Source organism: Jaculus jaculus, chromosome 8 (assembly GCF_020740685.1).
Source record: "Jaculus jaculus isolate mJacJac1 chromosome 8, mJacJac1.mat.Y.cur, whole genome shotgun sequence".
Lineage (NCBI taxonomy): Eukaryota > Metazoa > Chordata > Mammalia > Rodentia > Dipodidae > Jaculus > Jaculus jaculus.
This window is the reverse complement of record NC_059109.1, coordinates 4,976,551-5,042,238: the sequence shown is the minus strand read 5'-3', so window position 1 is coordinate 5,042,238 and position 65,688 is coordinate 4,976,551. Positions and strand designations below refer to the sequence as shown.

At 46.7% G+C, this 65,688-nt stretch overlaps 3 protein-coding genes across 7 annotated transcripts; 1 reads left to right on the top strand and 2 right to left on the bottom strand.

Moving 5' to 3' along the window:
- The first annotated feature begins 5,055 nt into the window (after positions 1–5,055).
- Positions 5,056–40,374, top strand: Stk38 (serine/threonine kinase 38). Of its 3 annotated transcripts, none has more exons than XM_045157270.1 (14): positions 5,056–5,143; positions 13,169–13,301; positions 14,531–14,582; positions 16,704–16,826; positions 18,794–18,877; positions 24,072–24,195; positions 26,958–27,112; positions 28,841–28,943; positions 30,425–30,486; positions 31,828–31,945; positions 35,314–35,437; positions 35,609–35,704; positions 37,687–37,781; positions 38,547–40,374. In XM_045157270.1, exons 2-14 carry the CDS (start codon positions 13,171–13,173, stop codon positions 38,675–38,677), a joined length of 1,398 nt encoding a protein of 465 aa, XP_045013205.1. In that variant the 5' UTR covers positions 5,056–5,143; positions 13,169–13,170; the 3' UTR covers positions 38,678–40,374. The 3 variants fall into 3 exon arrangements, with proteins under 3 accessions (XP_045013205.1, XP_045013206.1, XP_045013207.1); XM_045157271.1 differs by having other exon boundaries at positions 5,127–5,143; positions 13,166–13,301; XM_045157272.1 differs by lacking the exon at positions 5,056–5,143 and adding an exon at positions 5,656–5,749.
- On the bottom strand, positions 18,521–18,697 carry LOC123462924 (NADH dehydrogenase [ubiquinone] 1 beta subcomplex subunit 1-like). The gene has a single exon (XM_045157273.1). The coding sequence runs from the start codon at positions 18,695–18,697 to the stop codon at positions 18,521–18,523; it is 177 nt and encodes a 58-aa protein (XP_045013208.1).
- A 3,574-nt stretch (positions 40,375–43,948) lies between the features above and the next one.
- On the bottom strand, positions 43,949–64,127 carry Kctd20 (potassium channel tetramerization domain containing 20). Of its 3 annotated transcripts, XM_045156466.1 has the most exons (9): positions 64,069–64,114; positions 55,421–55,935; positions 53,723–53,921; positions 52,231–52,504; positions 50,773–50,875; positions 49,465–49,585; positions 48,591–48,788; positions 47,807–47,917; positions 43,949–46,947 (listed from the first exon to the last, which is right to left on the bottom strand). In XM_045156466.1, exons 2-9 carry the CDS (start codon positions 55,700–55,702, stop codon positions 46,655–46,657), a joined length of 1,581 nt encoding a protein of 526 aa, XP_045012401.1. In that variant the 5' UTR covers positions 55,703–55,935; positions 64,069–64,114; the 3' UTR covers positions 43,949–46,654. The 3 variants fall into 3 exon arrangements, with proteins under 3 accessions (XP_045012401.1, XP_045012402.1, XP_004649600.2); XM_045156467.1 differs by lacking the exon at positions 55,421–55,935 and having other exon boundaries at positions 64,069–64,127; XM_004649543.2 differs by lacking the exon at positions 64,069–64,114 and having other exon boundaries at positions 53,723–53,901; positions 55,421–56,854.
- Between the last annotated feature and the right edge of the window lie 1,561 nt (positions 64,128–65,688).

The following is a 65,688-nucleotide window of genomic DNA, read 5'->3' as shown; positions in this document are numbered from 1 at the left end:
TTTTTTGGTTTTTCAAGGTAGGGTCTCACTCTAGCCCAGTCTGACCTGGAATTCACTATGTAGTCTCAGGGTGGCCTTGAACTCACGGCAATCCTCCTACCTCTGCCCCCCGAGTGCTGGGATTAAAGGCGTGCGCCACCACGCCCGGCCAGTCCTCTATTTTTAAAAATTATTTATTTATTTATTCATTTTAGATTCCAACAGCACTGTAACTTTTTTTTTAAAAATATTTATTTTCTTTTGTTTTGTTTTCTGAGGTAGGGTCTCACTCTAGCTCAGGCTGACCTGGAATTCTCTATGTAGTCTCATGGTAGCCTTGAACTCATGACAATTCTACCTCTGCCTCCCAAATGCTGGGAGTCAAGGCGTGTGCTACCACGCCCGGCTTAATTTTATTTATTTATTTATTTGACAGAGCAAGAGAGAAAGAGGGAGAGAGGGAGAGAGTCAGGGAAAGAGAGAAGGAGATAGAAGGAGAGAGGGAGGGAGGGAGAGAATGGGCGTGCCGGGGAATCCAGCCACTACAAAGGAACTCCAGACACATGCACCACCTTGTGCATCTGGCTTATGTGGGACCTGAAGAATCAAACCAAGGTCCTTTTGGCTTTTCAGGCAAATGCCTTGACTGCTTCAGCCCCCTCTTTCTATTTTTTTTTAAATTTTTTTGTTTATTTTTATTTACTTATTTGAAAGTGACAGACAGAGAAAGAGGCAGGTAGAGAGAGAGAGAGAGAGAGAGAATGGGCGCACCAGGGCCTCCAGCCACTGCAAACGAACTCCAGACGCATACGCCCCCTTGTGCATCTGGCTGACGTGGGTCCTGGGGAATCGAGCCTTGAACTGGGGTCCTTAGGCATCACAGGCAAGTGCCTAACCGGTAAGCCATCTCTCCAGCCCTCTTTCTATTTTTTTATATATATCACACACACACACACACACACACATATATATATATATATATTTTTTTTCAAGGTAGGGTCTCACTCTATCTCAGGCTGACCTGGAATTCACTATACTCAGGGTGGCCTGGAAATCATGGCGATTCTCCTACCTCTGCCTCAAGTGCTGGGATTGAAGGTGTATGTCACCATGCCTGGCTATATTTTATTTTCAATCATTCATTTGAGAAAGAGGGAGAGAGAGAGAGAGAGAGAGAGAGAGAAAGAGAGAGAGAGAATGGATATGCCAGGGTCTTCAGCCTCTGCAAACAAACTCCAGACACATGTGCCACTTTGTACCTCTGGTTTATGTGGGTCCTAGGGAACTGAACCTGGGTCCTTTGGCTTTGCAGGCAAGTGCCTTAATGGCTAAGCCATTTCTCCAGCCCAATCTTTCTATTTTGATGTCATAATTTTTTCCCTTCTATTATGCAGATTGTGAGTACGTAGTGTCAGGCACTGTGAGGTCATGAATATCAAGGCAATTTTTTAAAAAATGCTTTATTTAGCTGGGCATGTTGGTGAATGCCTTTAATCTCAATATTTGGGAAGCAGAGGTAGGAGGATCACAGTGAGTTCGTGGCCATCCCGAGAATACATAGTGAATTCCGGGACAGCCTGAGCTAGAGTGAGGCCCTGCCTCAAACAAAACAAAACAAAACAAAGCAACAACAACAAATTTTACTTGAGAGAGAGGGAGAGGGAGAGAGAGGATGCAGCAGGGCCTCCTAGCCACCGCAAAGGACTTCCAGATGCACATGCTACCTTATGCATCTGGCTTTTTGTGGGTACTAGGGAAGCAAACCTGGTTCTTGGCTTTGGCCATGAGTGCTTCAACCCCTAAGTCATCTCTCCAGCCCCTATCAAGGCCATTTTGTGTCTGGAAGATAATGTTGTAAGCAGTCCTACCCTTCCTTTGGCTCTTACATTCTTTCTGCCACTTTTTCTACAATGGTCCCTGAGCCTTGGAGGGCGTAGTAGAGATGTCTCACTTAGTGTTGACCATTCCACTGTCACTTTTCTCAGCACTATGGCGAGTTTTGAATCTTTTTGCTTATTTTATTTGAGAGAGAAGGAGGAAGAGGCAGATAGAGAGAAAGAAAGGAAGAATGGGTGTGCTGGGGCCTTCAGCTGCTGCAAATGAACTCCAGATGCATGCACCACCTTGTGCTTCTGGTTTATGTGGGTCCCAGGGAATTGGACCTGGGTCCTTTGGCTTTGCAGGCAAGCACCTTAACTGCTAAGCCATTGCTCCAGCACTTTTTTTTTTTTTTGACAAGGGTTCATTAAAACTTAAAATACAGGCAAGATTCAACAATTCCAGGACTAGAGTGAAGCAAGGGTAGGTCAGATCACCCAGTTTCTCATAGTCTGGGTGGGTATGGCAGCATCTTCTGAGCATTTCCCCCAGAAGTCAGGAAGTCTCACAGACAGGATATCTGGAATTCTTAGTTTGGGTGTCTAGAAGCAGTAAACACATGTAAGGGGTTCAGGTGCTTGGGCAGGCGAAAAGAATGTCAAATGCCACTGGGTGTGCTGGTGCAGGCCTTTAATCCCAGTACTCAGGAGGCAGGAGTAGGAGGATCACTTTGAGTTCGAGGCCAGACTGGGACTGCAGAGTGAATTCCAGGTCAGCCTGGGCAGAGTGAGACCCTATCTCACAAACAAACAAAACAACCCCCCCCTCCAAAGTCAGGTGTGGTGGTACATGCCTTTAATGTCCCAGTACTCAGGAGACAGAGATAAGAGAATCACTGTGAGCTGGAGGCCACTGAGACTACATAATGAATTCCAGGTTAGCCTGGGTTAGAATCAAACCCATACCTCAAAAAAAAAAAAAAAAAAAAATCAAACAACCACAACAAAAAAAACCAAAAAATGGAGAGGCTCCAAGGAGAACACAGGGTTCAATGTGAAGTTTAGGGGAAGGAAGAGATGAAAGGAAAAAGGCACCGGACTTGTAGTCCAGACATAAACAGCTTTCTGTGTTTCACGCCTGTGCTTGATAGCTGTGAGTCTAAGCAAGTCACTTAGCCCCTTTGAGTGTTAGCTTACCTGTCACCCTGCATCCTCCGAGGCCTGCCAAGAAGCTGTGATGATCAGAGCTGAGGCTGAATGAGTGGAAGCCGTGTATAAACTGTAAGGCGCTCCTTTATATGCATCTTGGGACTGTTACGAAGAGGCTAACAATGGAGAAGATTTTGAAAGAAGGCTTTGGGGAAGTGAGGCCTCTGGACAGAAAGAATAAAAGGCAATTTTTATTTTATTTTTTTTTTCCTAGAGAAAAGGAAACTTGGCTTGGAAGACCACAATGTCAAAGAAGCCCCTCCCCCTTTTCTTTTCCAGGTAAGGTTTCATTTCATTCTAGCCCAGACTGACCTGGAATTCCCTATGTAGTCTCAGAGTGGCCTCAAATTCACAGCGATCCTCCTACCTCTGCCTCCTGAGTATTGGGTTAAAGGCATGTGCCACCATGCCCAGTGGCATTTGTCATTGTTTTTGCCTGCCCAAGTACCTGAACCCCTTATGTGTCTCATGCTTTTTTTTGTTGTTGTTGTTTTTTGAGGTAGGGTCTCACTCTGGTCCAGGCTGACCTGGAATTAACTCTGTCGTCTCAGGGTGGCCTTGAACTCAGTGATCCTCCTACCTCTGCCTCCCAAGTGCTGGGATTAAAGGCATGTGCCTCCAAGCCCGGCTGTGTTTCATGCTTTTAACTAGATTTTTAGTACCAGGCATGTATTCCAGCCTAAGTGGCTTCCAGTCCAATTAGAGAGCAGTTGGTTTCTCCCATAACAGACATGCCACTATTGCACCAGTTGGCTCATGGCCTGGCTGGCCAAACTTCAAGAGTTGTAGTGTCCACTGTTGTTTATCTCCACTGATGACTTCTCTCTCCCATAGAGCTGCATGGTAGATTTTTCCAGCTTTCTGCTCATCTCCAGCTTGTTCTCAGTGATTTTGCAGCCCAAGCATGTGGAAGGAAGGAGTGAATCTTTAAGGTGATCTCAGGTAAAATGCATTAATCCTTTTTGAGCTCTAGCTCAGGCTGACCTGAAATCCACTCTATAGTCTCAAGCTGGCCTCAAACTCAGAGGCCCTTCTATCTCAGCCTCCTAAGTGCTGGGATTAAAGGCGTGTACCATCATGTCTGGCAGAGTGAGAGAGGCAGGAGAGAATGGGTGCATCAGGGCCCCCGGCTGCTGCAAATGAACTCCAGATGCATGCACCACTTTATGCATCTGATATTACATGGGTTCTGGGGAACTGAACTCAGGTCATTAGGCTCTATGGGCAAGCACTTTAACTGCTGAGCCATCTCTCCAATCCATGGTTAATCCTTTACTACTGCAAAAAGTAGGTGCGGCCAAGGGTTCCAGCAGACCTATGGTTGCAACCATCAAGGAAGTTGATTTGGGGAAAAACCACACACGCTCACACACACCTGCACACGAATGCGTGCCACACAGGTCAAATCCAAATACGGGTCTGTCCTGTCGTGCAGTTAATTGTATTCGTTTAGGTTAATTATATCAGGCCAATGCCAGGTTCCTGGTTTGGAGAACGTATATGATTGTAAAGGTGTGGCGGAAAGTCGGGTGGGTGCTGGGGTAGACGGAACTAACTTCTTTGCAGTCTTCATTTTGCAATTTTCTTGTGAGTCTATAATTATTTCAAAAAAAAAAAAAAAAAAAGGTAAGTAACAAAACAAAACAAGAACTTCCCCAACCCAGCCCAACCCATCATCTCCAGACCTGGCCCCGCACCGCGCACACTCCAGGCCTCGCCCAGGGGAGCCTCGCCTAGTCGGGCCGTCGGGTGAGAGGGCGAGTTGGGAGGGGCGGGGCCGCGCCTGCGCAGTCCCGCAGGCCGGGGGAGGGCGGGGACTCGGCCGCGCAGGCGCAGTGTGGTCCCGGGCCCCGCCGTGGCAGCCCCTCTCCACCGCCAAGGGCGCGGAGGCGGCGGCGGTGGCGGAGTTGGGGAAGAAGCTTGGTCCCTCCGCGCTGCCGTTGTTTTTTTTTTTTTTTTTTTTTTTTTAATTCATCTTCCCCCGGCGCTTCGCCGAGGGCTCACCCGCTACGGCGTCTCGGCCGCTACCTCCGAGCCCCGGGCGCGTCCTGGTCGGTCGGGTCGGCGGGGCTGCGCGCGGCCGGGACCTCGGCGCACCTCGGGCGGGCGTCGGCGGCTCAGTCCCCACGCCGGGTCTGGTGAGTTGACCCGTCGTCGTCGTCGGCTGCGGCGGCGGCGGCATCCGTCCCGGCCTGCCCCTACTTCCTTCCTCTCCGCTTTGGACGCCGGGGCTGCCCGAGGGCTTCCCGGCGGCGTCCGCATTGCAGCCCGCGCTCGCGGCCTTCGGTCTTTCTTCTCTCCGGCCCGTCCCCACTCCCTAGCCCGGGGGGTCGGGGGTCGGGGGACGCCTCGCTCTGCATCGCCGGTCACCGTGCCCTGCTCCTGGGATTTGAGGGAGAGAAGTCGACGGTCCCCTCCCGCCTCTCCCGATCGGGAAGGGCATGGTGGCTTTGCAGTCAGCCTGGCTCGAGGATGCTGGGCTGGGCTGCCCATCAACTCAGAGTCACCCACGGTGTTGCCAAGACCTTTGTGATAGCGTGGACAGCCGGGCGTGGTGGCGCTCGCCTTGAATCCCTGCACTCGGGAGGCAGAGGTAGGAGGATCGCCATGAGTTCGAGGCCAGCCAGAGACTAACATAGTGAATTCCAGGTCAGCCTGGGCCAGAGGGAGACCCTACCTCGGAAAACCAAACAAACAAAGCCGAGCTGGAGGAGAGGACCAAGTGCATAGAGGAGTTGTTAAAGGCAAGTCTTTGTCAAAGCGCTCCTAACGGCTCGCTGTGGCACACTGAAGCGACTCAGGGACACCAGCGAGAATCATGTTGTTTTCTAAAAGGCACCGGGGAAGGTCAGTGAGCTAGACTGTTTCCTGGCCCTTCAGCTCACCTTGGCCATGAAGTTACTAGCCAGTAGTGTGGTTTCCTTAAGCCCAAAACAAAACAAGAACAACAACAAAAAAAAACAAAAAACCACCACCACTGCAGGAACAGCGCCCCGCCCCACCCCACCCCACCCCAGCCGTGAGGTATCTGCTTCCTCATAAGACACCTCTGTCCTGCAAAGCCATCAGTGCCCTTTCCCTCCCCCATCTGGCACACCACACAAGAAGTGCTTTCCCAACAGGATCTTTTCTTTGTTTGATTTTTCGAGATAGGGTCTCACTATAGTCTAGGCTAACTTGGATATCATTCTGTAATCTCAGAGTGGCCTCGAACTCACTGCGATCCTCCTACCTCTGCCTCCCTAGTACTGGGATTAAAGGTGTGCACCACCACGCCTGGCATTTTTTTATTTTTTATTTTTATTGACAACTTCCATAATTGTAAACAATATCCCATGGTAATTTCCTCCCTCCACCCACTTTCCCCTTCGAAACTCCACTCTCCCTCATATCTCCTCACCCCATCAGTCTCTCTCTTATTTTGATGTCATGATCTTTTCCTTCTATTATGGTCTTGTGTAGGTAGTGTCAGGCACTGTAAGGTCATGGATATCCAAGCCATTTAGTATCTGGAGGAGCACTTTGTAAGGAGTCCTGCTCTTCCTTTGGCTCTTAACATTCTTTCCGCCACCTCTTTGGCAATGGACTCTAAACCTTGGAAGGTGTGATAGAGATGTTTCAGTGCTGGGCACCCTTCTGTCACTTCTCAGCACCATGGTGCCTTCTAAATCATTCCAAGGTCACTGCCATATGAAGGAGAAGCTTCTCTACCAAAAGTGAGTGTAGCATTAAGTAGCATAATATATGGGTATGAACATTAAGGGAAGTGCTTATTGGGCAGTTTGGTGAGCATAGTATATACATTTAGCCAGTCAGCAGCAGACGTTACACTCCTAGGGCTCATGACTACCCCTATCCAACAGGATCTTTTTAAAATATTTCTTTCGGGACTGGAGAGATGGCTCAGCAGTTAAGCACTTGCCTGTGAAGCCCAAGGACCCGGGTTCGAGGCTGATTCCCCAGGACCCACATAAGCGCAAGGGTGCATGCATCTGGAGTTTGTTTGCAGTGGCTGGAGGCCCTGGTGTGCCTGTTCTCTCTATCTGTCTCTCTCTCTTGCCTGTCTGTTGCTCTCAAATAAATAAATAAAACAAACTTTTTTTTTTTTTTTTTTCCAAGATAGGGTCTCACTCTGGTCCAGGCTGACCTGGAATTCACTATCTAGTCTCAGGTGGCCTCAAAAATTCTTAGCGATCTTCCTACCTCTGCCTCCCAAGTGCTGGTATTAAAGATGTGCACCACCACCCCTGGCATAAATTATTTCTTTTATATTTTATTTATTATTTATTTTTATTTTGTTTTCAAGGTAGGGTCTTGCTGTAGGCCAAGCTGACCACAAATTCACTGTGTAGTCTCAAGATGGCCTTGAACTCATAGCATTCCTCCTACTTCTGCCTCCCAAGTGCTGGGATTAAAGGCCTGCACCATCATGCCTGGCCTATTTCTTTTTAGTATTTGTTTGCCAGCAGAAAGCTGTAGGTGGGCGGGGGGGGGGGGGTCGCACAGCCACTGCAAAAGAACTCTAGAAGAAGCACGCACCACTTTGTGCAGCTGGTTTACATAGGTACTAGGGAAAAGAACTCCAGGTCCTTAGGTTTCTTCTTAAGTGCTGAACCATCTCTCCACCCCTCTTTTTTATTTTTTGACAATTTTGTACATGTATATAGTATACTGATCACATTCTCCTCCCCATTGCTTTCTCTTGTCCCCTCTTGCTGAACCCCTTCTTCCTAACTAGTTCTCTTCTACTAAAACACACACACACGCACACACACACACACACACACACACTGGTTTTTTCAAGGCAGGGTCTTGCTCTTGCCTCTCTGACAGGAATTTACTATGTAGTCTCAGGGTGGCCTTGAACTCTTAGCATTCCTCCTACTTCTGCCTCCCAAGAGTGCTGGGATTAAAGGCGTGTACTACCACACCCAGCAGTCTTAAAATTAAAAAGAAATATATATGTTGTATTTATTATTTTGAGAGACACACAGTGAGAGGCAGATAGAAAGAATGGACATGCCATAGCCTCCAGCCACTGCAGATGAACTCCATGTTCCCATACCACCTTGTGCATCTGGCTTACATGGGTCATAGGGAATCAAACCTGTGTCCTTTGGCTTTGCCAGCAAGCACCTTAACCACTAAGCCATCTCTTCAGTACCCCCCCAATCTTTTTTTCTTTTTTTCAAGGTAGAGAGTCTTGCTCTAGCCCAGGCTGACCTGGAATTCATTGTGTAGTCTCAGGGTAGTCTTGAACTCATGGCAATCCTCCTACTTCACTAAAGGAGTGTGCTACCACATGCAGCCATAAAGTTTGCTTGTTTGTGATTCACTGAGTTTGTGAAGGTTGATTGCATGAGCATGGGAGGGGGGTTACTGACCTGAGCATGGACAACTTACAGGGGCTACGCCACTGAAGAAAATGCCCCCCCCCCCCAAGATTAACTGCCAGGAAGTGGCCCCAGGAGCTCCTTCACCGTCTCTGATTGTCAACGGGCTCAGCCTTGCACAGGTTTTGTGCATGACATGATAGGACAGCTGCCTGGAGCTTGTCAATGCCACTGCCGTGTCATGTCCAGATGTCCGCTCTTTTCCCATCCTTTGGATTCTACATTCTTCCACAGAGTTCCCTGAGCGCTAAAGAGACCCCCTTTAGGGCTGAGCCGCCCACAGTGGCTTGTTGTCAGCACTTGACCAAGGTTTGAGTCCCCTAGTTACTAGCTGCTCACTGCACTAAAAACTTCCCTGACAGAAGCTGAGAGGATGGGCTGGAGAGATGGCTTAGTGGTTAAGCGCTTACCTGTGAAGCCTAAGGACCCCGGTTTGAGGCTCGATTCCCCAGGACCCACGTTAGCCAGATGCACAAGGGGGCACACACATCTGGAGTTCGATTGCAGTGGCTGGAGGTCCTGGCATACTTCTCTCTCTCCCTCTGTCTCTCTGCCTCTTTCTCTCTCTCTCGCTCTCCAATAAATAAATAAATACTGAAAAAAAAAAGCTGAGAGGAGCAGTGTGCTATGGGCATAAGCGCAGATATTTAGAAGGCACCTACATCATCTTTTCTAAGGTGCTTACTAAGTACATAGCACAGTTGAAAAGAAGCATTAAAACAATTATGGGCTGGAGAGATGGCTCAGTGGTTAAGGGGCTTGCCTGGAAAGCCTAATGGCCTGAGTTCAGTTCCCCATACTCATGTAAAGTTAGACGCACAATGTGGCACATGCGTCCAGAGTTCATTTGCCTTGGCAAGAGGCCCTGACACACCATTCTCATTCATTCATTCATTCATTCATTCATTCTCTGTCTTTCTGTGTGTGCTTGCCAAAAACAATTAATGGAACATAGTGTTTGCCTTTCCCATGTCTTTACCTAGTTTACAAGAGATTAGTGAAGACAGGAAATAATCTTCACCCCAGTTGAATTGTCCAAATGAAAGAATCTTTTGAGTCACAAAGAAATAAAGAATTGGTGAAAGGGTATTTATAGAGATAACAAAGTACCGTTGTGAACTCAGTCATTTAGACCCAACTCTCTAGAGTGAGTTAAACCAATGATTTTCATTTGACTTTCAGTTTTACAGTTCTTAGTCCTGATTTTTATGAAAATTTTATGTTTTTGTGATTTTTCATTTTATTTATTTATTTATTTGTATTTTTGGATTTTCAAGGTAGAGTTTCCCTCTAGTCCACCCTGACTGGAATTAACTATATAGTTTCATGGTGGCCTTGAACTCACAGCGATCCTCCTACGTCTGCCTCCCAAGTACCGGGATTAAAGGTGTGTGCTACCTGTCTGGCTGCTTTTGTTATTAAAAAAAAATCTTTTTAAGAATTTCTCACCTAGGGCTTGGAGAGATGGCTTAAGTTCTAGGCTTGATTCTCCAGGACTCAGGTAAGACAGATGCACAAGGGGGCACATGCGTCTAGAGTTCGTTTGCAGTGGCTGGAGGCGCTGGTGCACCCATTCTGTCTCTATCTGCCTCTTTGTCTGTCACTCTCAAATAAATACAAACAAACAAACGAAAAGAATTCCTCACTTAACATTCCTAATTTTGCAGAGTTGAAGGAAAATGAAATAAATAAATAGGACAAGAACTCCAATGGTTTGTGGGTCAGGACAGGAAGAGTTGAATTATGGAAAGCATTAAGGAAAGCCCTATCATAAAAGGTACTTAGGTGACCCAGTCAACCTATGAATTATTGTTGGGTAATATTAATTGCATCTTTTGATTAAAGGTTATTAGAATTAGGCTAAATGTTTTATGAGTGGAGGCAGAAGAGGGTTTGCACAAAGGTCAGAGGGGAAGGACAGTGCAGTCTTCATTATTACATTAGATCCTATATGCAAGGTGAAAACACTGCTAACTAGGCTGTGAGTTTGTGGCAGCCTGTGCTATAGAATGTGACCCTGCCTTGAAAAAAAAAAAAAATGGGCACATGCCTTTGATCCTGGTACTCAGGAGGCAGAGGTAGGAGAGGATCGCTGTGAGTTTGAGGTCAGTCTGAGACTACAGAGTGAATTCAGGTCAACCTGGGCTACAGTGAGACCCTACCTCTAAAATCCGAAAAAAGAAAAAAAAAAACACATACAACCCCTACCCCCCAAACTAAAGAGTCTATGAAAGTTGGTCTAAAATATCTATGTATATATACATATATATGTGTGTGTGTGTATATACATTTTTTTTTTGTTTTGTTTTTCAAGGTAGGTCCTCACTCCAGCCTTGGCTGACCTAGAACTCATTCTGTAGTCCCAAGCTGTCTTCATATTTACAGTGAACTTCCTACCTCTGCTTCCCAAATGCTGAGAAAACATTGTTTTTTAACATACTTATCAATGTAGTTACATTCGTTGCTCTTCAGGCTTCATTGATGACTAAAAATCATTAATTGCCCAACCTCCATTTATTAATTGTTCGTTATATAGAAGGCATTGCGTTGCCTGTCTTAGGCTGAGCTACTCTGTTCTCCTTCTTTCGTGATACTGAACATAGGGCCACATACATACTAGGCAAAGCTCTACCACTGAGCTATGTTCCTGGCACTTACATATTTCAGTTGTAAAAATGTAATTGCATGTAGAGGTGGGTATGGTGTCTCAAGCCTGTAAATTTAACATTTGGGAAGTTGAGGCAGGAGAATTGCCCAGAGTTAGAGGCCAGCCTGGACTATAGAGTGAAACCCTGTCTCAAGAAAGTAGCTTTATGTAGATTCTCCAGAAAGTTTCAGATAACAGAGGAATACATTACTGTCACTTGCTTCTGACTTTTTTTGTTTTTTGTTTATGTTTTATTTTTTGAGGTAGGGTCTCACTCTAGCTCAGGCTGACCTGGAATTCACTGTGTAGTCTCAGGCTGGCCTCCAACTCATGGCAATCCTCCTACCTCTGCCTTCTGAGTGCTGGGATTAAAGGTATGCACCATTATGTCTGGCAAATATTTTTATTTTTATTTATTTATTTACTTGAGAGAGAGAAAGAGACAGAGCATGGGCACTCAGGGCCTCCAGCCACTGCAAACGAATTCCACATGCATGTGCTCCTTGTGTATCTGGCTTACATGGGTCCTGGGGAGTTGAACCTCACTCCTTTGGCTTTACAGGCAAATGCCTTAATGGCTAAGCCGTTTCTCCAGTTCCTGACTACTACTACTAACTACTACTTCTTTTTCTTTTTTGATATTTATTTATTTGAGAGAGAGAGAATGGGCTCACCAGGGCCTCTAGCTGCTGCACATGAACTCCAGACACATGCACCACCTTGTGCATCTGGCTTATGTGGGTTCTGGGGAATTAAACCTGGATCCTTAGGCTTTGCAGGTTCTGTCTTCTTCTTCTTCTTTTTTATATATATATCTGGTTTTAAGGGTTCTTTGCAAAACATACTCAAGAGGACATGTGGTTTTCATTGTGGTTGGAGGGGGTACAGTCTGACAAATAAGGAACCACACCCAAGCTTCATAAACCAGAGGTTTTAAGAATTACTGTTGTCCAAAAATCAGTTGCATTTGCTTTGGTATTGGTAGAAATTTCCCCACTAAAAAATAACATTTTAGGGTTGGAGAGGTGGCTTAGCGGTTAAGCGCTTGCCTGTGAAGCCTAAGGACCCCGGTTCGAGGCTCGGTTCCCCAGGTCCCACGTTAGCCAGATGCACAAGGGGGCGCACGCGTCTGGAGTTCGTTTGCAGAGGCTGGAGGCCCTGGCGCGCCCATTCTCTCTCTCTCTCCCTCTACCTGTCTTTCTCTCTGTGTCTGTCGCTCTTAAATAAATAAAAATTAAAAAAAAAATAACATTTTAGCCACATGCAGTGGTACATGCCTTTAGTCCCAGCACTTGTTGAGAGGCAGAGGTAGGAGAATTGCTGTGAGTTTCAGGCCAGCCTGGGGCTAGAGTGAGTTCTAGGTTAGCCTTAGTTAAGAGTAAGACCCTACTTCAAAAATAAATGAAAAGAATAGAAAAAAGAAAAAGAAGGAAAGAAAAAAGGCTAGGTGTGGTGGCCCACACACTAATCCCAGCACTCAGAAGGCAAAGGTAGTTGTTGAATCTGAGTTCGAGGCCACCCTGAGACTACATAGTGAATTCCAGGTCAGCCTGGGCTAGTGAGACCCTACCTTGAAAAAACAAAAAACAAATCCATTTTTATAGCAACGTATATATATGTATATATGTGTGTGTATATATATATACACACATATATATATATATATATTTTTTTTTTCCTTTTTCCTGGTTCAAGGTCCTGAGTCCTGGGATTAAAGGTACACACCACCTTCCCCGGCTTCCTTATTTGTTTATGTGTAAGAGAGAGATGGGTGGAGTGATTAATTGGGCATTCCTGGATCTTCGACCATTGCTTATTTTTTATTAAATATTATACCTTCTTATGTATTATCTGTTTGTTCTCCAGAAAACGTGTATCAGTTTGTATTTTTTTTTTTTTTTCGAGGTAGGGTTTCACTGTAGCCCAGGCTGACCTGGAATTCACTATGGAGTGTCAGGGTGGCCTCGAACTCATGGCGAGCCTCTTACCTCTGCCTCCCGAGTGCTGGGATTAAAGGCGTGCGCCACCACGCCTGGCTTCCGTTTGTGTTCTTTAACCATAGGGAAGAAGAGTGTGTAGTTGGTGGATCCCAACTCAGGACCTGTGTTCTTTGTTTCCAGCAGCCATGGCCATGACAGGCTCAACACCTTGCTCGTCCATGAGTAATCACACAAAGGAAAGGGTGACAATGACCAAGGTGACATTGGAGAATTTTTATAGTAACCTTATTGCTCAACATGAGGAACGAGAAATGAGGTAAAGAATTCTGTTTGAAAACAATTGCCCGTGATCTGGGGTGTAGTTCACCACTTGGTAGAGCACTTGCCTAGCATGAGTGAGACAAAAAAAAAAAGATCATCAGTGTTGGCTGTAGCGTCCATGTCTGGTATAGAAGGGTTACTGGGATAATAGCCGCCAGGTTTTAACGTATCCCACGAAGATGGGGTGACAGTGGGACAGATTTCTAGTCTTGTCATTAACCCACAATTATAGAACATTGTAGGAGCATAATTTGGTCAGATCACTGGGGTTCATCTCGCCTGTATCAAGTACTAGCTGTATGAGGCTGGAACTAGTTCTGTCCGTTTATTACTGTGTGTATATGTGGATGGGCGAGAGAGAGAAGGAGAGAGTGTGTGTGCGCGCGCGCGCGCGCGTGTGTGTGTGTGTGTGTGTGTGTGTGTGTGTGTGTGTGCATGCATGCGATAATGCACATGTGGAGGTCAGAGAGAGAGGGAGAGCGTGTGTGCATGGGTGCATGTGTGTGTGTGGGGTGCATGCATGCCATGATGCACATGTGGAGGTCAGAGAGGGAGAGCATGCGTGCGTGGGTGCATGCGTGCCATGATGCACATGTGGAGGTCAGAGGACAACTCTGGGGATCTGGTACTCTTTTCTATTTTATTTTATTTTCCCGAGGTAGGGTCGCACTCTAGCTCAGGCTGAGCTGGAATTCACTATCTAGTCTCAGGGTGGCTTTGAACTCATGGCAATCCTCCTACCTCTGCCTCCCATTTGCTGGGGTTAAAGGCGTGCACCACCATACCCAGCTTAATGTTTTTTATTGGTTAAAATAAGATTTTTTCTTAAGTACAAGTACATATTTTATGACCTTTTACCTAAATCAGTAGTTATAAGTGGTTAAAAAAAATTGCTACAGGGCTGGAGAGATGGCTTAGCGGTTAAGCGCTTGCCTGTGAAGCCTAAGGACCCCGGTTCGAGGCTCGGTTCCCCAGGTCCCATGTTAGCCAGATGCACAAGGGGGCGCACACACCTGGAGTTCGTTTGCAGAGGCTGGAAGCCCTGGCGCACCCATTCTGTCTCTCTCCCTCTGTCTTTCTCTCTGTGTCTGTCGTTCTTAAATAAATAAATAATTAATTTTAAAAAATTGCTACAGAATTACCAGGAAGTTTTTCAGATATTATGTACCTTTTGCAAGCAAGCACCACTAAGCCTTATATATCTTTTGTTTCTGTTTGTTTTAGACAAAAGAAGTTAGAAAAAGTGATGGAAGAAGAGGGTCTAAAAGATGAAGAGGTAATAATGGGCAAATTTTCCCTGAGATCCAACATGAAATGTATGTTTGTTTATTTTGAGGTTGGGTCTCGTTGTAGTCCAAGCTGACCAGGAACTCTGTAGTGTCAGGATGACCTTGAACTCACATCAGTTCTACCTCTGCCTGTAGAGTGCTGGGATTTTTTTTTTTTTTTTAAGATTTTTATTTATTTATTTGACAGAGACAGAGAGAGAGAGGCAGATAGAGAGCGAAAGAGAGAATGGGTGTGCCAGGGCCTCCAGCCACTGCAAACGAACTCCAGACGCATGCACCCCCTTGTGCATCTGGCTAATGTGGGTCCTGGGGAGCCTCAAACTGGGGTCCTTAGGCTTCACAGGCAAGCGCTCAACCGCTACGCCATCTCTCCAGCCCGAGTGCTGGGATTAAAGGAGTGCTATGATATCCAACTAAAATACTGTTATTTATTTATTTATTTATTTTTGCAGTTGGGTCTCACTGTAACCCAGGTTGACTTTGAACTCAGTGTGTAGTCTCAGGGTGGCCTTGAACTTATGGTGATCCATTTTCTTACCTCTGCTGAGTGCTGGGATTAAAAGTGTGTGCTACAATGCCTGTTTTTTTTGGGGGGGGATGTAGGAGCTCACTCTAAAAATACTGTATTTTTTCCATTCCATTAAATTAGCTTTGGGGCCCAGGTGTTATGGCTCAGCCAGAGGAACTTGAGGGGTGGTGTGCTTTTTGAATTTTGGTGTTATTTTGTCTTTTTTTTTTTTAATTATTTTTATTTTTCAAAATAGAGTCTTGGCTGTAGCTCAGGTGACCTGGAATAATGTAGTCTCAGACTGGCCTTAAACTCACTGCAGTCCTCTTTCCTCTGACTCCCAAATGTGGGGATTAAACGTGTGTGCCACCATGCCTGGCTTTTGTTTTTCAAATGTTTTCCTTTTAAATAAATTTTTTTATTTGTGAGTGGGAGGGAGAGAGGGAGGGAGAAAGAGAGAGAGAATATGAATGGGTGCACCAGAGCCTCTTGCAAGTGAGTTCTAAACAAATATGCCATGCTCTGCATCTGGCTTTATGGGTACTGGGGAATTGAATTTTGGGTGGCAGGCTTTGCAAACAAGTGCCCTTAACCATTGGGCCATCTTCCTATCCTAAACTTAGGTATTCTCACAGAGGGGGAATTAATTATTAAGTACCCATGAGAGGAAGATTTCTGTAGTCACAGTTAAAACATTTCATTAGATGTAGAATTCTAAGAAAAATAAAGGTAAAATCAGGGAGATTGAGTTAAAATTTAAAAGAATAAGGCAAGCATGCTTTATAAAGTTCACTGAAAGCATGGTGTGGAAAATAAGTAAATAAAAAGTTTGCTGGAGCTGGGAGTGGTATGCACACCTTTAATTCCAGGCAGAGGTAGGAGGATCTCCATGAGTTCAAGGACGCCCTGAGACTGCATAGTGAACTCCAGGTCAGCCTGGGCTAGAGCAAGACCCTACCTCAACACCCCACCCCACCCCGCCAAAAAAAAGTTTGCTGGAGCTGGGCATGGTGGCGTACTCTTTTAATCCCATCACTCGGGAGGCAGAGGCAGGAGGATTGCTAGGTGTTCAAGGCCACCCTGAGACTGCATAGTTAATTCCATGTCAGCCTGGGCCGGAGTGAGACCCTACATTGATAAACCAAAAAATAAATAAATAAAAAGTTTGATGGGTATGGTGGGCCATGCCTTATTTAATCCCAGCATTTGGGAGGCAGAGGTAGGAGGATCACTGACTTTGAGACTACATAGTGGATTCCCTGTCAGCCTGAGCCAGAGTGAGACCTTACCTCGAAAAACCAAAAAGAAACAAAAGAAGAGTTGATTTGTTTACTCTCTTTCATTGAAAACGTTAGCCTAGTGGGTGGTTCACATAGATGGGTCACAGTTCTCAGAGGAGGCCTCCTTCCACCCTGCGCGCGTCCTGCTTCGGTGGCGGCGGGGGAAGACAGCCCCGGCCTCGTAGCCCGCCTGCCGCTGCTGTCGCGTGTCAGACGGCGACGCTGACCTGCTTCCCAGCCGGCTAGACACAAATACAACCTTGTTGAAGAGTTTCAGACTTTCAACTCTCTTTCTCCTCCCTCCTTTCTTATAACATCAGAAACGCCTCCGGAGATCAGCACATGCTCGAAAGGAAACAGAGTTTCTTCGTTTGAAGAGAACAAGACTTGGACTGGAAGATTTTGAGTCCTTAAAAGTCATAGGCCGAGGAGCATTTGGTGAGGTAAAATGGTCATAGCTACTTCTCACGTACAAAGCTGTCAGGCTTTGTAAGCAAGTGCCCTTAACCACTGAGCCGTCTCCCGTCCGCTTTGAGGTGGTTTTTTTTTTTTTTTTAACTTCTAGACATTTTTCCCTATATACAAGCTCTTACTTTATTCTTTTTTTTTTTTTTTTTTTTTGGCTTTCTGAGGTAGGCTCTCGCTGTAGCCCAGGCTGACCTGAAATTCACTATGCTATGGAGTCTCTGGCAGGCCTTGAACTCACAGTAATCCTCCTACTTCTGCCTCCTGAATGCTGGGGTTAAAGGTGTGTGCCACCATGCCTGGCTAATTAATTATTATTGCTATTATTTTTTGTTGTTTATTTTTATTTATTTATTTGAGAGTGAGAGAGAACGGATGCACCAGGGCCTCCAGCCACTGCAAACAAACTTCAGATGCATGCACCACCTTGTATATCTGGCTTACGGGGGTCCTGGGGAATTGAACCTCTAACCGGGGTCCTTAGGCTTCATAGGCAAGCGCCCAACTGCTAAGCCATCTTTCCAGCCCCCTATTTTTTTTTTTTTATTTTTTTCTGAGGTAGGGGGGCTCTCTAGCCCACGCTGACCTGGAATTCACTATGTAGACTCAGGGTGGCCTCAAACTCACAGTGATCCTCCTACCTCTGCCTTCCAAGTGCTGGGATTAAAGGTGTGCGCCACCATGGCCAGCTTACTTACTTTTGAGACAAAGCCTCACTCTGTGGCCTAGGCCGTCCTCAAGCTGGTGGCAGTCGTCACGCTCAGCCTCCTGAGTGTGAGGTCACAGGCGCGTCAGCATGCCCCAAGAGCCCCTTTCATTGCAGTTCCTTACAGTCCTCTCCAGAGGGTTCTGCTGATTTAGGTGATGTATGTCTGACCAGTGTCAAAGTTTCAAAGTGAAGATTTCTCTGCACGGTGGATTGGCTGGCTTCACTGTAGAGACAGATAGTGGGGGTTGTTTTCAGCATTGATAGGGCTTTGCATAACATACTCATTTTGAACATTAATGAACATTTTCTTCTGTTTTGTTACTGCAGTTTAAATAGTGCTCTTATTTGAGAGAGAGGTAGATAGAGACAGGGAGTGAATGGGCGCATGCCAGGGCCTCCAGCTGCTGCAAAATGAATGCCAGATGCATGTACCACCTTGCACATATGTGGGTCCCGGGGAATTGAATATAGGTCCTCAACCACTAAGCCATCGCTCCAGCCCATCAGTGTGAAATTTTTTTGTGTTTTTATTATTATTCTGTTTTTATTCTGAGAGAGGGAGAGAGAGAACGACAGAGAGAGAATGGGTACGCAAGGACCTTCAGTCTTCTGCAAATGAACTCCACAAGTGTGCGCCCCCTTGTGTGCATGTGCAACATTGCATGCTTGCGTCACTGCATCTGGCTACATGGGACCTGGAAATTCGAACATGAGTTCTTATGTTTCCCAGGCAAGCTCCTTAACTGCTAAGGCATGTTTCCAGCCCAGTGTGAACCCCCCCCCCCCAATTAAATAAAACATACTTTTATTTTTCCTAACTTTTAAAATGGGAACATTTTTTAAAAATATTTTTATTTTTTAATTTTTATTAAAATTTTCCATGATTATAAAATATATCCCATGGTAATTCCCTCCCTCCCCACCCCCACACTTAAGGGGAACATTTTTAAATTTAGCCAGTCTTTACTTCCAAGTTATTTCTTCATTGGGCCTCAGTTCCCTTCTGAATAACATACTCTTGTTCCGGAATGCAGTTGGCTTTTCATCACTCTTTCTGTCCAGACAACATCCAAAGACATACCCATTAGGAACAAGTGTATGAAACCAGTGGTCATGCCCAAGCTGAAGGAAGTTTGTCATGATTGCTACGGCACAGGTGCCAGTGATGACCCCCATGGTCAAGGGCAGTGGGCCAGTGTGAAGTTTTGACTTGACATTTCTTTGGTAACCTTTTAGGTGCGACTTGTTCAGAAGAAAGACACAGGGCATGTGTATGCAATGAAAATCCTCCGTAAAGCAGATATGCTTGAAAAGGAGCAGGTAAGTTCAGCTGGAACAGTGGTTTTTTTAGTCAGTTTTTGAAGTTGTCTTCCAAAATTGTTCTTTGCTAAATTGTAGAGTATTGGTATACCTTATATGTGAATTGCTACTTTTTCTCCCCACAAAGAAGCAGTTACATTTTTAATGGTATAGATTTGTACCTTTGTGTTATAAACCTAGAGAAAAGCTACTGTGTGGGTTTCCACTTGATCACAGAATACCCTTACCATGAGAACCTCTTTTGAGTTCGTACTTGGTATGATAATGTGGTTCTTAGCACTTTGCAAAAATAGAAATTTTCAGTTGGGTGTGGTGGTGCACACCTTTTATCCCAGCACTCGGGAAGCAGAGGTAGGAGGATTGTGAGTTCGAGGCAACCCTGAGACTACATAGTGAATTCCAGGTCAGCACGGGCTCAAGCAAGTCCCTACAAAAAAAAAATAAATAAATAAAAATTGCCAGGCAAGGTGGCACATACCTTTAATCCCAGCACTCAGGAGGCAGAGGTAGGAGGATCACCATGAGTTCAAGGCCACCCTGAGACTACATAATGAATTCCAGGTCAGCCTGGGCTAGAGTGAGACCCTACCTCAAAAAAGAGAAGGGGGCCAGGGAAGAGTTTTCTATCCTCTTTGGACTAGGAATTAAAATGTGGAATTTACAATGTAAAGTTTGAGTACATTTCATTTCATATCATATCTAAACTAAAGTTGTGTATGATTAGTAGGTTATTGATACCTGAGAGACCAGTTTTCCAATTTTAAATGAAGTAGCAAAGCAGAGGAAATTGTCCTTTAACAGATTTGGAATGTAGCTTAGTGGCTGAGTGCTTGCCTTGGGTGCGTGAGGCCCTAGACCCCCCCCCCAAAAAAAAAGAACCCAAACTCATTTCTCAAGTACATCTATGGGATACTTATATACTTTATATATAATTTTGTATGGTTTAAGTAATTGACAATTAATTTACTTATTTTTGTTTTTTCTAGGTAGGGTCTCACTCTAGCCCAGGCTGACATGGAATTCACTATGTAGTCTCAGGGTAGCCTTGAACCCACAATGATCCTCCTACCTCTGCCTCCCAAGTGCTGGGATTAAAGGTGTGCATCATCTTGCCTGGCTAGACAGTTTATTTTTGTTTTAAAGTGAGACTGTGAACCTTTTACACAACTGGTTTAATTTAACTGGTTATTTCAGAATGAATTGCAGAGGATAATGCTGCAAATGCCCTGTGAGTCGTCAAGATTGAGATCTTGTGTCAGGCAGAGCCCAGTGTCAAAGCTGTGGGCAGCTTCCACACCTGGTTTCATCCACCAGTGGGGAGGACACATAATACCAGTCTTTGCCTTCATCTCAGCACCCTCAATATTTGGAACTTTCTCTTTAATTTTCATATGTTACCCAGAAGGAAACTCCTGGGAATTTCGGTTTGCTTCAAATCTGCAGTACATTTTCACACACTGTGGTGTAAGCTTACCATTGCTTTGTGTAGGAAGCACTGTTCATGTGCAGGTAGAGGTGAGTCTGGATGTTCAGGCACTGGAAGGGCACCAGTGACCTCCAGGAAGGAAGTCAGTATATTTGCATTTCATGAATAAGTTTTATAAGATGTATTTCCTAGCTTTAGCCAAGGCTCAAAGTCTATAAAGCAGTCTGCAGTCAAGAAACTTACAGAGGTGACTGGAGAGATGCTTGGTAGTTTAAAGCTCCTTGTAAAGCCTGACAACTTGGGTTTGGTTCCCCTGGACCCATGTAAAGCCAAATGCACAAAGTGGTGCATGAGTCTGCAGTGAGGCCCTGCCTGATTTAAATTTTTTTTTTATTTTTTAAAAATATTTTATTTATTTATTATATTTGTTATTTTAGTTTTTTGAGGGAGGGTTTCACTCTAGCTCAGGCTGACCTGGAATTTACTATGTAGTCTCAGGGTAGCCTTGAACTCACAGCGATCCTCCTACCTCTGCCTCCCAAGTGCTGGCATTAAAGGTATGTGCCATCACACCTGGCTACAAAATATTTTATTTATTTATTTGAGAGACAGCATGTGAGAAGGAGGCAGAGAGAGAGAAGGCGAGGGAGAGAATGGGCGTGCCAGGACCTCTAGCCACTGGAAACGAACTCCCGATGCATGCTCCATCTTGTGCATCTGGCTTACATGGGTACTGGGAATCAGACCTGGCCTTAGGCTTTGCAGGCAAGTGCATTAATCAGTAAGCCATCTCTCCAGACCCTATTTGTATTTTAAGAGAAAGTGAGAGAGACAGGGCGGGGTGGGGGGGGGAATGAATTGGTGAGTCAGGGCCTCAGCCACTAAAATCGCACTCCAGATGCTTGTGCCACCTAGTGGGCATGTGCGACCTTGCACTTGCCTCACCTTTGTGCATCTGGCTTACGTGGGATCTGGAGAATTGAACATGGGCCCTTAGGCTTCTCAGGCAAGTTTCTTAACCGCTAAGCTGTTTCTCCAGCCTGTGACCTTTTTTTTTGTTGTTGCTATTTGTTTGTTTTTTGCAATAGAGTCTCACTCTTGACCAGGCTGACCTGAAATTCACTATGTAGTTTTAGGGCGGCCTTGAACTCACGGCAATCCTCCTACCTCTGCCTCTGAGTGCTGGGATTAAAGGCTTGTGCCACCATGCCTGGCCAAATTAGATTTGTTAAATGCTACCTTAAATCCTGTGTGTTAAATGGCATGCTGACTTAATTGTTGCGGTCACCTTGGTTGATGGTCTCAGTTCTTTAGGTTTGATATTAGTGTGTGGCCAGATAAAGTACTGAGAGAACATTCATGTGTTTGTGTTAGGTGAAAGTTAGAAACAGACCAGTACAAATTCATCATTATTTTTGGTAGAACGGACATAGTTTATATTCAGAATCTTAATGTTTTATAGTTTTAGGAGCTTTTTGTACAGTTTCACAGCACATAGTAGTTTAGTTTTTCTGACCTGAGCAGGAATCAGACCTAACTGTTGAGGGTCCACAAGATGTCAGCATTTAGCTACTGTCATGTTTTTCTTCTGGTGTAGTTGTGATGCCTGTATAATCAATGGTAGGAGGAAAGACTGGCCCTTCTCTCTGCCCCCAAGCCTTTGTTCCAGTGCTTGGGATGCTTGGTAGGAAGATCAGCATGAGCTGGGCGTGGTGGCACAGGCCTTTAATCCCAGCACTTGGGAGGCAGAGGTGGGAGGATTGCCATGAGTTCGAGGCCATCCTGAGACTCCATAGTGAATTCCAGGTCAGCCTGAGCCAGAGTGAGACCCTACCTCGAAAAACCAAAAAAAAAAAAAAAAAAAAAAAAAAAGATCAGCATGAATTTGAGACCAGCTTGGGCAAGATTAAGACCCCGCCTCACAAACAAACAAACAAATAAAACCTTTGCTTCTTAGTGTCCAGAATAACAGCTATCACCCTCCTCACTGGATAGTTAGGGAAGGGAGAAGAGAACCTTTTGAGCTGGACCTCTGGCTTTTTCCTCCCTCCCAGCTGACTCTGCTTCTGATCTTGAGGCTTCCAGCTATGACGTCAGCTTCTGGAGAGGGGAGCAAGGTGGGCTCCCAATCACTGTCGCTTTCTTCTTGACAAAGAGCTGTCAGTCACCTCTCTGTCCTCCAAGGTGAATGACAAATGGTAATACTAGTGCCTCCTCTTTTCTCTGGCTTCCTGCTGTAGGTAGGGACCTTAATGTTCTTTAGGGGGACAGGTCTGTCAAGGTAGCCTTGTAGCCTTAGCGCTCGTGGTGATGGGGCTGTGGGTCAGCGAGCAATAGTTTCCCACAGGTTTGTTTTTGTATTCTTGAAGTAAAGGCATTTTTCCATGTGCTTTTTGTAATTTTTTTTTTTTTTTAAAGACAGGATCTCACTCTAGTTCAGGTTGATCTGGAATTCACTATAGTTTCAGGGTGGCCTTGAACTCAGTGATCCTCCTACCTCTGCCTCCTGAGTGCTGGGATTAAAGGCGTGTGCCACCACGCCTGGCTCCATGTGCTTTTTTTTTTTAATTTTTGTTTCATTTTTATTTATTTATTTGAGTGTGATAGAGAGAGAGAGAAAGAGAATGGGTGCGCCAGGGCTTCCAGCCACTGCTAACAAACTCCAAACGCGTGCGCCCCCTTGTGCATCTGGCTAACGTGGGTCCTGGGGAATCGAGCCTCGAACCAGGCTCCTTAGGCTTCATAGGCAAGCGCTTAACTGCTAAGCCATCTCTCCAGCCCTCCATGTGCTTTTTATACAGTCTCATATCAGCATTCCTTATGCAGACATTAAGCCACACCACAAACACATGATGCCGTCAGAGAACTCCCAAAGGAGTTTAGTAGATGAAGCCAGACTCCCAAAAGACAGTTCTTACAGAGGACAGGGTAGTTAGTTTTAAGACAGTTGAGAGAGACGGCAGGAGCTGTGTCCAAATGAAAGAGTAATGAAGATTTTGTTGTTGTTTTATTTTTCAAGGTAGGGTCTCACTCTAGTTCAGGCTGACCGGGAATTCACGATATATTCTCAGGGTGGCCTCGAACTCACGGTGATCCTCCTACCTCTGCCTCTGGAGTGCTACGATTAAAGGTGTGTGCCACCACGCCTGGCTTTGTTGAGCATTCTCAGTAGAGCAGCTGTGGAGCATTGTGTTAAATACAACAACCATGAGCACAGTTTACCAAAAGAAGTACCAAGGCCCTCCTGTGCGCATATGGATTTCAAGGCCAGCCTTGGCTACCTTTGTCTCAAAAAAAAAAAAAAAAAAGTTTATTAAAACAAAAGCATGTGCATGGATTGGGTAATTTTAAGTAGTCAGAGGTTTAATTCATAACATTGTTGCTATTTGCTGGTTAGCTCGTTTGTTTTTTTTGTTTGTTTGTTTGGTTTTTGAATTAGGGTCTGTCTCTAGCTCAAGCTGGCCTGGAATTCACTCTTTAGTCTCAGGGGGCCCTCAAATCACAGTGATCCTCCTACCTCTGCCTCCCGAGTGTTGGGATTAAAGGTGTGTGTCACCATGCCTGGCTTATCTTGTCATTTTTAAATCTTTATATATTTTTGTCAATGAATTCTTTCAAGTCACATGGACTTGAGTTAGTAGGTGTGCCTGAGCAGATTGTTGGCATCGTCAGAATGAAATGCTCAGAACAGTCTATGAATGTGTGAAGAATGTGCAGTCTAATAAAGCGCAGCGAGGCTTGTCATTAATCAAATGCATGTACCTCCAGGTTGGCCACATCCGTGCGGAGCGTGACATTCTAGTGGAGGCAGACAGTTTGTGGGTTGTGAAAATGTTCTATAGTTTTCAGGATAAGCTAAACCTCTACCTAATCATGGAGTTCCTGCCTGGAGGTAATTACTTAAGATGAAAGGTCGTTTTTCCTCTTTGTCCTGTGGTTTCTTTCGTGCACATCAACAGTTAACCCTCCTGTCTGTACTTTTTAATTGTGCTTACAGAGTTGCTTTCTGGACCTTTTCTTAGGTTTATAAAGGAGGTCAGTAACCTGTCTCTTGCTGGGATGCCTTTCCACACAGTCTTAGTAACTGTTTTCCATTCTCATGATTTCAGATGGGCACTTCTTTCTTTTTCTTTAAAAATATACAGCAATTGCCGGGTGTGGTGGCGCACACCTTTAATCCCAGCACTCGGGAGGCAGAGGTAGGAGGATCACCATAAGTTTTAGGCCAGCCCGGGACTACACAGTGGATTCTAAGTCAGCCTGGGCTAGAGTGAAACCCTACCTGGAAAAACCAAAAAAATAAAAAAAAAATTAAAAATACAAATTAAAAATGTATAGCAATAAACTAGAGAATCATGTGTAGTAAGTTACCCAACTGATAAAATTGAAGCTATAATATCCATGCTTCAACTTTTTTGATTTATGTTGACCTAAATTGATATGTAGAATCATTTTCTCAGTTTTGAGATTTCAAGTTTTACATATGTCTGTATGTACATCTCCCAAGACAGCCTTGACGCTCACCAGAATAGAATGCCCCCATCTAATCTGAGGGACAGTCTGCTTCCCAATGAGCAAATGTTCTCACAGTATACTGATGGGGAAAGATAACATAGCTTTTTCCTGTTTGGTTGTTAGCAAAGTACATCTAATTAGTTGTGGCATAACATACTGATTTTTTTTTAACACCCTTTAGTTTAGACCCAGGTTCATCACCTATTTGTAACGGGCTGGAGAGATAGCTTAGTGCGCTTGCCTGTGTAACCTAAGGACCCAGGTTCAATTCTCCAGGTCCCACATAAGCCAGATAGATGTACAAGGTGGCACGCGCATCTGGAATTCACTTGCAGTGGCTAGAGGCCCTGGCACACTCACTCTATCTCCCTCTCCCTGTCTCAAATAAATAAAAAATAATAATTTTTACATCTATCAAAGTGTAGAGTCTGGTAAATGGGGAGAAAAAAAAATTACTCATTTGGTGCTATTCCTCAAATAGGAGTAAGAAACAGTTGGCCACCAGCATGTGTCTCCTTAGCTGCTCCCTGCACCGTCACCCTAGCCCGCCATGGCTGGACCTAACCCTAGAAGAGCAGCAGACCAGCCGTCTGAGTGCTCCTGCACCTGGGCACGCACGCACAGGGACGCCACTGGCCGCTGTGCCATGAGGGCTGATGTGACACACTGCCCTGCCCCCAGTGGTTCTGAGCGGAGTGGCCAGCAGTGATAGGAGTCACAGTTTTCCAGTCTTGGAGTAGAAGAGCATTTAATAATTGGTTTAATTCTTCCTGAGGGAAAAATACCTGCTTTTTCTCAAGAATGCAAAAAATAAGTTATAAGTGAAAGGATACTCAAACTGCAGCATGCTGCTTTTAAAACTAGAGTTCTTTTTCTTGTTTCCTAATGTATGTCTTTATGTGAAGTGTAAACTGAACCATTCTTATTTTTATTTATTTATTTTTGGTTTTTCGAGGTAGGGTCTCACTCTAGCCCAGGCTGACCTGGATTTCAGTATGGAGTCTCAGGGTGGCCTTGAACTCATGGTGATCCTCCCACCTCTGCCTCTGCTGGGATTAAAGACATGAGTCAGTCACCATGCCAGCTTGGTTTTTTTTTTTTTTTTTAAGCTTTAAGCTACTTGTACATACTTTTTTTGCTTTTGTTTAATTGTTGAGTTTTAGGATCTGAATCTTTTTTCTGTTGTATGTTATTGTTACAGCTTTAAATTTTTATCTTGCATCAAGCTAACAAATACATAAAGGATCCTGATATACATTTGAATATCTCTAATAAGCCTCTGGGTGAAGGCATCAGTCTGCATTCCAGGCCAGCATTGTCTGCTCCCTAAAACTGCCTAGCCGCCAAGCCCCACCTTCTCATTGGCTTATCTCCCAGTGTTGGGTGGATAGACACTGGAAAACTTGTTTTCAGTCTCCCCCAATATTTATATTTTATTTGGCATTTTAGGCTATTAAAAACAGCAGCGCAACTATGTGTAAGGCCATTTGTTTTTAGGTGCAGTGAAGTATACAGAACAGATAGTTATGCAAAGTTAAAAGTAAAATAGGTCCAAAAATTAGCTTAAGCAGAAACCTTAAAAACAGATTAAGGGCTGGGGAGATGGCTCAGCAGTTAAAGGCACATCCTTGCAAAACCTGTGGGCCAGTATTAGATTATTCAGTACCCATATAAAGCCAGGTACACAAAAAGTGGCACATGCATTAAGCTCATTTGCAGTGGCAAGAGGCTCTGACATGCCTATTCTCTCTTTCTCTCACTACTTGCAAATAAATAAAGTAATGAAAACATTTTAAAAACCAGATTAAATGATGGAGAAATCCCTTTCCTCTTGAGTAAAATGAAAATCAGCATAGTTTTATCATCACCTAGACTAGGCGTGGAATGCTTTCTTCTCTGTGGCTGTGAACTTTACCTTTTAAGTACTATAAAGCACTTCTTGCTATTTGTGGTTAGTAGTGTTGTCCGTTTCTGGGACACAGCACAACTCTGTTTAGTTGCCTTGTGTTGGCAGATAGGGAAGACATCTGAGAACTGTTTTTTACTCATATCTTGTGTGTGTGTGTGTGTGTGTGTGTGTGTGTGTGTGTGTGTGTTTTGTGGCTGTGTGGTGGTGGCTTTGTGTCTTTCTATTTCCAGGAGACATGATGACCTTGTTGATGAAAAAAGATACTCTGACAGAAGAGGAGACTCAGTTTTATATAGCAGAAACAGTACTAGCCATAGACTCTATTCACCAACTTGGATTCATCCACAGAGACATCAAACCAGACAACCTTCTCCTGGACAGCAAGGTACATGGTGCTCAACTCCCATGTAAGGAGCCACGTAAGCCAGGTGGACAAGGGGGCACATGCGTCTGGAGTTCATTTGCACTGACTGAAGGCCTTGGTATTCCCATTCTCAGACCCACCAAATAAATTACAAAAAAACAAAAACAAAAAACCCGAGCTGATCATGATGGTGTTTGCCTGTAATCCCAGCACCTAGTAGGTGGAGGCAGGAGAATCAGAAGTTTGATGTCATCTTCAGCTAAATAGTGAGTTCAAGACCAGTCTGGGCTCCATGTGACGCTGTCTCAAAAGAAGGTCCCCCTCCCCCCAACATGCTCCCTTGCCTTTCCACCCATGAAAAAACACACAAGGCCTGGAGAGATGATTTAGTGGCTCAGTGCTTGCCTGTGCCTAAGGACCCCGGTTCAAGGCTCGACTCCCCAGGACTCTGGTTAGCCAGATGCACAAGGGGGCGCATGCATCAGGAGTTCGTTTGCAGTGGCTGGAGGCCCTGGTGTGCCCATTCTCTCTGTCTTTTTTTTCCCTCTCTGTTGCTCTCAAATAAATAAATAAAAGTAAACAAAATATCTGGAAAACAAACCCAAGGGCTGGTTTTGGCTTGGGTATAGCTCAGTGGTAGAATGCTTGCTTAGCATGAGTAAAGCTGTGTTCTGTCCTTAGCAACACAGGTATAGACATAGTAACATCTGGTTACATTTATTAAAGAAGTAGCAGAATTGTCTGTAGATGCTATGGCAGAATAAACTGTGTTTAAAGGTCTGTATTTGCATAATACCAAAAATAATGTGCAAAATGAGAAACTTTTTTTTTTAGTATGGTAGGATTTAGAGTGTTCTTTTTTTATGTTTTTAAAAAAATATTTTATTTGCTTATTGGAGAGAAAGGGGCAGATAGAATGGGCATGCCAAAGACGTCAGCCTCTGCAAACAAACGCCAGACATATGCACCACCTTGTGCATCTGGCTTATGTGGGTCCTGAGGAAATGAATATGGGTCCTTAGGCTTTGCAGGCAAGCACCTTAACCACTAAAGTCATCGACCCAGCCCAAGTGATTTTTTTAAAAAATAAATTTATCTATTTGCAAGCAGCCAGAGACACTCAGAGAGAATGGGCCAAGTGAACTCTAGATGCTTGTACCGCTTTGTACATCTGGCTTTACACAGGTACTGGGGAATCAAACATGAGGGTTGGGGCTATGCAGTGTTTTAACCACTGAGCCATCTCTCCAGCCCACAGAATGCTCATTTTTTTTCCTCCCTAGGTAGGGTTTCTCTAGTTCAGGCTGACCTGTCTCTTATTCTGTAGTCTCTTTCTGGCCTTTAACTCACGGAGATCCTCCTACCTCTGTCTCCCAAGTTCTGGGATTAAAGGCCTCTCTACCTTCAAGCCTGGTTTAGGGAGATCTTTCTTTTTTCTTTTTCTTTGGAGGGGCATTTCAAGGTAAAGTCTCCCTTTAGTACAGGCTGAACTGGAATTCACTCTGTAGTCTCAGGGTGGCCTTGAATCCACAGCCACCTACTTCTGCCTCCCAAGTGCTGGATTAAAGGCGTGCGCCACCACGCCTGGTTTAGAGTGCTCCTTTAATGTTAATTACTCCATGTTCCCCTGTAAGGAAAGGCAGAAGTTTGAGCGGTGGCGGTGCAGTGGATGCTGGAGGGCGCAGACGAGAGTGCTCTGCTCTCTGCCCAGCGGCGCTCGCCCATCACCGCGTTTCCTCTTCGTCATAGGGCCACGTGAAACTGTCTGACTTTGGCCTTTGCACAGGCCTGAAAAAGGCACACAGGACAGAATTTTACAGGAACCTGAACCACAGTCTCCCCAGCGACTTCAGTAAGTGCTAACAGGGACATTACCCTTCTTGTTTCTTTTCTTTTTTTTTTTTGTTTGTTTATTTTTATTTATGTATTTGAGAGCGACAGATAGAGAAAGAGGCAGTTACAGAGAGAGAGAATGGGCGCACCAGGGCCTCCAGCCACTGCAAACAAACTCCAGGCACGTGCTCCCCCTTGTGCATATGGCTAATGTGGGTCCTGGGGAATTGAGCCTCGAACCAGGGTCCTTAGGCTTCACAGGCAAGTGCTTAACCTCTAAGCCATTTCTCCAGCTCAGTTTCTTTTCTTTTTCTTGTTTTTTCGAGGTAGGGTCTCTCTCTAGCCCAGGCTGACTTGGAACTCACTATGTAGCCTCAGGGTGGCCTTGAACTCATGGTGATCCCCTTTTCTCTACCTCCCAAGTGCTGGGATTAAAGGCGTGCGCCACCATGCCTTGCTCTGGAAAAAGAAATTTGGGGCTAGAGAGAGGACTTAGCAGTGTGTGCGTGAGAGAGAGAGAGAGAGGGAGGGAGGGAGGGAACAAAATCCCATGTTAGCAAAGATAGGTATTGTCTGATGGGGTAGATGCTTCTAAATGTGAAGGCAGATGTTGTCAGAACTTTGGTTCATTTTTTTTCTTTTATATATTAGTTTATTTTATCAACTTACATGCTTTTTATAAGAGTTCTGTTAGGAAGGTACTGTACATGAATATGGTACAAGGAAAAGTAGCAGAGGAAAGAGCCCTGGGGCCAGCTCCAGACTAGGTTATCCTCAGTGTGTGTTTCTGTGTGGAGAAGACTCATCTTTATGAGGGTCACATGTATTTGCACACTATCAAGCCATTGACTCTTCTGTAGTAGAATTATAGCTCATCCTAGGAAATCTTGTGTCAGTTACTGTATCCTAAATCCAGAAGTCCAGCTGCTACTCTTGGAAGCTGGGTGATAGTTTGGAGAGGTTCTGGATGAAACTGTTGTCAGCGTGCTTCTGGACCCTGCTTCTGGTTGACAGTAAACCCTTTGTAGCTCTGATTAAGGCCTGCCTGTGCCCTCTCTAGACACACATCCTCTCCATAGCCCTCACAGTATGACTCTTTGAGGAATGTTCTAGAGACTGATTGGGCTTGAAGGCCCAAAAGGAAGTGAGTCACTACAGAGGTTTGGATGGATGGGTAGAAAATCAAGACTTGGGCTGGAGGGATGGCTTAGTGGTTAGGCATTTGCCTGCAAAGCCAGAGGACCCAGGTTTGATTCCCCAGGACCCACATTAGCCAGATGCACAAGGGGGTGCATGTGTCTGGGGTTCGTTTGCAGTGGTTGGAGGCCCTGGTGTGCTCATCCTCTCCCTCTTTCTCTCTCTCAAATAAATAAATAAAATATATTTTAAAAATAATAAAATAAAAAGAATTGGGGTTTCATGTGACTTATATCAGAGCCTAAAAAAGTAATACACATTTTTCTGTGAACTTGGATTAGAACTTATTTTCCCTACTTTTAGCTTTCCAGAACATGAATTCCAAAAGGAAAGCAGAAACCTGGAAAAGAAACCGACGTCAGCTGGTACGTAGTACTTGTCCTTCTCCCCGTGCTGCCTATGTGTGAGTCCACTTAAAGTATCGTGTCGTAGGCTTGCGGCTGGTGAGCTTTGGAGCGCACGCGTCCCGTGGTTTGATTTCAGTTTAGTTTAGCTTTCCAAGGCAGGGTCTCACACTTGCTCAGGCTGACGTGGAATTCACTGTGATTTCTCAGGCTGGCCTCAAACTCATAGACATCCTCCTACCTCTGCCTCCTGAGTGCTGAGATTAAAGGTGTGCACCACCACGCCCAGCTCCCTTGCTTTTAACTGTGTGCAGGATTCTGGTTGGTAAACACTGGAGTGCATGCATCCTGTGCGTGTAAAGAATGCCTTACTAGAATAGCACTGCCATTATTTTGGTGCCAAAAGGAGTCTTTTGAAGGAGAGTAGATTATATTAAATTGTTTTGATTGTGACATTTTTCAGTGGGTGATTTCATTTTAGACCTTTTAGATTAATAACACTTCTGTTCCTTCCTATTCCACCCTTATAAAGGGGTGATGTTTAAACTGGACAGCTCTCAAATTGAAACTAAGTTTGTTTATTTATTGAGTTTTTTGGTTTTTTTTTTTTTTTTTTTGGTATGTTTTGGTTTTTCCAGGTAGAGTCTTTGCTCTAGCTCAGACTGACCTGGAATTAGTTTCAGGCTGGCCTTGAACTCACAGCCATCCTGCTTCCACCTCCTGAGTGCTGAAATTAAAGGCATGCACCATCATGCCCAGAAAAACTAATTTTAAATACTTTGAGCCTTGAGCTTTTTAAAGGATTATCATTCTATTCTTTTTTTTGTTTGGTTTTGGAGGTAGGGTCTCACTCTGGTCCAGGCTGACCTGGAACTCACTATGTAGTCTTAGGGTGGCCTTGAACTAATTGCGATCCTCCTGCCTCTGCCTCCCAAGTGCTTGTTTTAAAGCTATGCACCACCATGTCCAGCTATAATTTTGGTTTCTTTGAGGTAGGGTCTTGCTGTAAGCCCAGGCTGACCTGGAAGGAACAAGCTTTTGCCTCATTAGCAAAGCTATATTAAAAACAAACAAGCCAGGTGTGGAGGCAGAGGTAGGAGGATCGCTATGAGTTCAAGGCCACCCTGAGATGACAGAGTTAATTCCAGGTCAGCCTGGACCAGAGTGAGACCCTACCTCGAAAAAAACAAAGACCAAACAAACAAAGAACAAAGGCTTTATTGTTCCAGTCTTGCCAAGTGCTGTGGCTTGTCTGCTGTGGGCGTGGCTCCTGGTGCCCGCCTGTCTGCTCTGGGCGGGGCTCCTGGTGGTGCTTGCAGCACTCGGGCCCTCGCTCCTTGCTGACGGCGGCGTGCATTTCAGGCCTTCTCCACTGTGGGCACTCCTGACTACATCGCCCCCGAGGTGTTCCTGCAGACTGGGTACAACAAGCTCTGCGACTGGTGGTCTCTTGGGGTGATCATGTACGAGATGCTCATCGGTAAGTCGCGTGTGTGCAGGGGACGTCTCCCTGCTCTGGAGAGACTGCTGTGTTGTTGTCTGCCTGTTTGACTCGGGGAGACCTACATCCTTTCCCCTTGCCTTTCAAAGGGAAGTGTTTGAGATAGGCACCTCACGGTCAGCTGCACCCCGCCATGCTCCTGGACGTCCCGGCACCCTGTGGCGGCTTGGCTGCTCATTTCCTCTTCGCTTTCATCCCCCATCTAGCAGCTCTTTTAGTCACTAGCTTTAGTAGACATGTTTTGTATGCAGAGAGCCTTAACTTCTCTTTGCCTCTCCTTCTGGCCTGCAGTTTGCTGTCTCTGTCCTCCCAAAGCTTTCGCAGCATGGAATCCTCTACCCTTGCTCCCTCTTATTTGGATGGTGTCTCTGCATTTTGGGGACTTACCTGTGGTGTGGCCCTAATGCTGTGAACACTGCGGGAGTGAATCTCTAGGTGACTGGGTGTGGACTCACTGGCTGCATTGTCTTCTGGAACATTGGTTGGATGCCTGCCCTTGGAGGTGCATTTGTCCTTTGTAGAAGGCAGGCCAGGTAATGGAATACCAGTGTTTGTAAACTCTTGCTTGTACTTCTTAGACCCAGCGTGCTTACCTTACCTATTGCTAGTACTTCTCAAAAGGGGTGTAATCAAAGAGTACTTTGGGAGGTGCAATTTGTTTTTTTCTTGTTCTGCTTTTTGGATGCTTTACCCATATAATGAAATTCCTAGAACTCAGTCTTCCCCCAAGTGCTGGGATTAAAGGTATGTACCACCATGTCCGGCCTCCCCCTTTTTTTTCAAAGTAGGGTCTCACTCTAGCTCAGGCTGACCTGGAATTCACTCTGTAGTCTCAGGGTGGTCTTAAACTCTCAGAGATTCCTCCTACTTCTGCCTCTCAAGTGCTGGGTTTAAAGGACTGTGCTACTACGCCTACCCCCCCCACCCCCGGTTTTTGTTTTTGTTGTTGTTTGCTTGTTTGTTTTTTTTGGGGGGGGGTTGAGGTAGGGTCTCACTCTAGCCCAGGCTGACCTGGAATTCACTATGGAGTCTCAGGGTGGCCTTAAACTCACAATGGCAGTCCTCCTACCTCTGCCTCCTGAGTGCTGAGATTAAAGGCGTGCTCCACCTTTGGTTTTTTGAGTAGGGTCTCACTCTAGTCCAGGTTGACCTAGAGTTCACTATGTAATCTTAGGGTGGCCTCAAACTCTCAGCGATCCTCCTGCCTCTGTCCCCCAAGTACATGATTAAAGGCGTGTACCACCATGCCCGGCTGAGTCTTTTTTTTTTTTTTTTTTAATTTTTATTTTTTTATTTGAGAGCAACAGACACAGAGAGAAAGACAGATAGAGGGAGAGAGAGAGAGAATGGGCGCGCCAGGGCTTCCAGCCACTGCAAACAAACTCCAGATGCATGCGCCCCCCTGTGCATCTGGCTAATGTGGGACCTGGGGAACCGAGCCTCGAACTGGGGTCCTTAGGCTTCACAGGCAAGCGTTTAACCGCTAAGCCATCTCTCCAGCCCCCTTTTTTTTTTTTTTTTTTTTAATTTTAATGAGGGAGAGAATTGGTGTGCGAGGGCCTTCAACCTGTGCAGTTGAAGTCTGGATGTATGCACCATTTTGTGTGCATGTGTGACTTTGCATGTTTGTGCATCTGGCTTATGTGGGATCTGGAGAGTTGGACATGGGTCCTTAGATTTTACTTTAATGACCAAGCAATCTCTCCAGCCCCTAAGTCTTTTTTTTTTTAATATTTTTAGCTGGTCGTGGCGATGCACAGCTTTACCTTAGCACTTGGGAGGCAGAGGTAGGAGGATCACCATGAGTTTGAGGCTACCCTGAGAATACATAGTGAATTCCAGGTCAGCCTGGGCCAGTGAGACCCTACCTTGAAAAATGAAGAAAAAAAAAAACCCTTTTTTGCTGCGTGTGGTGGCACATGCCTTTAATCCCAGCACTTAAGAGGCAGAAGTAGGAGGATTGCTGTGAGTTTGAGGTCACCCTGAGACTCCATAGTGAATTCCAGGTCAGCCTGGGCTGGAGTAAGACCCTACCTTGAACAACAACAATGAAAACCCAATTTGTTAAAAGTTATTTATTGGATAGACAGAAACAGTGTATATATGGGTGTACCAGGGCCTCTTGCCAGTGTATATGAACTCCATACACATGTATCACTTTATGCATCTGCTTTTATGTATGTACTAAGGAATCAGACCCAAGCTGGTAGACTTTGTAAGTAAGCATCCTTAACCTCTGAGCTAGCTGTCTCCCTAGACCCAGAGTCTTTTTTTTTTTTTTTTCCAGGTAAGAGTCTCACTCTAGTCAGACCTGGAACTCTAGCCCCAGGCTGGGCCCAAACCTCTGCCTGAGTGTTGGGATTTGATTCTGTTTTGAAGGTGTGGTGATTCTCGCACTGTGACTTTACTTCCTTCCTTCCTTCCTTTTTTGTTTAAATATTTTATTCATTTGAGCACGCACATGAGAGAGAAAAGAGTCAGATAGAGAATGGATGCGCCAGAGCCTGTACCTACTGCAAACAAACTCCAGACACATGTGCCACCTTGTGCATTTGGCTTACATGGTACTGGGGAGTTAAACCTGAGTCCTTAGGCTTCATAGGCAAGTACCTTGACTGCTAAGCCATTGCTCCAGTCCTGTCCTCCTTTCTTTACCCAGCTCCATTGGCTGGCTTTCTGGTGTTAGTAGAGGTGCAACTTCACATTGATTTTATAAGTTTGAGGAAAATTAAAAGTTGGGATGAGTGGAAATCGTGTCTGTGTCACAGAGGAAGAGACACCCAGAGTATCAAGTAGTCATCAAGAGTACACAGGCTGCGCTACAGTGACACGCAGTCATGGTCTGCGTTCTGGGCTGTAAGAGCTTCCAAGTTTCTTTTCTTTTATATATATATGTATGTATGTATGTATGTATTTACGTATGTATGTATGTGTGTGTGTGTGTGTGTGTATGTGTGTGTAATTTGAGAGAGAGAGTGGACATGCCAGGGATACCAGCTGTTGAAACAAACTCCAGATGTGTGTGCCCTCTTGTGTATCTACCTTATGTGGGTCCTGAGGAATTGAACATGGGTCCTTTGGCTTTGCAGGAAAGCGCCTTGACTGCTAAGCCATCTCCTCAGCCCTCTAAAATATTTTTTTTAATTTATTTTACAGAGAAGGAGGCAGATAGAATGGGTACGTTAGGGCCTCTAGCCAGTGCACATGATCTCCAGACGCACATGCCACCGTGTGCATCTGGCTGAAGTGTGTACTGGGGAGTTGAACCTGGCTCTTTAGGCTTCTCAAGTAAACACCTTAATCACTAAGCCTTCTCTCCAACTCCCGTAGTTTTTCTCCTATTACAGGCTACCCACCATTCTGCTCAGAGACCCCTCAAGAGACGTATAAGAAGGTGATGAACTGGAAAGAAACTCTGACTTTTCCTCCAGAAGTTCCCATCTCTGAGAAAGCCAAGGATCTCATTCTGAGGTATCGGAGACCACCTCTCGCCGAGAGGTTTGGCCTGAGTCAGTTATTTTCCCCATTATCTTCCTGGGTTTCTGGTCTGCTTCTTCGCATGGCGGGAGAGGTGAGTGTGCCTGACTGTTCCTTTATCTGCAGAAACTGCTTGAGCTATGCTGAAAGGCTTGTCTTTTCCAGATTTTGCTGTGAATGGGAACATAGAATCGGAGCCCCTGGAGTTGAGGAAATAAAAAATAACTCATTTTTTGAAGGTGTTGACTGGGAACATATCAGGTATATATACATACCCATATAAAATTTTTAAGAAACCATAATTTTTTTTCTGTTTTTTTTTTTTTTTTTTCTTCTAGTTTTTTGAGGTAGGGTTTTACTCTAACTCAGGCTGACCTGAAATTCACTCTGTAGTCTCAGGCTGTCCTTGAACTCATGGCAATTCTCCCACCTCTGCCTCTCAAGTGCTGGGATTAAAGTCGTGTGCCACCTCGCCTGGTTCTTTTATTTATTTGAGAGGGAAAGAGAATGGGTACACCAGGGCCTCCAGCCACTACAAATGAACTCTTGATGCATGCACCCCTATGTATCTGGCTTATGTGGGTCCTGGAGAATCGCACTGGGATCCTTTGGCTTTGTAGGCAAATGCCTTAACTGCTAAGCCATCTCTCCCAGCCCCAACTCTTGTTCTTTTATTATTTATTAACTTATTTTATTTATTTATTCTTTTTGTTTCTCAAGGTAGGGTCTTACTCTAGCCCAGGCTGACTTGGAATTCACTATGGAGTCTCAATGTGGCCTCGAACTCACGGCGATCCTCCTACCTCTGCTTCCAGAGTGCTGGGACTAAAGGCGTGCGCCACCATGCCTGGCTTTATTCTTTTTAAATAAAATATTCTACTTATATATTGGGAGGGGGCGAAAATGGGTATGCCAGTGTCACCACCCACTGAAAATAAGCTCCAGATGTATAGTGCCACCTTATGCATCTGCCTTGTGTGGGTACTGGGGAGTCAAACCTGGGTTCTTTGTCTTCAGAGGCCTGCTAAGCCATCTCTCCAGCCCTCTTTTCTGTTCTCTTGAGGCGGTCTTACATAGCTCAGGTTGGCCTTGCAGCAGCTGTAGTTAAGAATGACCTGGAACCTCCGACTCATCTCCATGCGCCGGGGTCACAGGTGTGCGCCCTTCCTGCGTGGGGTTCGCTTAGTGCTGATGGCGAAGGACCACAACCGGCCAGCTAAGGGAGGGAAAAGAGTGTCTTAGAAATTTATGAATTGAGGGTATTGTTTTTTGATTTTCATGGAGAAAATTGAGAGTCACGGTTCTCTCAGCTGTGTGCCATAGGACATATTGGTCCAGTGTTACTGACAAAGTGAGGTGAGCTTCAGTTCCCATGGCAATGGGCAATGGGCCTGGCTGGGAAGCGAGTTCTTTGCTGTTACCTGACTTCCGTAGGGTTGAGGACAGCACCAGACAGGGTTCTTCAGTGGCTCTGAAAGCCTGGGGCTCCTGCTGGAGTCGCAGACGCCATCAGCATATAGTGCTCGCTAAGTAGAATTCTGGTGAGGAAGTTGTCAGTTTACCTTATGATTCTGTTCTGATTTCCATCCTTGTAATTTTCTTGACCTCTTTCTATAGGGGCTCACTCTGTAGCCCAGGATGGCTTCTTTTCTTAGCCTCCAAAAGCTGGGATTATACATTTTATACATTTATGCCATCAATTTGAGACCACAAATCATTCCTGTGATTTATTTTTATTTTTATTTTTTTCAAGGTAGGGTCTTGCCCTAGTCTTGGTTGAACTGGAATTCAATATGTAGTCTTAGGTTGGCCTCGAACTCACTGCTATCCTTTTACCTGGGTCTCCCAAGTGCTGGGCTTAAAGGTGTGCACCATGCCTGGCTTCTTGTGATTTTGACCTTTGGCCCCTGTTGCCACCTTTTTAGTCACCCTCCTCATTAGTGCCACCAGTGGAAGAAGGGTGCAGCTGTCCCCAAGGCCAGGAGAGTCTGCTTCCCGGCTAGTGGAGAGGGTGAGGTCTTGGGAGCAGCGCGTCCGCCGGGAGTGCTAGCTCTCCCTTCCGTCTCTGTCCGTGACTGTGTCCCCTGTCTGCCCTGGGAATTTACTTTGTTTGGGTGCATCATCTGGCTCAGCCAGCCTTTTAGAGAAAATAAATGCTGCCTGCTGGTGAAGTATCTTCCTTCTCCTAGAGAAAGACCATCTGTATGAATACTGTAGTAACTTGGCATGTCTGTTCTTGGCAGAGAGAGACCTGCTGCGATATCTATTGAGATCAAGAGCATTGACGATACCTCAAACTTTGATGAGTTTCCAGAATCTGACATTCTTAAGCCAACAGGTAATTCTAGCAGCGTTGGGATCCCATCTCTTGAGCGTTCCTGTGACTGGAGTGATTCCTGCATATCAGAGTAGAGAGGGTGGAGAAGAACTTGAAGTCTGTGGATTCCTTGTGTTTCCAGTGCTGACACTGGACACCTGTGAGACCACCGACGGAGCACGAACACAAACTCCTGTGTTTAGACTGCTTATCTGGGTGGCAAGTCACAAAAATCTGCTTTTCACTCTTTGCTTTTTTGTGACCAGGCTGACCTGGAATTCACTATGGAGTCTCTGATTTGAGCTCACAGCAATTCTCCTACCCTGCCCGAGTGTTGGGATTAAAGGCATGCACCACCATGCCTGTCTTTTTTTAAAAATCTGCTCTTTTGCTATTTATAATTTTTGTGTGTGTGTTTTTCGAGGTAGGTTCTCACTCTGGTCCAGACTGACGTGGAACTCACTACGTAGTCTCAGGGTGGCCTCAAACTCAAGCAATCCTCCTACCTCTGCCTCCAGAGGGCTGGGATTAAAGGCGTGCACCACCATGCCCGACGCTTGTTATTTATTAATTTAAAGGTTTTAGCTAAATTGAAAGGACAAGAATGGGAAAAGAATACTTTAGAAAATATTTGTGTAGAAATATGGTGTTTCAACATAAATGAGCAAAGTGGGAAATCGGTAGAGTGAAACTATCCTTTTCCAAATAGAAACTGTGGTGTGTTCTTCAAGGTGTCATGCCTTTGGGTAAAGCAGTGAGACAGTCTCACACGTGTTCCTTTCCCAGTGGCCACAGGCAGCCATGCTGAGACCGACTACAAGAACAAGGACTGGGTGTTCATCAACTACACGTACAAGCGCTTTGAGGGGCTCACCGCCAGGGGGGCGCTGCCTTCCTACATGAAAGCTGCGAAGTAGGACCTGAGGAGCCGTGTTCTCTGTGCAGCACCGCAGTTCTCTCCCCTCTCCAGAGAGCTTCAGAGAAGTTCATGGAACCAATTCATGCGTCACAGTAAAGTCTCCTGAAATGTGACGGTGGATTTGCTTCCAGAGCACATCTGAAAACTGACAAGCACTTCTACATTGGCCATAAACAGTCGTCTTGCTTCTTTAAAAAGCATTGTGAGCCAATTTGATAAAAAATTTTTAAGAGGCATTTGAATCTTCCTAAATTCATCAGAAAGAAGGGGAAAAACAGCCATCATCCAACATTATTAAGACTGTAATGTATTCTCAGTGTCAGCCAATTCCTGTGACGTGGTGACGTGCTACCTGCCAAGCCCACCAAGTATTTCTTTTCTTTGTATAACTAAAAGTTCTGGAGCACTGAAGAAGTAAAGCAATAATGAAAGCCTGTCTCTGCAGCCAACACTGCTGAAGGCGAGGTCCCCCATCTTTGGTGCTGGTGTCTCCCCATGCCTCGGTCTCGACAGCGGCCTCCCGTGGCCTGCGTTCACGGCGCTTCATTTACGGCACGAGGACCTGAACCCACGCTTTTCTTCTCCCCCTACTCAAGCTGCTCTTCTGAGTGTTGATGGGGGACACCAGCTTGATCCATTACTGCTCTGATTAGGCCCACCAAACCCTTGGGCACTGGCAAGGAGTTCTGGATCATGTGGACAGCCCTCACTTCCTCCTCACGGCGCTGTCAGAACCCTGACAGATGTTCCACCAGCAGTACTTGCAGAGACTGTTCTTTCCTGGGAACACAGCAAGGAGCCCAGGTGGACGCAGGAGTCTCGGTGCCCTTGCGGCTGAGGGCTGCCTTGCAAGATCTCAGCTTCCTGAGAAGTTGGGGTGGAGGCAACCCAGGAGTGTCCAACCTGCTGGCGAGTCCTTGTAGCCCCCTCATTCCTCTCCCTGTCCCTGGTGCGACTGTGTTTATCTCGATACTTCCCTCTCCCAACTTTGAAGTAGCCAATTTGCCTTGCAATCATGATTACAAAGTTTTCCTTTGCAGATAGATGCCTTTCTGGGGGAAACTGGGCCCCCACCCAAAAGGGTGCCTGCCACTTAGACTGACCCGGCCTCTCTGCTGTGGCATTCTTTCATGAGAAACTAAATTTTAGCACAAAGTGCCTTCTCTGTTACAGCTGCTGCCACATTTAGAGGACTTTTGCTGCATCAGGAAAGAGTGGAGGTTTCATAGCAATGCACTATTAGTTTTGGTTTTCAGTTATGACAACTCTAGAAGCATCACTTGCACCTGTGTGGTGACTGGAACTCGCTCCCTGCCAGTCCTGAAGCTGTGGTGGTCAGCTTTGTTTTAGCTTAGAAAAGAAAACTGGAATATCAGACTTACAGCTGTACGTGAGACTGCTTTGGGCTTTTACATCTTAGACAAAGAAAAATGAATGTTAGGAAATCTGAACTCCAAATGAAGGTGATATTTTAGCCCTTAATCTTTCATTCATGGCCTAATAGTGGGAAGGGAAGTAAAAGATTCTGTCGTGTGATTTTGAGGTCTCTTTGTATACCAAACAGTTGTTTTGGAAAGCAGTGTGTGATAAGTATGGGTAACGAGAAGTAACAGGAGTAGTGGTAGTCTGTGTGCTGGGAGTGGTTTGTTTGGGAAAATGTTGAATAACTTCAGAATAAACTGTGAAAACAGTCAAGGAATTTTTTTTTAAAGATTTTATTTTTATCTGTTTATTTATTATAGACATAGAGGGAGAGAATGGGCACATCAGGGCCTCTAGCCACTACAGACAAAAGAAGCAAGTGCCACCTTGTACATCTGGCTTACGTGGGACCTGGAGAATCAAACCTGAGTCCTTTGCAGGCAGATGCTGTAACTGCCAGGCCATCTCTCCAGTCCCCAGGAAATTTGTATGAGATGTGCTTTAAAGTAATTGTCTTACAGTTGAGACTAGCAGAATCCTCTTGGCTTCTTTTAATCTTTTTTATCCAAAAATACATTGGAATACTTACTGTATTGTCATCTTACACAAAAGTGTGTGTGCATGTGTGTCCTGCGTGCACTTGTGGAGACCAGAAGACAACATGGCGTCGTCTAACGAGCTCAGGCCCCAGCCGCCTGCTTCTCCCGCACGGGACTGCGGGCGCTTTCCACCGTGCTGGCATTCCAGTGCATTCTGGGATTGAATTTAGGTCCTCATGCTTGCAAGGCAAGTACATTACAGCCATCTCCCCAGCCCTGCACAGTGCTTTGTGTGCCCTAGGGAAGTTGGGACCAAATTTTATTTCCAGGGAGCTAGACTTCTGGTGTCCACAGAGACATCTGCAGCGGGGCATGGTGGCTCACAGCTGCAATCCCAGTACTTGTGAGGCTAAGGCAGGAGACTCTCCATGAATTCAAGGACAGCCTGGTTAGAGTGAGACCCTGCCTCCAAAAAACAGGCTTGGGGAGATGGCTGAGTTAAACTCATTTACTTGCAAAGCTCACTGGACCGAGTTGAATTCTCCAGTACCCACATAAAGGTAGATACAGAACGTGGGCAGGGATCTGGAGTTTGATTGTGGTGGCAAGAGGTTCTGCTGAACGTCTATATGCACACATGTGCAAATTAAAAGTTTCAAAAGGTACTTGATGGCCCCATGAGCATTCTTTGTACCTTTTTAAGGCCAAAGACATATGCAGACAAAAGTGCTGCCAGCCTTACACTTGTGGAGCCTTTCTGTAGCTATAGTGCCAGGCTCAGTTCGAGTCAGGGGCCATTCAGCAGTCTCAGACAGGGGTACTTAACAGCCCCACAATTTCCTTCTTATTTAGTTCCTGAGATGGTTTTATGTATCCCCAGCTGCCCTGGAACTTACTGTATAGTGGAGGTAGACAGTGAGCTGATCTTCCCGCTCCCACCTGTCCAGTGGGATTCCAGGCCCTCCGCCGTGCGCTTCCATTCGAGCAGGGTTCTTTGAACTGTGGAGTGCGAGAATGCCATTGTGTTCAAGGGCTGTATCGGTGGCTCAGCATGTGCACATGCGTGTGTATACACACACACACACACACACACACACACACACACGGCAGAGAGCTCTGCATATTTGAGGAGTCTCACTGAACCCTGAGCTCTTGTCAGACTGGCTGTCACAGGAAACCCCTTTCTCCCTGAGGTAACACGAACAGGTCTTCACCGTAATTGGCACAGACAGCAGACCAGGCAGTTAGGTGAACCAGTGAGCTTGTATGGGTGAGAGTGGGTAGCCCAAAAGCATCCTCAACAGGAGAGGGCCCCTCCCCCCATAGCTGCTTCCAAAGGCCTAGGTGACAATGGAGGCCACATCTCTGGAGCTCACTGCACCATGGCAGGCAGCTCCATAGGAAAATCTTTCCTCCCCAAGCAGCTGTCTCCCCTTTATATAGCCCTAAGTCATGGTCTTGCAACCCTTACCCAGACTTCCACCAGGAAGTTTTGTTTCTTGCTAACAACCTGTCCCCAATCCAGAGGAATCTGCTACACGACACTGGCTAACAAACACCCTAGTGATGCACTGATCTCCACTCACAAGACTGGCATCAGCACAGGGGATTTGAACTCAGGACTCATTAGGCTGTCATACTCTGGGCTGCAAGGGATCTCACTTGGAAGCCATCCCTTCACCTCCCCAAAGGGCTTTTTGCCACTGAACCAATAAATTCCAGACCCATGCCACTTCACGAGCATTTCCTTGGGTACTTATAGTAATACTTCCAATGGGGATCCAGGTGTCATTTTGGGATCAATATTCAGGTTGTGTCACAAAATACTGCTGATTTTAAAGCCCATCTGTACAATGGGCAACATCTGTCAGTTTTTTTTTTGTAATTTTTCTCAGAATCTTTCTCAGAAATCACATTTTTGGGTCACCTATTCCGTTTGTCTTTCTGGGGTCTCTTACCCACATGACACTCTAAATTGAATCCGAAAGCTAACACTGACTTAAAAATCAAGCTCCTTAGGGCTTGAGCAATGGTCTAAAAATTAAAGGTGCACGCTGGCAGACTGAGTTCAATTCTCCAATTCCCCTAGAGCCAGATTCACGGTGGAACAAGCATTTGGAGTTCATTTGCAGTGGCAAGACGCTGTCCTACTTTGTCTTGAGTGCTGTGACTAAAGGAAAGCACATCTGGCCAGCGCAAACATTTTTGAGCAATAGGAGTGAGCCCTTTGCCTTCACCTCTGCCCCATCCTGTTTATATACATGAGTTGACTCCAATACCTTTTCGCCCCCTCTTAGGAATATTTTGTGACCTCAACTCTGTGTCTTTTGGCTTCCTGCATCATCTGGATGGTCTGGCTGCTCTACATTAGAAAACACCTTGGGGGAAGGAAGTACCACTACTGGTTGTTGAAAGGCTTGGTTCAAAATACACCCCATGGGGCTAGAGATGCTTAGTGGTTAAGGCACTTGCTGTAAAACCAAAGGACGTACATTTGATTCTCCAGGACCCACGTAAGCCAGATCTAAACTGGCATGTGTCTGGAATCAATTTACAACAGCTAAAAGCCCTGGCATACCCATTCTCTATCCATCACTCAAAAATACTTTTCTTTGAATATTTTATTTATGTGACAGAAAGAATGGCAGGGCCTGCAGCCACCGCAAAGGAACTCCAGACATGTGCGCCCCCCTGTGCATCTGGCTAACATGGATCCTGGGGAATTGAACCTGGGTCCTTTAGCTTTGCAGGCAAATATCTTAACCACTAAGCCATCCCTCCAGCCCAGTAATTTTTTTTTTTTTAAAGCAGGGGACTGGGGAGATGGCTCAATGGCTAAAGACACTTGCTTGCAAAGCCACCTGCAACTGAAGGCTATGGTGCACTCATGTTATCTGCCTCAAATAAATTATATACCCCAACCAGGCATGGTGGTGTATGCCTTTAATCCCAGCACTCGGGAGGCAGAGGTAGGGGGATCACAATGAGTTCAAGGCCACCCTGAGACTACATAGTGAATTCCAGGTCAGCCTGGGTCAGAGGGAGACCCCACCGAAAAAACAAAGAAAGACAGCTCCTTGGCTTTGAGTTTCATATTTGGCTTTTAGGTCAGGGTTAAACTGTATTTGAATGTTGGGTCTTGAATGACAATTGACCCTCACAAGAAGGCAGCAGAGCTTTGGAGTTGGAGGGTAGAAAGAAGGAACATCGGGCAGGCTCCGCAGGAGGCCTGCCTCCTTGACGAGGGCCGTCATCCTTTCTAGTCTGCTGCCTGGCGATTTTATTTTCTGCGAAAAGCAACGCACACACAAATGATAGTATTTTATTATAGAAAAAGCACCCCAACCACAGGGTTTCGTAAACACTGGTTAGGTTAACAAGTGCAACTTTAAATACAAAGGAACGAGGCAAAACCTACAGTTTGCCTTTAGGAGAAATTTGGGATACAAATGTGCTGCAGCTGCCGACGCGCTGCTTTGGCATGAGCTCAGAAGACCCATTTTCAGTTTCAAAATGATGGCAAGACATGGCATCAGATATGCCTCTAAAGACGGCCCCACACCAGTGTGTGGCGGAGGTTGAGGGAAGGCTGGGCTCGGCACCTCTACCTCAGAGCCTTTGGGCTGCCCCATGCTATCTTCCTAGACCTGCAGACGCCACACACTACAGTCCTCCAGTCACATCCAAGCACCTCAGGCTATTGCCTCCTCCAGTCAGTCCAGCTACTTCCCAGTCCCCCTCCCTTGTTCCTTCAGCATCGTTCCCACTGTGGAGAAGCCATACGGTTATCTAATGGCACAGCTCAAATGTTTCCTAACCAACTAGACAAGGCAGGACACGGACACAAACTCAAGACTGAACCTCAAGTTTGGGTTCACATGGCATGCCAAGCCACTCTACAATTCTTGGGTAACATCCCTTTCCCAGCCTGGCGTCATGGTGCATGCCTTTAATCCCAGCACTAGGGAGGCAGAGGTAGGAAGATCACTGTGAGTTCAAGGCCACCCTGAGACTACACAGTGAACTCCAGGCCAGCCTGGGCTAGAGTGAGACCCTACGTTGTGGGGACAAAAAAAACTCCCTTTCCCATGAGCATCTTCTGGACTTATGCTGAGGCCCTTGCAGGAGATACCACAGCTGAGATCTACTTTTCCTTACTGACACACATGGTCAGCAACTGACACAAGAGGACTCTAGATACATCTTGTCCCTAAAACGTCCTGCCACTGAGCAGCGAGAGCCCCACGCTACAGTGATGCTGAGGTCCTGTGCTCCCAGCTCTTCCTTCCATCACCACTGCTCGTGACCCTAACAGACAAGCCGTCAGATCCACTTTATCAAACCCTGTGGGCTGGGACCAAACAAGTTAGCTTACAATTTTTTTTTTTTGAGGCCGAAGTTGTTAAAGAGAAATTAACTGGTAACACATAACAAGGTAACAAATACAGGCCATGTGTTCATCTTTTTACCTAAACAAAAAAAGTGTTAACTGTGGCGTGTTCACACAAGTGCCAGCACACTCTTTTTAACAGACATTGTATATGTGGCAGATACACCAACATTGTTCTCCTTTAGGGCATGGGAGACCACCCAGCAGCAAAGCAAAGCAAGCACCTTTGAGTATCCAGGCTGGTCGACTTAGGAGTGCGGTGCCAGAAAAGTTAAGGCCACACCTGACTTCAGACATGAGCCAGTCAACTTCACAGAAAACATTTACCATTAACACCGGCCATCAGCCTTGCAAACAGAAGGCAGTGGCCCGCAGACCTTGAGTTGAGGCTCAGTTTAGGCTCTTACAACTTTCTCTAAGTGAGGAAGACCTTGCACAGAAAACATTCTTGTTCTTCAATCTTAGAGGTGTTTAAAACCTGACACTATCCTCACAAGTAGCTTTCCCTGTTGTATCTTATGGGAGAGGAATGTAATTTACAAGGGTGGGCACTGACTAGGCTTCTACCAGGAAGTGGGATCCAGCTCTGGATTCTATAGAAGGTAACTCTCTGCCTGTGAGAGAGTGAAGGGATCTGGGGAATGAGGTGGCCTTTAACAGGGTGGACAGATCAAGCATAATGAGGAGATCTGGCTTTCCTTCAATTTGTCCTTTTCTTTGGGGATGGCATTAACACTGTTTGTTAAGCAGATGCAAGCAGCTAATAGGCTGTTCCAAAACCTGAATGGACTGAGGACATTCAGGGGAAATCCTCCACCAGACAGAATCTCTGTGGGCTTGCCTACTTAGTTCACCCTAAACACCTTCCCCATGCAGCTGTTGTATCTCAAGATGCTGAGCACTTCTGAGAACTATCTTTCTGCAAACTGAAAGCCCCAGCTCGGCTCTCCCGCCACGCGCAGAGCCCAGGCCTGGGGATGCAGACGTTCTATTTGCACTGCGAGGGTCACACCACACGCATCAGTTTGTTTAGTTTCCTAAACCTTGAAACTAAAGGGTTTCACAATATGGGGGTGTTACCACTGCCTGCCAAGAACCCGTTCCGTGTAGTTTTGGATTGTTCCTTGCATTCATAACAATTTCCTTTGGGCGTTCTGAACATGAGCCTCATTCTTCAAGGGAGCCATGTGGGTGCAGAGACACCGGGAATGGCACTTCATACACATCTCACAGGGCCTGCTTTAGCAGACAGATTGTCTAAGTTTGGTCCCTTTGCTACAAAGCAACTTGCCTGATACAAACCCAAGAGCTCACACAGAAAGGAGGATGTGGACTGCTGTGCTGAGCTATGTATGAGGCAACAGTCTTGACTTCCTTCCCTGCCGCTGCAGTTAGGCAAAGACTCGGTGAACAGCACCAGACCCAAAGTTTCGTTTCCAGGCTGCTGCAACACTGGCCTCTCCACCCTGCCTGAGGCACACTTACTGGTATGTTCTTAAGTATGGGGGGAAGGAATAGATAGGAGAGGCATCTCCTCAGGGCAAGAGACCACAGAGGACAGGACACCTGGCTGGCTGGGGCACCCCACAGAGTGGAGCTCCAGCAAGAAACAACCCCAGCTGCCCTAATCCTGGAAGTCGTTGGAAGCCATCTGAGAGAGCGGAGCATTGAGCCGGTCCAGCTCGTCCACCTGCGGCGGGTGGTGCATCAGTATCTCTTGGTCTTCCAACACATCCTCTCCAGCAGCTACTAGGTTAGTGAGGGATTTGCTGCGGACGCACTGGAAATCCACGTGGCGACTCTTTCCTTCTTCCTTCTCCCACGACATCTGGATAAAGGGGCGCTGGACATAATTGTAGATAACCTCAGACCGGCCACCAGGTCTTCGTTTAATTTTTTCTTTACAGGTAGGGTAGCCTGGAATGAGAAAATGCTAATGTCACCATTGTGGAAAGCTCTGCTCACTATGGCATCTGTACTTCCTCCAAACCCAAAGAGGCCAAGAAAGTGCACGGGAAATGACCAACTCAGTTCCATGCCTGTCCCTCAGATAATGAAAGAGGAAGAGAAGACTCTTGGGAGGAGAGCAGACAAGGCAGGCAAGGGCCCAGCCACCTCAGCTTTTCTGCCTTCTGTGGTGTTGCGCAGAGGGCATGTCAAACCGAACCAGTTCAGGTGTGTAGGATGTTTAAAGGCTCAACTCAACCAGTGGCAGGAGCCAGACGTGTACCCAGACACCCTCCTTAGAGTCTAGTGTAATCTTACATTGTCTAGAGACAGCTTCACTGAGATGATGAGCTCAACAATCCTCCTGTCTGGGGAGCCCCAGGACACGTCCCCTCTGGGTCCTGTGCCCTGGCTCCATTGAATCCTAAGTCCTCCCAAAGCCTCGGGCTGTCCTTACAGGGTGGGCAGGATGCAAATAAAATAGATGGTGACAATGGGGTCTCTGCACAGGACAGAAATGCAGTCTTTGCGCATCTGGTCTTGAGGCTCCAAAGTAGTGTTGAAGGCCAGCTCTGGCCACAGATCCACCCACCCCGTAATTACACACCACAACAATGGGTGGGCTGCAAAGATAGCTCAGTGGTTCCAGCGCTTACTGCAAAGCTTGAAGGTCATGGTTGATTCCCCAGTACCCACGTAAAGCCAGGTGCACAAGGTGGTGCATGCTTCTGCAGCTGTATGCAGTGTCTAGCGGCCTTGGCATGTCCAATCTCTTATCTATGCCCCATAAATAAACAAATAATATTGCTTATTTATTTTTCATGTTTACCTTCAATCCCAATTCGAATGTTTTTCAAGCCCCGCTCCTTCAATACTGTTTTAGCAACATCTCGGTTTTCAATATATTTGAAGAATCTGTACAGCTTGGAGCTGTAAAGAACTGAAAAACAGAACAAACCACAAAAGCTGGGGTCAGTCTGTCACGGAGGGAAGCTCAGGTAACAGACTACGAAGGTATGCCTGACCACTGATGCAAAAGGACACAGGTGAACCGGAGATGGAGGCGTTTCCCACCACACCCTGCTACTTGACTCGCGTGTGGTATGTGTGCGGTGAGTGCGCACATACGGACAGACGTGCGTGATCTGTGTCCCCTTGTGCAGAGGCCAGAAGGCAGAGAGGGCCCCCCTCTGTCACTCTTCTGCCTTACGGTCTTGAGGTGGGCTCTCACTGAGCCTGGAGTGTGCTGTTCTTCAGTTGGACTGACTGGATGGTCAGTAAACCCCAGCAATTCTCCTCCTCCTTCCCTTCCTTTCTCCCCTTTTCTGTTTGTCCCTCCCTCCCTTTCTTTACTATGTTATGTCAGGGTGGCCTCGAACTCAGTGATCCTCCAACCTCTGTCTCCTGAGAGCTGGGACTTCAGGCAAACACCACTACGCCTGACTTACATTGTTCTGCACCCACCAGGCACAGGAGAGCGCTACCCAGTGACCGCCTTCCCAGTGGAAAGGTTCCCTCCGCACTGCTGGGAGTCCACTGCCTATCACGGCGGTGGAAGAGCTTGGCAATGGCTAACGTGGTGAAAACATCAGCACCCTCAAAAGGGCCCTTACTTTGAGAATATTCTTCCCCCATGGGTGGAGGGTGGTCTTCATCCCAGTCTACCGAATCCTCATCGGTCAACACGACGATGTGGCACTCTCGCTCCCCTTTCTTGGCACAGCCCACCATGATGGGCAGAATGAGTTCCTCGAGGTAGTGATCAAACTGCTTGTGAGCGCCGTCGTTTGACAGCTCATGCAGCAACGCACCTGCGGGGAGAGCGCAGCTGAAGCGCCGGTGGCCAAACGCACGGCTGCGCTGGGGAGAGCACTGCGGGCGCGCAACCGCCACCTTTGTTGTGAAGAGTTATGTCATCTCCTACCAAGGAGGAAGCAATCAGCCGGGTGGCTCCCTGGCCAAGTGAATATCGCTTTTCTTTTTCTTCAAGGTAGAGTCTCCTAGTGCACACTGGCCTGGAATTCACTACGTATTCTCAGGCTGGCCTGGGGCTCACAGTGATCCTCCTACCTTGGCCTGAGATTAGCAGTGCACCACCATCACGCCCAACAACTCTCTTTCCCTTTCTCATGAGACAACATCTCACGTAGCACATGATGACCTCCACTCAGTATACAGCTGTGGATGACCTTGAGCTCCTGACCCTACTTTCCTGAGTGCTGGTATAGCAGGTGTGCGCCATCACAGCCCCGCCTGTTGTGAGCCCGCGTCTCACTCTGCGGTAGCTGTCTTGCCGCAGCCTCCTGCATGCTGGGATCACAAGGGTAAGCCACCACGGGCGGGCGGTTTCCTCTTACCCAGGCCTTTGAAGGGAGAGGACTTGGGTTAGTCACCAGGACAGCTCCACTTGACTCTCTTGTTTAGTCATAAAAACACCCTCCCCTTCCCTTGGACGCATGATGAAGGGTCAGCCACTGCAGTACTCACTCAGATCTTGACATCGGATAGTGTTGAAGTCAAAGTTAATGCAGAGGTAGTCACAGGTGTCTCTCAGGTCTGGGATGGAGATACCGTCAGGACAATTGATGATACCAGTTTTGTAATAATCCTGTGAACAGGTGAGAAGAGCTGATGTAGGCAAAGAGCAGAATGGAAACGACTTCCTTAGGCCCCTGCATGCCTGGTGCGGCTGAAGTCCTAAAGCAAAATGGTGCCTGGCCATCCAGACCCATTTATTGGCTTAAAAAAACTTTTAGATATTTTTATAATTTTAATTATTTTTTTTCAAATCTTTTTTTGTACTTTATTGACTTATTTGAGAGAGATAGAGAATGGGCATGCCAGAGCCTCCAGCCACTGCAAACAAATTCCAGACACATGCACCACCTTGTGTATCAGGCTCATGTGTGCACCGGGGAACTGAACCTAGGGCCTTAGGCCCTTAACTACTAAGCCATCACTCCAGTCCCTAAAGTTTTATTCAGAGACATGAAGAGAGCCAGAGAGAACGGGCACTACAGGGCCTCTAACTGCAAATTCCTGATGCATTTGCTACTTTGTGCATCTGGTTTTACATGAGTACTGGGGAATCAAACTTCTGTCCTCTGGCTTTGCAGGCAAGCATTTTAACTGCTAAGCCATCTCTCCAGCCCTTTATTTATCTGAGGCATAGAGAATGAGGCACAGAGCAAGAGAGTGTGGGTGCACCAGTACCTCCCCCCACTATAAATGAACTCCAGATGCATCTGACTTTACATGGGTAATAAGGAATCAAACCCAGGCCTTCAGGCTTTACAAATAAGCTCCTTTAGCCTCTGAGCCAGCTCTCCAAATCATTTTTATTTGCAAGCAGAGAGAGAGAGAGAAAAAGAGAAAATGAATGAATATGGGCATGCCAGGGCCTCTTGCCAATGCAAATCATCTCCAGCTGTATCCACCACTTTATGCATCACAGCTTGACAAATCATGAAGGACCTGTAAGTTACAGGCAGAGCCGGGCATGGTGCAGGCCTTTAAATCCCAGCACTCGGGAGGCAGAGAGAGGATCGCTGAGAGTTCAAGGCCACCATGAGACTAGAATGAATTCCAGGTCAGCCTGAGCTAGAGCGAGACCCTCGAAAAACCAAAAACGCATGACAACACAAAAAACCTTACAGGCAGAGAAAGAACACAACAACTGGAAACCAGAGACTCTAATGTATGTCAGCAACGTAGTTGGTGGAACCCTTAGGTGCAACGTGCAACCATCCATTTCCCTGGCTGAGGATGCAAACCGAGGTGACAGTGGCTACTCACCAGCACAGTGCGAAACACCGTGGCACTGATTCCCTCTGCAATCTCATACTCTCCCTTCTCGTTGGGCCTCGTGAAGTTGTACTCTCTTCCGGGTCCAAACATCCTGAAAGACACAGCTAACACTGTCACCTTCCTTGGCAGGATCCTCAGAGGCAGCAGCTCCTCCCCCCTCCCCTCCCCCCGAAGCTTCCACGCATGCTCTCCTGGAGCACAGCACTGCTGCGGCGCACACCTTCAATCCCAGCGCGCGGGAGGCTGAGGCAGGAGGAAAGCTATGAGTCTGAGGCCAGCCTGAGACTGCAGGGTGGATTCTAGGTCACCCTGGGGAGAGTGAGACCCTACCTTGAAACCCCCCCCCCCCCCCACACGATATGATGCTTTTCTGGAACACTCTGGTTGAAATCTAGCTTATAGCAATGAACCAAAACGGGTGAACAAATGTAAATCGATCCCACCTGCCACCAGTAATTCTCAGACCATGAATTTGCTTTAATCCAGTTTTGTTTGCAGCTTAACCCCCTTGGGACGAGGGAGGGGCTCCTTTTGCAAGTTCACAGACGAAGAGCGAGGGATGCAGGCCCAGGCTGGGACCTTGGACTGCCGAACTGAATGAACAAGTCAGGTGCTCTTGTTCACGAAAACCAGAGACCAAGATCCTGCTCTCCTTTGGAAACATTTGCCTTTTTGCTCCTGACCACAGGGGAAGGCACAGCCGCCCCTGCTAGTATAGATGTGTCTGTCAGATTACATCCGTATGCTCATCCTTGTATGTCTGTATGCTATGCTGTGTGTGTGCAAGTGTGTCACAGTGCATGTGCAGGCCGGAGGACAGACAAGGCTTTGTCAGTCCTTGTTCCCCACGGTGAGACAGGTTCTCCTGTGTGCGCCAGGCCAGCAGGCCCATGAGCCTCCCACCTTGTCGTGGGAGTGTCGGGATGACAGATGCTGCTGTGTCACATCAAGAACACAGCTTAAAGCCAGGCGTGGGGGTGCACGCCTTCAATCCCAGCACTCAGGATGCAGAGGTGGGAAGACAGCCATGAGTTCAAGGCCACCCTGAGACTCCATAGTGAATTCCGGGTCAGCCTGGGCTACAGTGAGATCCTATCTCGAAATACCAAAAAAAAAAAGAACAAGAACACAGCTTAGGTCTCAATTTACCCAAGCATCTCACCTGTACAACTAATGAAATGTTACAGCAAGTCAACAGAGAAAGGTGGGGAATGGGAGCCAGTCAGGTCCATCATGCCAACTAAATTTCATCCCCTCTGCGGAAGCTCCCCACACTGGCTGTGTAAGTGCAAATGCTGGCATCGTTACTCGTAAGCTTGCGCCAGCCTGCTCTGCCTTTTCCTTTCAAGTGCGACGGTAGACACACGGGGCGCAGGGTGTTTCATTTGACATGTAGGCAGAGAACAGAGCAAACCCAGAAGGAAATAGCATCAGTCCGTCACTTACCTTCCCAACATGGTATCCGGGTGAGCAGTGAAAATCTGTGGATTCACAACAAAACGTGTGCCATCTACAAGAAGAGTCACTTTCTCGGGTGCTTGAGCATGAGAGTTACTGCCAAAGCCCATGCCACTGTTTCCAAATCTGTCTGCAACAGTGAAGGGCTCGTGGGTTCGTTTACTGGCACTCTGGAAGCAGGAGGCTTTGAAGTCTTCAGGGAGTGCCATCACGTGAGCAAACTGCAGACTTGGCGGCTGAGGGGCGTAGTCCAGTGGAAGATCTAAGAGCAGACAACAGATAAACCAAGTGACTAAAGCAGAATGGTCCAGGTAAATAAGCCATGTCTTCTTTTTGTTTTTTTCAAGGTAGGGTCTCACGCTGGTCTAGGCTGACCTGGAATTAACTATGTAGTCTCAGGGTGGCCCTGAACTCTCAGTGATCCTCCCACTTCTACCTCCCGAGGACGGGGATTAAAGGTGTGCACCACCACGCCTGGTGCCATGTCTTCTTTTAAAAAAATATTTATTTATTGGGGCTGGAGAGATGGCTTTGCGGTTAAGGTGTTTGCCTAAGAACTCATGTTCAACTCTCCAGATCCCACTTAAGCCAGACAAAGGTGAGGCAAGTGCAAAGTCACACATGCCCACTAGGTGGTGCAAGCGCCTGGAGTTTGATTGCAATGGTTTTGGCCCTGGTATACCAGTTCTCTCTAAAAAGTAAAAATAAGGCTGGTTGTGGTGGTACATGCTTTTAATCACAGTACTTGGAAGATTGCCCTAAGTCTGAGGCCACCCTGAGACTACATAGTGAAGTCCTGGTCAGCCTGGGCTAGAGTAAGACCCTACCTTGAAAAACCAAAAAATAAAAAATAAATTTATTTATTTGAGAAAGAGAGAGGGAGGGAGAGAAACAACGAGGCAGACAGAGTGAGAAAGACAGAACAGGCATGGCAGGACTTCTAGGTACTGCCAACTCCAGATGCATGCACCATCTTGTACATCTGGCTTATGTGGGTACTGGAGAATTGAACCCAGGCCCTTCGGTTTTGTAGTCAAGTGCCTACCCTGAGCCATCTCTCCAGCCCCTATGTCTTCTTTAGAACACCAACAATTAAATAAACAAAAACCTAAACTTAGGTGTTCACAGGCAAAAGACCTGCCTAGAGCAAGTTAAGAACTAGCAGGCGGAGAGCTGAGTGTCTCCGTGGTCACACTCCTAGCTCATGACTCCCGCAACCCTGTGAAGAAGGGATGCTATTCATTTTGTTCTCTTAAGATAGCAGAACTCTCCAAGACGAAGGCTCTCGTCCACAGTTAGCTCAAGAGGACCAGAGCTGAGCGGTGAACCGGTCTCTGGTCTGCAAACCTGTAGCCGTTCATCTTACACCACTCGTAAGATGCTGAGTGCTAGTTAAGTGCGTTAAGTGAGCACAGATTCAGACGAAGCGCGGCTAGGGTAGGCCAGCGGCTCGGGTGCGACACACAAGGGACCCCCGCACCTTCAGTCCTGAGGCCGAGGGGGTGAGGAAGGCTGTGCAGAGCAGACGGGGCCAGGCTGACGGCTTCTTCCTCTTGGGCGGCCGCTAAGGACTCACCCACCAGGCAGCTGCCCTCTGGCCGCAGGAACCTGTCACTGTCACGGTGGGCATTCATCCTGGGACCCTGGCTCCTCCACCGCCTGCTGATCAGAGAGAAGCCCTGTAGACAGGAACAGGCACCGTTTAGAAGCCACAAAGTGCCTGGCACGTGAGCCAGTCTGGAGAGCCCACGACTCTCATTGTGTTGGAGAGATAAGCACCTGAAACGCTTTTGACTTATGTGTATGTGGGGGGGGGGCACTGGGAGGACCTGAGGCTCTTACCGAATCACTAAGTGTGTAGATAAACTTGTCACCAGGGAGTAAGTTCTAAGGGACAATTTTGACCAGGCAAGATGGTGCATACCTGGTAAACAGTATTCAAGAGGTAGCAGCAAGAGATCAGGAATTCAAGGCTAGCCTCAGCTTCAAAGTGAGTTCAGGGCTAGCTTAGGCTACATGAGACTCTATATCAAAGAAACAAAAGCAGGGCGAGGTGGTGCACACCTTTGGTCCCAGCACTTGGGAGGCTGAGGTAGGAGGACTGCTGCTGGGTGCCACAGCCCCTGCTCGTGCACAGTGCCCACTGAGAGTGCCTACTGCACGCCTCTCCACTGCTACGGCTCGTCTGCGCTTCATGTGATGCAGAGGTGCCTTTAAGCTGGCTTGGGGGCACATGCCTTGATCCCAGCACTTACTCAGGAGGCAGAGGTAGGAGGATGTCCGTGAGTTCGAGACCAGCCTGAGACTACATAGTGAATTCCATGTCAGCATGGACTAGAGTGGGACCCTACCTTGGACAAAAACGAAACATGGGAGAGGGAGGCAGAAAGACCTCATGTTTGAGACCAGCCTGGACGACACAGCAAGGCCATCCCAGTGCCCCCACCCCCAAAGTAAAATAACCAAGTAGCCAAATGGTATGGTACAAGATGGGCATGATGGCACACGCCTTTCAACCCAGCACTTGGAAGGCAGAGGTAGAAGGATCGCCTTGAGTTTGAGGCCACCCTGAAGCTACACAGTGAATTCTAGAGACCCTACCTCGACAAACCAAAACCAAAACCAAACAACAACAAAAAACAAAACAAAACAAAAAAACTGGTACAGAATAGAAGTGAGGGTAAGCTTGTGTTCTTGGAAGCTGGTTACAGGAAATTTCAAATGGGAAAATGCTTATTTATCACCTATGATTTATTTTGGACTCATATGCAAAATGATCATTCTAGGGGAAAGCCAGCAAAGAGAACCTTTTGTTTTGATACAGGGAAATTGTAGAGAAAATTCCATAAAGATTTCATGTAAGTTTCCAAGATCAGCTACATATACCTGCTTTGGGGGAAGTGACAATTGAAAAACAAATGAGGCCAGTTCGCAAAAGCCCTTGAACTTCAAGGGTGGGCAGTTAGGATGCTGTCTGGTGGCAACAGTTTCTGCAGGAGTGTGATGCTCAGCACGCCAGCCAAGGCGAAGGCATCAGCAGTTACAAGAAAGAGGGTTATAGGAGATGGCTTGCCTGCCTACCTTCAAGGAATCTGTAATCTGGTTGTTGAAAATAATACATCATACAAGTTACAAAATTCAGAAAAGTGATGATTTTACAGTTTGTTATTTGACTTACTGTGTTTTTCATTGCTAGCACATCTGCTTGGTTTTTCTTCACTATTCCTATGTCTTTACTCATGTCTTGTACTGGCCTCTCCACTTCATCAAGTTGGTTTCCTGTGTTCTCCTCCAAGAGCTTGTTTTCCTCTCTGAGCCCTTTTCCGATTCCTTTGAGTTCTTCATTGATTTCTATGAGCATAGTTACTAACATTGTTTTGAAATCTTTGTCAAGTAGTTCATCTAAATCAGTCTCATTGGAGTTCATTTCTGATGGTTTTATAATTTTTGGTGGAATCATACTGTCTTGATTTATGTTTCTTGTATTATAATGTAGAGACTTTTGCAGCCTGGGTAGATTTGATGCTTGGTTTTTCTAATTATCTGCAGTGCTCTTAGACGTGTAAACCTGACTTTATATATCTTCAGGGTAAGAGCTTTGGGTGCCAGCTGTGGCTCTTATAGTACTCTCAGAGTATCGGCAGGAGTGATGCTAGGTGTTAGGTTTGCCTCCGATCCACGTATTCTAGTAGGCTAGGTGGAGCAAAATACAGGCAAATTCTAAAATTCAACTGAGCAACAGACAATCAAAAGCAACATGCAGTATTTATGTGAGTGGGATCAAAACAAACAACAAACACAGCCAATGTCTCTAAGGGTGGATGTTGCGCACACCCTTAATCCTGTCAACTGGGAGGCTGAGATTTCTGACCTGTAAAGGGTTCCAGGTCATCCTGGGGCCTGAGACCCTGCCCCCAAGAATGACAGAAGACAAAGGCACTGCAAACCAGGGAGCAACCAAGGACAATCCCAAAATGCAACTTGTTTCAAAATGGCAAAGCCTACAATGAATCAAATCTAACACATAACCTGCCCTGACATGGAAGGTGAGATTAGCATTTCCAGCACAGGCCTATATGCCAGTCTTTGGGGGCAGAAAATGACCAGATGTAAATTCGGGACAGCTTCGGTCTCACCTATGCTGCATGCCTACTTGGGTCCCTCCTTATGCACTGCCAGGCTGGCTCGTTAGAGGGTCCGCTGCCCCCACAGGCTGTGCTGGATGAGGTGTGGCTGCGTTTCCTTCCCCAGGTCTCCTGGGTTGCGGGCGCTGGGGGAAGGGAGACTGCGGAGGGTGTCTGAGGCTGGGCTGGAGCTGCTCAGCTGGTCCCTGCTGTCATCTTCAGGTTTTTGACTGTGCAGAGGCGGGTGTGAGTGCAAAAATCCCTTCACCTGGCTTCTGCGGCTCAGGCAGGGTGGGGCGGGCCCAACTCTTCCCAGAGAAGGGGACTGGTACCATGGGGGAGCCGACTGGCTGCTTCTGTCGTTGCTAGAAGCTCTGGGTCTCTGCTGTGGTTGATAATCCCTTACACACCTTCACTTTTTAGAAGAGTGAACTGTTGTGTTTTTCGCCTTATCTCTCCCCCTAGGCTGCCTTGGCGTGGCTACTATGCTGCCACCTTAACCAGAAGTAGAAAAGTGATATTTTAGAACCAGAAAAGACACTAATGATCATGTTATCAAATAAAGCCGACACTCACAACCAGTTAGAGGAGCTCCTTAGAAACACATTGCTTTGCCAGGCATCATGGCACATGCTTTTAATCCCAGCACTCAGGAGTGAGGCAGAAGTAGGAGGACGCCTGTGAGTTTGATGCCAGCCTGGGACAGCAGAGTAAACTCCAGGTCAGCCTAGGCTAGAGCGAGACCCTACCAGGGAAAAACACCAAACCAAACCAAAACAAACCCTATTCTTGATGCTGGAGAGATGGCTTAGTGATTAAAGGTGTTTGCTGGCAATGACCAAAGGCCCTTCCCTCCTCCCTCTTTCTCTTTCCTTGAAAATTAATAGAAACATTAAAAAAACTCAAAACTTGCCTGGAGTGGTGGTGCACGCCTTTCACCCCAGCACTCGACAGGCAGAAGTAGGAGGATCACCATGAGTTCAAAGCCATTCTGAGTCTACACGCAAATTTCAGGTCAGCCTGAATTTCAGTGAGACCCTACCTTGCAAATACAAAACTGTACTAGTCGACAAAGAGGGCAATCTTTACAGGAGAGAACTGTGCGGCAGGAGGAGCTGAGGGTCTTGTGAGGACAGATTCCAGTCACTCCTGAGCAGCAGAATAAACACGGACACTGCTCACCCTAGCCCTGACCAACAGGCTTTGAAAGCAAGTGCCTTTAACCACCGAACCATCTTTCCCGCTCTTGTCCTAACACTTTCAAGACCGTGGCAGAAGAATCACTGCAAGCTTCATCTACACAGTGAGGCCCTGTCTTAACAACACCAGGAAGCCGGGTGTGGTGGTGCACGCCTTTAATCCCAGCCATCGGGAGGCAGAGGCAGGAAGATCGCCGTGAGTTCGGAGACTCCATAGTGAATTCCAGGTCAGCCTGAGCTACAGTGAGACCCTACCTCGAAAAAAACAAAAGTCAGGAGAAACAGATTAAACAAGAACAATTAGCAGTAGACCTAGGTAAGAGAGAAATGAACACCTGTTTGAAGGTAAGTGAAAGCAAGTAAGGTAGAATTCCTAGAAGGTATGCTAGTCAGAAGAGTCGCCAGGCTACATTTCTGCCTTTCAAGCACTCATCTAGTAATCGGTAATGTGACTCAAGTCTCCAACCACTTAGTGAGGAAGAGTGTCCCGGAGAGCGCGAGTGCCGCAGAAGCACGCCAGCGCCAGGCTGAAGTCACAGGCGGACAGTGGTTGTCTGCTCCTGCGGAGCTCCAGCCTGTCCCGGCGGAGGCAGCCTACTCTACAGACTCCCTCCCTCCTCTTCAGTACTGGAGACTGAACTCAGGACCTCGTGCATGCTAGGCAAGCACCCTACCACTGAGCTATGTCCCCAGCCCTGTCTTGCAGATTTCAGACTTGCCAGCTCCCTGGTGTGAACAAGCCAATTCCTTACAATCAATATGCATATATGTACACACACACACACACACACACACACACCTCTCTCCCCCCACCCGCCCAGTGAAATCCTAACTGATAAAGAAGGAGGGAAATAAGCTAAGGCATGTAGGACCACTTTCCTCCTCCAAAGACCAGAGGAGGTAATGGGAGTAGAAGGCAAAAGAAAAAAGAAAAAAGAAAAAAAAGGTGGCAGCTCAGCTGTCACCTGACCTTGGACTTGCAGCTGCAGAATTGTGGAAAGTAAACCCATAGTATTGTTTTGGCAGCCCATGCAAACTATAGGAATGTGGTGCTGTGAAAATCTTTGACCCGGGAAAGAGAGGCGTGAACAGCTGGAAGATGCTGGAGGGCTTACGGTTTGGGCTTCCCGGTGATTCACTGGGTGCCGTCATCTGAGCAAGTTGAACTTTCAGTGATGTACCCAACAGTAAGTAATTCACTATAACTCTGCCATCACTTTATTGTATGTAGTTTTTTTTTTTTTGGTTTTTCGAGGTAGGGTCTCACTCTGGTCCAGGCTGACCTGGAATTAATTATATAGTCTCAGGGCAGCTTTGAACTCACGGTGATCCTCCTATTTCTGCCTCCCGAGTGCTGGGATTAAAGGCGTGCGCCACCACGCCCGGCTCTGCCATCGCTTTAAAGACAGGATTTTACATTTGTACAGCATACACACTTCAAGTTTGATTCATCCTTGTAACTACCCCCGTTTCCCATGGCATCTTCTCTGTGGAGCGGAAGCATGGAGCCCGGCCTTGGCTGAGACAAGCAGAGGCAGATCTTGGGGGCTCCAACACTCACCCTTCCTAGATCCCAATGCGTCCTAGAGTTGTATTTTCTTTAAACAAATTCCAGATGCAAGTGCAACTTTGTGCACCTGGCTTTACATGGGTACTGGGGAACCAAACCCTGGTTGTTGGGCTTTGCAGGCAAGCACTTTAACCACTGAGCCATCTCTCCAACCCTTTTATTTTATTTTGAGAGAAACAGGCAGAGCGGGGAGGAGAGAATGAGCACACCAGTGCCTCCAGCCTCTGCATGTGCCACCTTGTGCATCTGGCTTAGGTGGGCACTCGGGAAACCAAACCTGGGTCCTTAGACTTTACAGGCAAGTGCTGAGGTCGCTAAGCCATCTCTCCAGCCCCAGCCCTTAGTTTTGACTTATTTGCAAGCAGAGAGTGAATGGGTTCGTCAGGACCTCTTACCACCGCAAATGAACTCAAGAAGCATGCACCACTTTGGGTCTTTTTCGTGGTACTTTACATGGGTACTGGGAAATTGAACCTGGGCTGGCAAGTTTTGCAATCAAGCGTCATTAACCATTGAGCAATTTCCCCAGCTTACTTGCTAAAATCTTAGTAAGGGACTGGAGAGATGGCTCAACAGCTGAAGGCACTGGCTTGGAATTTGAGTAAGGAAAGGGTTAGTTTATTTCTATCTGTACTTACTAGAAACTCTATGTACAAGGTGGTGCATGTGTCTAGAGTTTGATTGGAGTGGGTGGAGGCCCTGGAGCACCCATTCTCTCTCTACCTGCCTCTTTCCCTCTAATAAATAATAATCTGAATCTAAAAAAAAAATAGTGCCTTAAATAAATTATCACTGTTGTTGAGATAGAAGTGTCTCACTATACAGCTCAGGCTAGCCTAGAATTCACTACATAGGGCAGGTTGGCCTTGAACTCATGATTCTCCTGCCTCTACTGTAGTGCCAGGATTACTGGCATTTACCACCATGCCTAGTTTAAATTGTCAGGTATAGTTCTAAACATTTTACATGAACTAACTCAATCCTAGCAACCTTTAAGTATCAGATATAGGAACTTTTTTTTTGTACTTCATCCTAGTAAACAGATGAGTAAGCATTTAAATCTGGAACAGGACCGACTCTAGAATCCTGATCTAAAAAATTTAATTTTTGGGAATTGGAGAGATGGTTTAGCGTTTATAGCATTTGCTTCCAAGCTAAGGGATCCAAGTTCGACTCTCCAAAACCCACATAAGCGAGAGCACAATGAGGCGCATGCATCTGGAGATCATTTGCAGTCTCTGGACGCCCTGGCAAGGCCATCATCTCTCTCCCTCTTTCTCAAATACATAAGTAAATAAAATATATTTAAAAAAATTTAGGGCTGGGGGGACGGTTTAGTGATTAAGGTATTTGCCTGCAAAGCCAAAGGACCCAGGTTCTATTCCCCAGGACCCACGTTAGCTAGATGCACATTGTAGTGCATGTGTCTGGAGTTCGTCTGCAATAGCTGGAGGTCCTGGCACAGCCATTCTCTTTCTGTCAAATAAATAAATAAAAACTTTTTAAAAATTTATTTGTTGGTTTTCTTGAGACAGGGTCTCACTTTAGCCAAGCTAACCTGAAACACTCTGTAGTCCCAGGCGGGTCTTGAACTCATGCAGTCTTCCTACCTCTGCCTCCCAAGTGCTGGGATTAAAGACATGTGCCACCACACCCAGCTCTGTTATTTATTTTTAAATTTTTATTTCAGAGAGAGAAAGAGAGGGGAGCAAATAGAGAGAATGGGCATGTCAAGGCCTTTGGCCACTGCAAACTCCAGACACTTAGGCCACCTTGTGCATCTGGCTTTCTTGGGTACTGGGGAAATTAAACTTGGGTCCTTAGGCTTCCCAGGCAAGCGCCTTAACTGCTAAGCCATTTCTCCAGCCTGTTATTTACTTATTTTTGAGGTAGGGTCTCACTGTAGCCCAGGCTGACCTGGAATTCTCTTTGTAGTCTCAGGATGGCCTCAAACTCATGGTGCTCCTCTGACCTCTGCCTCCCATGTTCTGGGATTAAAAGGCTTGCGCCACCACGCCTGGCCTTGTTATTTACTTTTTAAAACACATTTTTATTTGCAAGCACAGAGAGAGAAATAGAAAAAGAGAACAAACACATGCACCACTATCTGATTTTATATGGAAAACTTGAACTCAGGTCATCAGACTTGAAAGCAAGCACCTTTAACTGCTGAGCCATCTCTCCAGCTCAAATTTTATTTATTTACAAGAGAGTGAGAAAGAGAATATGGGCACACCAAAGCTTCCTGCCACTGCAAATGAACTCCGTATCTGCTTTATGTGGGTGCCTGAGAATCGAACCTGGGTCAGCAGGCTTCAGAAGCAAACACCTTTAATTGCTGAGTCATCTCCTCAGCTGCAGAACCCTCATTAAAAAAATAGAGTATTTCTGGCTGGAGAGATGGCTTAGCGGTTAAGCGCTTGCCTGTGAGCCCAGTTCGAGGCTCGCTTCCCCAGGTCCCACGTTAGCCAGATGCACAAGGGGGCGCACGTGTCTGGAGTTCGTTTGCAGAGGCTGGAAGCCTTGGCGCGCCCATTCTCTCTCTCTCCCTCTATGTGTCTTTCTCTCTGTGTCTGTTGCTCTCAAATAAATAAATAAAAATTTAAAAAAAATAGAGTATTTTATTTACTTACTGGGGGGGGGTGAAGAGAATGGGCACCTCCAGCCACTGCCAAGGAACTCTAGATGCACATGCTACCTTGTGTATCTGGCTTATATGGGTCCTCAGGCTTTCGCAGCAGGTGCCTTAACCATTAAGCCATCTCCATAGTCCCAGAACCCTCATTTTTATCCCCATACCAAGTGAAGCACAATGAGCACACAGTCAAGCCACAGTCTGAGTGACTCTGAAGTCAGGTGGGCTCAGCCCGCACAGACCACACAAGTCCTTTGGGACAATCTCTGCTTTCCATTCACCATTTACAAACTGGAGATAAACTGCAAACCAACTCAGACAGCGTCGAGTAACCAGCACATACTAACTATTAAGTCTTCACCGTTACTATTTCTGTTTCTATGTCTACAACTTTCACAAATATAAGAGCAGCCCAACGATGTCTGATTTGGAAACTCCAGGCAAAAATTTTAAAAAGTCCTTATTCTTTCATTAAATTCCTTTAATTTTCACTGTCTTTTTTTGTTGTTATTTTGTTTTGTTTTTTTCGAGGTAGTCTAGCCCAGGCTGACCTGGAGTTCATTGTGTAGTCTCTCAGAGTGGCCTGGAATGTACTGATATCCTCCTGCTTCTGCCTCCCAACTGCTGGGATTAAAGGATTAAACGCCTTGCTGTAAGGAACTCACAGTGATCCTTCTATCTCTGCCTCCCCAGTGCTAAGATTAAAGTGAGGCCACTCTGGGCTAGAGTGAGACCATACCTAGAGCCCCCCCCAAATATATATACATATACCTATTTATTTGCGAGCAGAGAGAAAGAAGTAAGAGACAGAGAATTAGGTGTGCCAGGGCCTCCAGCCACTGCAAACGGACTCCAGATGCCCACATCACCTTGTGTATCTGGCTTTACGTGGGCACAGGGGAATCAAATCCTGGTCCTTAAGCTTTGCAGGCAAGCAACTTAAACCACTAAGCTATCTCTCCAACCCATATTCTTGTATGAGACAGAAAGAATTAAACTATGGGCTATATTTGCTATATTGTTGATTAAAAAAAAACTTGAGTCGTGTGATGGCGCATGCCTTTAATCCCAGCACTCAGGCAGAGGTAGGAGGATCGCCTTAAATTCGAGGCCACCCTGAGACTAGTTTTAAAAAAAAAGGGCAGATCAAACAGACACAATCTTTCAGTGACCCAGGCAATAACAGGCTATGTATGAAAGCTCTTTCCTACCCTGAAGTCAGGGTCCAAGACAGCCCTATCCTTTCTCACAGGCTTCCGGAGTACCAGCTTCTGGGCAGAGGAGTCAAGTCAACAAAAAGATAAAGGACTAGGGCAGTGTTTACAATTCTCAGCTCAGGCTAATGGTGTTTTCTCAAAGCCCGGTCCCTGGATCACCAGTGACAGACCAACAGAGGGGTTGCTTGCTTACCATGTAGACTCGGGGACCCATCATCGATTTCTAGAATCAAATTTCTGCTTGTTGGTGCTAGGGTCATGAAAGCCTTTTAAGGAGCAACCTTGTGTCTGAGTACTGCTGCCCAGGAAAATATTTTCCCGGGGAGGGGGGGAAGGGTAGTTGAAAGCAATGTTTTAATTCAAGATTCATTACATCAACTGATATTATTCCTACACCTAAAAAAAAAAAAGGTTGCCAGGCGTGTTGGGTTATGCCAGCACTCAGGAGGCAGAGGTGGGAGGATCAAAATGAGTTCGAGGCCAGCCTAGGACTACTCAGTGAGTTCCAGGTCGGCCTGGGCTACAGTGAGTGAGACTCTACCTCGAAACACAACAAACACATTAAATATAAATCGGTTCGGTCCAAGAGTGCTAAAAGAATAGCCAATTTCAAAACCGGAGAGGTTTATCTGATTGTGCGGGAACTGGGCTCGCAAACCTGAAGACACTTGCAGTAATAAAAAGTTAAGTTCTGGTTTCAGAAAGGATTGCCGGGTCCCGACTCCCCCCACCCCAATTCTGCACCGAGAGCCGCGGGGTCACCCCAGTGGTCTGTAGGCGCCGGCGGGGCTGTTGCCGGGGACCCCGCGATGCCCGGGAGTTTCGGTCCCAGCCGGTGGGTGACTTAATTTTTTTTTTTTAATGGATTCAAGTCAATTTGCCAGGAGCAAAACCAAACTCAAAGCAAACGGCGTGTGCAGACGTCTGGCCGGTCACCGCTCGCAGGGGTCTCGGGGCCGACGGGATCGAGCATCCACCGAGGCCTGCGGGCGGGGGGGGGGGGGGTGACCCGGCCGATCCTCGGAGCGCCGGGCCTTCGCATGCCGAGCCCACGCCCTCCCTCCGTCCGTCCGCCACTTACCCGCCGCTCGTCGCCGCGCTCGGGACCCGAATCCTCCCGGGAGGCGCCGCCCGCCGTCCGCCGCCGAGGGGACGCGCCGTGCCGCAGCGAGCGCGCACCCGGCCTCCCGCCCCGGCCACGCGGCTGACTCACCCGGCGCTTCACGTTAAGAGTCCCCAGCCCCGCCCTCCCCGCGCGGGGCATGCCGGGAAAGCCACGCCCCTTCCCTCTTTTCCCCCTCCCGCCCCGCTGCGGACCCGCGGCCTGAGACCTGAGGGATCGGCGGTGGCACTGCGCGCGGGAGGAGGTGGGCCGCCTCCTCTGCGAACATTTGGGTGGCGTGATGGAAGGGCGCAATTTATTGTGTTAAGGGGCTGGAGAGATGACTTAGCGGTTAAGGCGCTCGCTGGGAAGGACCCGGGTTCGATTCCCCGATATTCATGTAAAGCCAGATAGATGCACAAGGTGGCGTATGTGAAGTTTGTTTGCAGTGGCCAGAGGCCCTGGTGGTACTCCCATTCCCTTATCTGCCTCTTTCCCCCTCTCGCTCTCACAGAAATAAAATATTTAAAAAAAAAACAAAAACAACTTTTATTCAGCCGGCCGTGGTGGCGCACGCCTTTAATCCCGGCACTTGGGAAGCAGAGGTAGGAGGATCGCCGGTGAGTTCGAGGCCAGCCTGAGACTCCATAGTGAATTCCAGGTCAGCCTGGGCTAGAGTCAGACCCTATTCAGCCGGCCGTGGTGGCGCACACCTTTAATCCTAGCGCTTGGGAGGCAGAGGTAGGAGGATCGCCGGTGAGTTCGAGGCCAGCCTGAGACTACATAGTGAATTCCAGGTCAGCCTGGGTTAGAGTGAAATTAGCACAAAACAACAACAACAACAAAAAATCATTAATAAGCAGAGAGAGACTGACAGAGAGAGAGAGAGAGAATGGGTGCACCAGCCGCTCCAAATGAACTCCAGACGCATGCACCACCTTGTGCCTCTGGGTTTATGTGGGTACTAGGCAATTGAACCCCGATTATTAGGGTTTGCAGGCAAGCTCCTTAACCGCTGATCCATCTCACCAGCCTTGGGAGGAAAAGTAACTGGAGATCCTTAGACATATTTTGCTTAGGAACAAGTCTCTGTGCTGGATATGCATGGTGGCCAAAGGAAGAAAAACTGGAAAAAGAGAAAGAAAAAAGGCACTTGCTTGTAGTGCCGGATGACCCAGGTTCGATTCCCCAGTACTCACATAAAGCCAGATATATAAAGTGGTGCGTGCATCTGGAGTTCATTTGCAGTGCCTGGAAGCCTTGACAAGCATATACTCTGTATCTCTTTCATCAATAAATAAATAATCAAAAGAAATAAAGAAAAGGCAGATAAAAAGGAGAAATATTTCCAGGTCAGCTTGGGCTCGAATGAGACACTACCTCGAAAAACCAAACAAATAAAAAATAAATAACAAATTTGGGAGAGACGACTGGAGAGGTAGTTTAGCAGTTAAGACATTTGATGGCAAAGCCAAAGAGCCCATGTTTGATTCCCCAGTGCCCATGGTTTGCAGTGGTTAGAGGCCGTGGTGTGCTCCTTCACTTTCCCTCTCTCTGCCTTTATCTCTCTCACAAATAAATAGATAAATAAATAAAGTG

Coding starts and splice junctions, on each gene's coding strand:
- LOC123462924 (XM_045157273.1), bottom strand. CDS start 18,697: ATGACAAACTTCCTTCAGCTTGGGCATGACCACTGGTTTCATACACTT.
- Kctd20 (XM_045156466.1), bottom strand. CDS start 55,702: ATGATTCCACCAAAAATTATAAAACCATCAGAAATGAACTCCAATGAG. Junction 53,922..55,420: donor TGCTAGCAATGAAAAACACA/GTAAGTCAAATA, acceptor TCCTGTCTACAG/GGCTTCTCTCTGATCAGCAG. Junction 46,948..47,806: donor CATTCGAATTGGGATTGAAG/GTAAACATGAAA, acceptor TTCTCATTCCAG/GCTACCCTACCTGTAAAGAA.
- Stk38 (XM_045157270.1), top strand. CDS start 13,171: ATGGCCATGACAGGCTCAACACCTTGCTCGTCCATGAGTAATCACACA. Junction 14,583..16,703: donor AGGGTCTAAAAGATGAAGAG/GTAATAATGGGC, acceptor TTATAACATCAG/AAACGCCTCCGGAGATCAGC. Junction 27,113..28,840: donor ACCTTCTCCTGGACAGCAAG/GTACATGGTGCT, acceptor TCTTCGTCATAG/GGCCACGTGAAACTGTCTGA.